This window comes from Sphaeramia orbicularis, chromosome 11, assembly GCF_902148855.1.
Source record: "Sphaeramia orbicularis chromosome 11, fSphaOr1.1, whole genome shotgun sequence".
NCBI classification, from domain to species: Eukaryota; Metazoa; Chordata; class Actinopteri; order Kurtiformes; family Apogonidae; genus Sphaeramia; species Sphaeramia orbicularis.
Genome location: NC_043967.1, coordinates 28,483,792 through 28,555,880, shown reverse-complemented (window position 1 = coordinate 28,555,880; position 72,089 = coordinate 28,483,792). Strand labels below are relative to the sequence as shown.

General features: G+C 37.5%; 1 long non-coding RNA gene across 1 annotated transcript; it reads right to left on the bottom strand.

The window, feature by feature from the left end:
- Nucleotides 1-38,026: 38,026 nt before the first annotated feature.
- LOC115428595 (uncharacterized) lies at nt 38,027-51,822 on the bottom strand. Its single transcript, XR_003936655.1, has 3 exons — nt 51,717-51,822; nt 44,561-44,563; nt 38,027-38,073 (listed from the first exon to the last, which is right to left on the bottom strand). It is a non-coding gene; the product is annotated as an uncharacterized LOC115428595 (long non-coding RNA).
- Nucleotides 51,823-72,089: the final 20,267 nt, after the last annotated feature.

Sequence of the window (72,089 nt, the reverse complement as noted above, 5' to 3'; positions counted from 1 at the left end):
GGGTTTGTTATGCCTGGCACCACTTGTTATTATGATAACCTTTATTTAACCAGGAAAAAAAGCTCACTGAGATTAAAAATCTATTTTTCAAGAGTGCCCTGGGCAAGTCAGTGGCAGCAACAGAGGTTACACAAAATAGAAATCACAGCCTAACATCCACACTAAAAATATACATAAAACACAATGAAAGTCAGTTCTAAAATCATACATAAAATGAAATATAATATATTATGCAGACTATCAATTAGATAGTTGCTAAGTGTAATATACATCAGTTTTCTGTTTACTATCTGTTATTTACATTACATAAACAGATGTAATTTAATCATTAAGGAAGCAAAAATAATGTGTTATGTTGTACAAATGAGAAGTGGGAGTGGGATTTAATAAGTTTTCTTCTTCCCACTCCTTTTCAAGGAATGCATATTGAATTTATTTTGTTATTACAAGTGTACATGGCAATTGCTGTACTGTCTTGATCATCTCTATTTATGAATTTATTTGCTATGTTAGTTCCTTACACAAAAGTTTTGTTTTTTCTTTTGCTGGAAACAAATAAATAAAAACAACAATTCTTGATAGAACATGCTGGTGGGATACAGGGCCATTGGTCCTATTTTTATTGGTTTGGCAAAATACACAATAGTATGATACCTGAATTAATTTCCCAAATGTAAATAGAGGTGGAGTTTTCTCTGGAAGAGGTTATAAATGTTTATCAAATAAAAGATGCAACGAGACTGAAAGGACATTGACAGTGGAGGTCAGTAACAATAGTCATTCATTCATTTCCTTCATACATTCATGCATCATTTAATCATCTGAAGAGTCAGGGGAGCTGGAGCCTATCCCAGCTACCAGCAGGAGAAGGCCAGTTCATCACAGGGCTGACATATATGGACGAATATCCATTCACTCTCACATTTATACCTATGGGTGATTTAGACTGACCAGTTGACCTATGAAGGTGCATGTCTTTAGACTGTGGGAGGAAGCCAGACAGAACAAGAAAACTCCACATATGAAGGCCCCACCCACCGGTGCTGAGTTTGAACCCAGGACCTTCTTGCTGTGAGATGATTGCGCCAAGTTTCTTGATGTAAATTTGGCTCCTGAGAAAACAAAATAGATTTTTTTTTCCTCAAGCAGGAAAACTTTGGGAACTACAGGCTTATAGAAATACAAATTGGCCAAACAACACCTACCATCTTACATATTGTCACTTTATTAGAATAATAGGCTAAGTCGTTATTTTCAAGTTCTTCAAAAATCTGAAAAAATGAACCAAATTTAAGAGTATATGATACATATTTTTGTTTTTAGAAAAACCTAAAGATTAGGACTTGATCATTATTTAATGAAGGATTATAAAGAATGTTTAAAGCTTTGGAAGCTAAAATCAAGTGGAAAACAACACCAGAAGCCTATCCCAGCTACCAGCAGGAGAAGGCCAGTTCATCACAGGGCTGACATATACAGACAAACATCCATTCACTCTCACATTTATACCTATGGGTGACTTAGACTGACCAGTTGACCTATGAAGGTGCATGTCTTTAGACTGTGGGAGGAAGCCAGACAGAACATGAAAACTACACCCTTGGAAGGCCCCACCCGCTGGTGCTGAGTTTGAACCCTGTACCTTCTTGCTGTGAGATGATAGCGCCAAGTTAAGTGATGTAAATTTGGCTCCTGAGGAAACATAAAATAGATTTTTTTTTTGTCAAGCAGGAAAACTTTGGAAACTACTGGCCTAATAAAGTGGCCAAATAACACCTACTATGGGGCCATTATTATAGCAATATTATTTGCAAATGCGTGTGGAGAGTTGAGTGTCCGCATCTCAATCTGTCTGTGCGCAGTCGGATTTGCAAATGTGTAAATGAATGTGTAAATGTGTGATGAGACTTGTGTGTCTGTACAACAATCTGCAAATGTGTAAAACAACTTGTGTGTGTGTAATCAGATTTGAAATGTCAAAGTATTTTCACTACAAGACCCAGAAATACAGACAAATCATTGGTTACAAGTCAAGCGGCTTCTCGATTGGCTCTCTTTACACACGTGAATTTTGCTACACTTCTGCCGTGACAGATCCACAAATGCGTAGCGGGATTTGTCGGTTAAACCAGGGTTTGTGTACCTGGGCTCAGGCTGCCCTGGGCTCAGGCTCACAGGCTCCCTCATTCCGGCTGCGTTTGGCTTTGCTTGCTCTTTACATTGGTAGTAATACAGCCTACATACCACCAGTTGGCGGTATTTTAAGGGTAAATGACATTACTGGGCTTAGTGGTGGTTGTACCCATAGACATAGACATAGACCCATTTGTATTCCATTATAAATCTGTTACATTGAGTTTGTTTTTAAAGCTAAACGTCGCTTACCCATGGATTATTCGTAGCCCCAAACGTCTGACCCGTCTCGTTGTTTGCGGCCATCTTTCCTTGCCCAGGTGAATCTTCTTCTTCTTCGATTTTTAGTGGCAGTTGGTGAACCTTGCAAGCACAACTCACGTAAACTCATGTCAGGTACAAGAACGCTTTGGGATCTAAAATCAAGTGGAAAAAAACAACAGAACTGGAAAATACACATATTCCTGTCTTCTCTCAGTCCAAAAGAAAAGATGAAATATAAATACATATAAACCTGACGCTGCTCAATGTTGTTATGGAAAATTGAAGCTAGTGAAACAGCAGAGTCATGTCTGAGTCACATCTGATAGACTCTGATAAGCTATTGGTGACTATAACTGTCAGTCATGTATTTAACCCTCGTTCTGTCTGAAAACATCTATGATCAGCTAAAATCCATTCATCACATGAAACATTTTCTACAGCTTGAAAACACTATCAAGGAGAAGATGCAGAAGGCTCATATCTACTTAGACAACTTGAACTATAATACACTGACACCAAAAAACTACCAAACACTGCAGCTTAATAGATTATATCACACTCTGATATGACAATATAATAATTTTCGGGGTAATATTCTTATAAATACCTGCTAATTTCTTTTCACAAGATTGTTTTCTGTTGTATGTGCAACTACAGAACATTCAGCAACTGTGTTCTGTGATCCATTCTGTGCTTAGATGGCAATGCTGTAGCGAGGTTATACAAGAGCAGTGTTTTCCTGCTCCTGTTTTATCTGTGGTGCAGGCATTTACACACAAATATTTACCAACATACAACAAAGTGGGAGCAAAGAAAGATGAAGAAAAACACCACAAAACTAAGAAGAAAGCCTCATAGTGTGGACAGAGTGTGTGCAGTTGTGGATCATTTTCTCAAAGTGGGTTGAAAAGAGTTACAAAAAAAATAAAGGATCCTATTGTTGTGTGAAACTGTTAGCGGTCTACCTGTACAAATGTTAAGTTTCATAATAAAGTGGAAGAGTGGAACATATCTTAGTGAAAAGGAAGCATGAACCAAAAAACCAAAAAAAAAAAAAAAAAAAAAACGGCTCTGGATTTAATCATTTAATCAAGTCAGAACTGTCATCACAGCACACGCCAGAGGAAATGATCAGATCTGACGTGTTTCGCTCAAACCCTGGAAAGTGCAAGAACCTGGGTAAAGGTGGTTTCCATAGCAACCGCTACACTTAAAGCGCCTTCCCTGCTGTACCTGTTTCACCTTTGCCTGCGGTGATGGTTTCCACACTGTGCGAGCCAAAAAAGGTTTCCTGCAAAGTGATAACAAAGAACGACGGGGAGGGTGATGGTGGTGATGGGGAAGGGGTGGAGGTGGGGGGTGGGGGGGCTGATGCATGGCAGAGGGGCTGCAGAGATGACAGCAGTGACAAGCTATTCTTGAGAATGAAGCGCCTTCACGGTTTCACATGCCAGCTGGGAGAGAGGTGAGGCAAAATGAAGCGTGTGATAAGGAGATCCATCACCGGCTGCAATAACAGGCTCGTCAGCAGTCGTGTTGGACTCACAAAAACACTCCTCCCGTTCAACTGATTCCATTTATTGCGATGAACGATTATATGGTTATTTTAACAGCTCTGCTCGGAAGGCAAAAATCAATGCAAACATGCTAAAGGTTTCACTGGCAGTATAAACTGTAAATGCCCCCCCTTGGGTGACTTTGAAAATCTCTCATCGTCTATTTGGCTGAAATCTACACTGTTATTTTCTCATTTTCCGGACCTGTATGTTAATCTGCGAGCTAAACTGTGCCGGATGCTCGTGCGATGAGAACGGGAGCTGTTTTGTGTATGTGCGATGCGTCGGAGTGTGTATATGTGTGCACACAGATGGTGCTCTAGCCAATTAGAGAAGGAGAGTGGAAAGGGAGCCATTAGTGCACAATTAGCTCTGATTGCCTCAACATTGTTTTGGTGGGCTGCTGCAGCGCACTGTGAAATGACCAAATGCTGCGGTCCCCGGCCTCGTCCTCACACTCGCTCAGGCAGCCACAGAGAAAGGAGAAACCGTTGATCTGCACCTCACTCCATCTCTCTGTCTCTGTTGTTGCCCTTGTTCAATATTTGCCTGATCCAATACCGCTGCCTCTCTGTTTTGCTCCTTATTTGCCGACTGTTTCTCTCAACTAGATTTAGGCTAGTCTGTTTGTTTCTTTGCTGTCTTTTTCACTTACTTCCTACGACTGCCTCTAATGGCTTTTTAAGCTCTCTGTTTCATGAATGCTTGTTCCTTTTCTTGCATTCCTACCCTGAATATTTTTTCCTTTTGAAATTTAGCATTTTGTTATCGACCAGTTTTTATTTACGTCTTCGCTATGAAAATTCTGCTGAGGGCCTGAACAAAATTTCCCATAAGACTCTGCAACTCTTATATTTTACATAATCTTACTCATGAATAATGTTTATTTTACGTGTAATTAATCGACACATTTTAATAATTTTAATCCTCATTGAAATACAGGGGAATATATTAGGAATTTCCTAAATATAAATTACAATATAAACTATTACAAATACTAACACTGGTCAACAACAAATTTATTGTTTAAGTTTTTTGAGCTGATTTAGGATAATTTTGGTGTGCTGAATCCAAAAATCACATTAATTTTGCTCAATCAGGTCAATTTTCTGAACTATGCTACATATTGGCTTTTTAACATTTTGCTTACATTTATGGGCCTTTTCACATCATATGATACAAAATTCTTTCATATTTCTTGCAATAAACGAGTTCTGAAGATTTTACTTTTGCCAATTTATAATTAATGGTTTTTTTAATATTACAGCTGAATGAAATGACTTCGACTAGAAGATCTTGCAAAAATAAGCCTGACGTATTCTGCTACATCTGCGGTGATTACACCATTGTACCTAACAGGAATCAAGTCACAAGTTTCATAAAGTGTGCTTACCAATCTTATTTTGTTATTAATTATTATATTTTGTGAGAACATCAAATTTTTCTAAATCAAATTAGCAAAACAACCTGACCTGATTGAGAAAAACAGATGTCATTTTTGGATTTAGCGGTGCAAAATGGTCCTAATTCAGTTGAAAAAACCTAGACAACTTGCAAAAAACATTTTTTTGTAACCCAGTGTAATTGATCTAAGTAGGCATATAGAGTCACAGAAAAAATTATTAGACCATCAAAAACAATGGTTATGCAATCAAGTACTAACTCCTGTGTGTATCATGTGACTAAAACAGACAGAAAAGAAAACACGGAATGCCTAAAAGCACTGTTTTTGTCAGTACAATGCCATAGATAATAAGTAAGAACTGAAGTGATTTTGGTTATTATGAAGAAAACATGGAAAATGGATAGATATCAGCTCTGAAATGAAACTCTTATGAGCTATTTTTGTTGTTTTCATTATATTTGTCCAAACAAATGTACCTTTTGTTGTACCAGGCATTAAAATGAACAAGAAATTGAAGAACACAAGGGTGGTCTGATGATTTTTTCCACGACTGTTGATTATGTCAGATTAGAAGACTTTGAAAATTGCTGTTTATACTTTCTGGGTTGTCTACATCCATCATAACAGAAAGTACAAGAGAATATGAACACAGCAGTTATGAATGCATGTATTTGCAGGTCCAAGTTTTTAATGCATCAGTGTAAAGAGAAAGAAAATAGAGTCTCTCGCAAGCCTGAGCCTCATGTAGCACATGTGACAAACCCACCACTCATTCACTTGACCATTACCCAGCTGCAAAAATTAGGTCCTATATTCCCTAATGTAGCCAAATGACCATGTATTGTAAGCCCTAGGAGACTAAACAGAGGTGAAACGACATGAACAGGCATTTTTTTTTAACTTGTGACATCTGGAGAAGGTTAATAGTCTGCTTTACTTTTGTACCAGAGTCCTGAAAGTGCCTGTATCTCGCTTGAAGTGACTTGGCGACCCAGTGAAATCCATCCAATCACAGAAGGACAAGACAACTAAAACAATTCCAATTGGTTATGGACGTCAAAATTTGGATCCAGGGATGAAATGTTAATCCAGGCTCATGTGAGCTGCTCTGCAAGGGTTTTCGAAGCCACCCTGCAAAAAATCAAAATCTTAACAAGTGTATTTTTTCTCATTTCTAGTCAAAATATTTCATCACACTTAAAATAAGACATAATCACCTAAAGAGTAACTTTTCAGTGAGATATAAGAACTTATTTATGACAGTAGATCTTGAAAATCTTATTTCAAGAAATCTTACCAAGATAATATTCACTTGTTCCATTGGCAGATTTTTTAAATCTTGAATTAAGCAAAAAAAAAAAAAAAACTTGAGAAAAAAAAAATCTGCCGATGGAACAACTGAAAATTATCTTAGCAGGATTTCTTGAAATAAGGTTTTAAAGACCTTTTGTCTAAAAATAAGTTCTTAAATCTCACTGAAAAGTTACTCTTTAGGTGATTATGTCTTATTCTAAGTGTGATGAGATTTTTTGACTAGAAATAAGAAAAACACACTTGGTAAGATTTAGATTTTTTTCATTGCACATACACTCATATTTACTTTTGTTTTGCAACCATGAAGTGAACATATTAGTACTAAAAAAATTAAAATAAATCTTGACATGAAGTCCAGGATCCATAACAAATATTATATCATAAAAACTAAGCATATATGTGCAGTTTTCTTCATTTCAAATCATTTGTTTTGCTAGAATTTAGGTTCAAACACCAACTTGTGTTCTTCTCCTCTGCACCTTCCTTTAAACAGCCACCATTGGTTACATCATTTATTACATTTTCACACTCGATGAACTATTACATTTCAAATATAACCTTAACAACAGTGCATACGACACATAAAAGCAATAACAAAAGAAAAGTGGAACTATGAAAGTAAAAACTACAATAACATCTAATAAAAGTGACGTAAGCAAGTAGATAAGGCGAGCTGAACGTAAGACAAGTAATGCAAAAGTGTTCTCAGCATCTTCTGCTCCACTTTTTTGTGTCTTTGCAGCTAAAGTTACTTCCAGCTCATCTCAATTCCACCTGGAAAAGGTAAAACTGAAGCCCTTTTACTTTTTTCTTACCCTTAGGAACACTGGCCCGTACGTTGTTATTGAAAATACCATATAAGCAATTCTCACCATCATTATTTCAGCGAAAAACACATCCTCCTTGGAGACTGTCCACAAAATAATCCAGTATCTATATTTATTTGCCACTATGGTGAGCTTCAAAGGTGCTGGCTGATTTGTATTTGTGTGTGAGTGTATTTCTGGTCTAAGCTAATAGTCTGCAGGCTATAGCTAAAACTTTAATGCACAGTAATGAGAGTGCTATTGAAATCCAATAAGCATATTTCCAAAAAATGTAGCACTCTTCTTTTTAAAAGCTTAATCATTTTGCACTGAATGAATTTCCATCATATTTTTCCATGCGCATCTATATGTGGAGAAATGGATGTCTCTGATTTACCACAGTGTGAATATATGAAGTACAAAAGTCGTTTAAAGCCTTTTTTCTCCTCTGTACCTGAGCTGCATGTAAAGGGCAGACCTGCACAGCTATTTATATTCTCATTTGTAAAATTTGGTCATTGGATAAAAGATTGCATTTATCACTGCAGTGGCTCGGATCAATAGTATTCTTGTGAGGAGAAGGGTTAGGCTGCAAGGACACAGTATGATAAATTGGAGAAATATAGGAAAGTACAGAGAGTGTTATTGGAAAAAAGAAAAAAAAGAAAAATATCCTCAGTGGTATAATTTGACCGGCTCTTTGGTATTCAAAGTTATTATCGCATAAAAAAAAGCAATTTTTAAGCTGGAAACATCCTAGAATTTTTTCCTTATATTTGAATATGAGCATAATCTTGGGGATGCAGTAATATTAAACATTAAACGGCACCCTCAAGTTTGGGAGCATGTTATCCCTGTGGACCCTCACTGCATGGGCTCAAGAGCACTTCTGTCTGAGCACAGTTCACAGGACCAACTGTCATATCAGTCCCCGGACTTTTACTCGTTTGTCTGTCTTGTGTGTCACTTCCTGTTTTATTTTGTTAAGTTTCCCTCATGTGTCATGTCTGGTGTCTTTACTTCCCTTCCCTGATTGTGTCCACCTGTGCTGATTACCTGACTCCTCCCTGATTGTCTCCACCTGTGTCCAATTGTCTTCCTGCCCTCTTGTGTATTTATACCCTGTGTTTTCCCCTGTTTGTTGCCAGTTTGTTTTCCTCCTTTTGGTGTGTTAACTTACCAGTGTTTTTGGATCCTGCCTGTTTGCCTGTCTGTTGTGACCCGTTTTGCCCTTCGACCACCGCCTCTGCCTGTCCCTCGTCTGCCTGCTCGTCTGTCTTCGACCTGGTTTGTCCATCACACCTGAGAATTCGCCTGACCCCTGTCTGTTTATCCGTCTCTGTGCTTTATCCTGGTTTCGACCCCTGCCTGGACTATCGGTACGCGAGCCTGCCTATCCCAATGTACGTTTGCCTGTCTGATTGTCTGCCCGTGTATGACCTGGTCTGCCCCCTGACTATCCTTTGCTTTCTCCTAGTCGGGTTCCCCTCGCGTGCTCCCGACCTGGGCTGCAAAGTGGTTCACTTGGAATCTGAAGCCGAGACGTTTCCCCATCACAGTCCCGCTGAAGATTCATCCATTACTTTCCTGTGTGAACCAATTACTCTGATTGTATTTAATAAATACCCTTTAACTGTATTCCTGTCTGAGGGTCTTGCATCTGGGTTCAGTTCATGTACCATCAGCCCTAACACCATCCACAAATGCAGCTTGAATCTATATCATGCAAAAAGGTAATGTGTGAACATGATCTAGACCACAGGTGTCAAACATATGGCCTGTGGGCCAAAACCGGCCCGCCAAAGGGTCTAATCTGGCCCTAGGGATGAATTTGTGAAATGCAAAAATGACACTGAAGATATTTTAAAGTAAAGGATGTACAGATTAATATGATCTAAAGTGGGTCAGACCAGTAAAATACTATCATAATTATAAATGACGACAACTCTACAGTTTTCTCTTTGTTTTAGTCTTAAAAAAAGTGAAATTTCATGAAGATGTTGACATTTATAAACTATACTTTCACAAAATATGTGAATAACCTGAAAAATAAGTGCATTTTTTTTTTACCAATATTCTACCTATTACTAAATATTTTGCTCATTTGTAGATCCACTGGGATCTGTACGTGTATAAATGATAAACACAGGCATATTATTGTTAAAATTGCACTTATTTTTCTTAGGACATTTCAGTTTGTTCATGTTATTCACATTTTTAGAGGATAGTCTGTAGATGTAAACATTTCCATCATGTAATTTTACTTTTTTCACTGTAATTATTTGATTAGTCCGGCCCACTTCAGATCATATTGGGCTGAAGGTGGCCCCTGAACTAAAATGAGCTTGACACCCCTGATGTAGACACTTCTTTGGTGGCCGTGGCTCAATAGGTAGAGTGGGTCGTCCAATAACTGAAGGTTTGGCAGTTTGAATCCTGCTCTGTCCCAGTCATGTGCTGTTGTGTCCATGGGCATGACACTTCACCCCCCATGCCTCCAGTGCTGCTACTCACACTGGTGTATGAATGTCCAGTGGTGTTTGGAGGGACCATAGGCACGAATAGGCACCCACACTTCCGTCAGTCTGCCCCAGGACAGCTGTGGATACATATGTAGTTTACCACCACCGGAGTGTGAATGTGTGAGTGAATGAATAATGGATCCACTGTACACGCTTTGAGTATGTGTTCATAGAAAAGCGCTATATAAATCCAATCCATTATTATTATTAGTAGTAGTAGTAGTAGTAGTAGCAGTAGTAATAATAATAATAATAATAATAATAATAATAATAATAATAATAGTAATAGTAAAGTTCAATGGAATGGACTGAAGAAAAGTGGGTAACTGATCATAGACAGTGTTCTCTGGTACAAAAAGACAGATCAGACCATCCAGGTACACTGAACAAAAATATAAATGCAAGACTTTTGTTTTTCTCCCATTTTTCATGAGCTGAACTCAAAGATCTAAAACTTTTTCTGTGTACGCAGAAGGTTTATTTCTCTCAAATATTGTTCACAAATCTGTCTAAATTTGTGTTAGAGAGCACTTCTTCTTTGCTGAGATAATCCATCCACCTCCCAGGTGTGGCATATCCAGATGCTGATTAGACAGCATGATTATTGCACAGGTGTGCCTTAGGCTGGCCACAATAAAAGGCCACTCTAAAATATGCAGTTTTATCACACAGCACAATACCACAGATGTCACAAGTTTTGAGGGAATATGCAGTTGGCATGCTGACTTCAGGAATCTCCACCAGAGCTTTTGCCTGTGAACTGAATGTTCATTTCTCTACCATAAGCCATTTCCAAAGGTGTTTCAGAGAATTCATGAAGAAGACTGCGTGAGGAAAATGGTGGTCACACCAAATACTGACTGGTTTTCTGACCCCCCTGGACCACCCAAAACAATAAAACTGCACATTGTAGAGTGGCCTTTTATTGTGGCCAGCCTAAGGCACACCTGTGCAATAATCCTGCTGTCTAATCAGCATCTTGATATGCCACGCCTGTGAGGTGGATGGATTATCTCAGCAAAGGACAAAGAAGTGCTCACTAACACAGATTTAGACAAATTCATGAACAATATTTGAGAGAAATAGGCCTTTTGTGTACATAGAAAACGTTTTAGATTGTTGAGTTCAGCTCATGAAAAATGGGATCAAAAACAAAAGTCTTGCATTTATATTTTTGCTCAGTGTAGTTCGTGGAGTTCAGTTCTGTCTGCATCTGTGATGGTATGAGGCTGCATTAGTGCCTGTGGAATGGACAGCTTGTATATTTAAAAGACATCATCAATGCTGAAAGTAGGGCTGGGTGATAAAATGATAATGACATATACGGCGATGTAACTTTTCTTCAATGGAAATATGAGACGTACTCGATACAGTTTCGATAGAATTCATTCATCCATGTTTTGAAGGATGTAAGAACAGCCAATCATAATAAAGTAGCGCCGCACCGAACCAATCGCGCTAGAGCCATGGTAAGTTAGGTTAGAGCACACAGCACAGGTGTAGGAGCAGCTGCAGCACACACACTAATGTTTGAGCTACAGTGGGACATAATGAGTGTTTCCACAGGAGAAAATTTAACTGACAACTCGGGCGACCAGGTTACTGAAAAGTACGGTGTGGCATAGAAGCTGGGAGTCGGACGGTCAAAACATGTTTGGTGAAGATGGTCTGTTTTGTTTATGTTCTCTTTTAAAACTTGAAAGCTTTTGCCTGCTGGTCAGACTTTTAGTTTAGTTTTAAATATATGTACCTGTTTTATTTATCTGAAACATTTGAATGATGTTCTTCAGTACATCTGACATGTTCAACCTCTGATAGAAAATAAATCATATTTAAATCAAAAATTACCTTTTGATGTCTTCACAACTAACTTGTGAGTAATGGAAAATTTAAACTTGACAAAAATAATGATTTGATTTATATCGTGATACATATTGATATTGTCTGATATGAAAAAAAATTATCATTTTATGATTTTTTTCCATATCGTCCAGCCCTAGCTTCCACTTTTAGAGCTACATACTCCCAACTTTTTCAGGGAATGCCTTGTATATTTGTTCCAGATGATACTAAACTGCATTAACTACAACATCATGGCTTCATGGTAGAACAGTCTTGGTACTGAACTGACCTGACCTGCCTGTCCAGACCTTTCACTAACTGAAAATATTTGGAGCATCATGAAATGGAAAATACGATGAAGAAGACCCAGGACTGTTGAGCCACTAGAATATTATATCACATCAAAATTAGACGACATAACATTCCTCTCCCAAAACTCCAACAACTGGTCTCCACAGTTCACAGACGTTTACCCTGTTACACTAAAAGAATAGGGGATGGAGACCTGATGCATCATTCTACTTCAAAATGACCCTATTTTCTTTAAATTTGTACATTTTCCCGGTGTAAACATTTGATAATTTGATGCTTTGTGACTATACAGCATTGTGATTAAAATAGGGGTTTCATGAGACTTGTAAAATTGTTGCTTTTTGCTTTATTTACTTTTTTTTTTTTTTCTCACATTTCCCAAGTTTTCATATGTACATACAGGATTTGGAGTCAAGGCTTATATAATTTATATTAATACTTACCATTTTCATATTAACAATTGAATAGAGGAATGCAAAGATTTTCATCCTAGAAAATCTGTAATATTTTACATTTATCTCACGTGCCCTTTGCCTGCCATGATACTCAAATGCAATATTCATGAACATGTCACTGAAAATAAGTGAGGTAAGCACAAGGAGAATGCAAATTAAAATAAAATAATAAAATTAAATAAAATATGTATTTGCACACGTGCAAAAACAATAGCCTATTATTTTGTTTGTAGGTGAAACTGACACATCTTTTGAATAATGGGAAGACATTATTTTGTTTTGATTCTTCATGAGATGTGGGATATAAATATTGCGCCACAGTGCAGAAATGTGTTCTGACTTTAAAATGTGTTCGCTCAACAAAGCACAAAGGAGCAGCTGGTATCATCAGGTGGGTTGTGGACCACTGTTCATTTCGTAGTATTTTGTGGAACATTGTGAAATAGCATGGAGTGGATTTGGGGCTGTAATGACCCATTTGGAGCAGACGTCACAGTTACATCATGCAGTTACAGACACATACTGGTGGCAGAAAATCACCGAAAACAAGTGAAGGCAAACAGCTGAGATCACTAGAGTACAGAACTGAAATGTGTATTTGTGCTGTTGGATGTTGAAATGAACAACAGATTACCTTCATGTTTGTGAAAACTAGTGTCGTAGGTGTTTGAACGCAGCACAGTCACTTCACATCACAACCAATGTTACAGATAATAACACCAGAAAAAGATGACACACAGTGGCTTATAGAAAAATGAAAATCATGTACGACATCTGCAGCAACATAAAAGACATAACAAAGCAGTCAGAGAACTGACCACTGTCTATTTAATGAGATACCTGAGACCAGGAGACCAGCATTCAGTTAAATATGCACTTGAACAGCTGCTATAAATCTGGAAATATTTCTTACTTTTCATCTTTGAATCCATCTTAGTGCTTGCATTTTTATACTTCTGCTCGAGTAAAGACTATGTGAACTTTTGGTGCCTCTGCCAACTGTGAAACTAATGTGGAACTATGAGCCTTTAACTCCTGACACAAGAAAAAGTTAAAACAGCATCTTCTTAAAACTGAATATAACACGTGCCTCTGTTTTACATAGAAATCACCGGCACGTTGTAAATTTAATCACATCCATTTAACTGCAACACAGTCATGTTCTTACTCTCATCATCCAACTGAATCTTTCATCAGTGCTACTTGGCACAGAGATGATTATTCTTTGAACAGTAGCAGCTATTTTATTTTATTTAACTTTTTATTTAGACACATTCATAATGTGTTTGGTTGTTTGTTTTACAGAAAGTCAACTCTTCTGATGACCTGACAGCTGACAAAGCAGAAAAATCTACACGCACACATACAACACACATTGAAACTGACCCTCTGTTTTTAACCCGTCATTATCTGAACATGCAGGAGCACAACATACACTGCAGAATAGGAGCAGTGGATGGCTTAAGTGCCTTGCTCCGCGGCAGCATCAGTCAACAATTTGTCCATGGAATTGGACCGGCAACCCCAACCTTTTAGGCCTGTCACATTGTCACATGATCTTCTTGAACTGCAATTTCCCAGTGTGGGATCAGTAAATAAATCAATAACTTTAGTCCTGTCCTACATCCACATGTAGATATTCCAACGCTAGTCACCATACTTTCAGTATGTCCATGATTTTGGAATAATTTTTAGAATCATGGGGTGGGTCTAGTTATGGGTCAAAATACAGTAATGTACCGTCAGAGAGCAAATTTTAATTGATTGCCATTCCAACATTTATTTCAATATAAAGTAGCTCCTTGTTTTGGATAATCCCTTATGGTCCAACTAAAGCAAAAATGAATTTTAAAGTAAAAATGTGGGTCATTTAGTAACACTAATCTGTCAAATTGTCTCTAAAATGTCCCATCAGAGAGATTTTGAATACTGTGTTTTGACTCTTATACAGTTATACTGAATGGGTGTAAAAGTTGCATTTCGTCACCTTCCTAAAATCATTTCCTTTGTCAGTTTATGACAAAAAAAAAAAGACAGTTTTTTTGCCTAAATCCTCTCCTCATGATGCTAGCCACTTCTGGTAAAATCACCTACATTCTCAGCTGAACAAATTGTACTGTTGTACCTAGTCAGATACTTGCATATGTCAAGACTATGACTTACGAGGGCTGTTCAATAAGTTCATGGCCTCACCCAGAAATACTGGTTGTTATAATACAGGATGTTACATTCTTTCGTGATGGGATAGTGATGCTTGAACATCGATGGACCAAGTGCATTGCTGTAAATGGAGATTATGTTGAAAAATAAAATATAAATTATCAGTCTGTGTTGTTCTGTTCTGGGTGAGGCCATGAACTTATTGAACAGCCCTCGTATGGCAGATTAAATTTTGTTGTGTTTCCTGAAAAATCTGAAAACAAGTGGCAGTTATTTTAGGAAAGTGACAATTTGTATATATTGTAATAAAGCAGTATGCAACAAAATCATATCTGTTACATTATGTACATATGACTGAGCTATAGCACCACTGGAATTGGCTAAAATAGGGTTAACATTAATGTCAGATCAACAATAATATAGTACAGTCCACAGGTGTCAAACATGTGTCCGGGGGCCAAAACTGGCCCAGCCAAGTTTCCAGTCTGGCCCGCGTGATGAATTTGCAAAGTGCAAGTGGGCCTCAAACTCAAAAATAATACCATAATAACCTATAAATAATGACAACACCAATTTTTTCTCTTTGATTTAGTGCAAAAAACATTAAATTATGAACATATTTATATTAAGAAACTACCATTTAAAAATAACATGAGAATAACCTGAACAAATATCAACAACCTGAAATGTCTAAAGAAAATTAAGGGCAATTTCAACAATATTTTACCTGATACTGAATGTTTTGTGCCTTTGTAGATCTGATCTGTAATGCACATGTATAAAGGATAAGTTGAGGCATAATACTGATAAAATTGTACTTACATTTCTTAACAAATTTCATTTTTTAGGTTATTCACATCTTTTTTGTTTAGATAGTTTGTAAATGTAAATATTGGCATAATTGAATGTTATTTTTTGCACTAAAACAATTTGCAGTTGTCATTATTTATTGGTTATCATGCTATTATTTTACTGGTCCGGCCCATTTCAGATTAAATTGGGCTGAATGTGGCCCCCGGATGAAAATGAGTCTGACACCCCTGGTATAGTCTATCTGAATAGTGAGTCTATGGAGTTCTAAAGGTTAAAGGTGTTTGTTTTTGTCAGGAAGATGCATCTGTTGACAGAGGGAGAAAACAGGGGGTCTAAGCATGGGGGTAAATTTAGGCTTCTCAGCAAGGAGCTGGCCCCCCACTTCCTCTCATTCTGTGCGTCTCTATCTGTCCCTCTCCGGTCTTTCACTCACTCCATATCTCCATCACACTGGGTCAGGTCCCCTTCTGTCTCCTTCAGAGTCGGTTGCTTGTCGGTGGGCCTGGAGTAAAGTGCTGATTGGTACCATGCTGGCAAATGGCAGGAGATTGGAGAAAACCTGCTGATGTGAGCTCATGTTGAGCCCACTCCCCCTTTTGGCCTGATCTGGCAGGAACAAAAGAAATGGAGCAATAGCAGGGGGTCTGATGGACCAAAATAAAAACAAAATGAAATGTCACTGAGGGAAATAGGCACTTACAGCTCTTCTTTATTGATGCTTCAGACACAAATGGATGCTGCTTTGTTTTTAGCTTCACTCGTCTGGGTATTTCCCAGAACACCGGCTGTCTTTTCTACAGATCCACACTGTTATTTGTTGCTTTAGATTAGAGAAATGGAGTGCATCTCATTTATTTTAGTGTCATTCAAGGTAATATCCATCTGTGCAGAGATAAAGTTGTTTATATGTTTTGGGCAACAAATTAAACAGAATATATTCAAAAATAAGATTGAGTACTGAGAGTTTTGTAGATTTATAAAATCTATGCTTAGCAGGTGAAGTCTGGTCAGTCAATCAGTCTATCTTTGAGAGGGCCACAGGGGTGCCGGAGCCAATCCTGGCTAGTAAGAGGTAAAGGGCAATTGCCTGTTGGAAGGGGAATTTAGATTGACCAGTTAATCTATTAAGGCGTATGTACCTGGAGAGAATCCACACAGACAATGGCAGAACATGCAAATTTTGCACAAACTCTAATCAAACTCAGGACCTTCCAGCTGTGAGTCGAAAGTGGCCACCATGTCGCCCTAGTCTGGTCATTCATTCATTCCATCATTCATTTTCTGAACCCGCTTTATCCTCACTAGGGTCACGGGGGTCGCTTGGAGCCTATCCCAGCTACATAGGGGCGAAGGCGGGGTACACCCTGGACAAGTCGCCAGTTCATCTCAGGGCTGAACATATGGAGACAAACAACCAATTACTCTCACATTCACACCTATGGGCAATTTTAGATTAACCAATTAACCTATCACTGCATGTCTTTGGATGGTGGGAGGAAGCTGGAGTACCTGGAGAGAACCCACGCAGACACGGGGAGAACATGCAAACTCCACACAGAAAGGTCCCACCCCCCCGTCGACTGGTGTTGGAATCGAGCCCATGACCTTCTTGCTGTGAGGCACGAGTGCTAACCACTGCACCACCGTGTCGCTAGTCTGGTCAATCAGTAGATAAATGTCTGGAGTTGTATGGTCCTGATATTTCAACTTTCACCAAACTCTTGGGGTCTTGTAGTGGGACAATTTTCCAACTATGTTCACTGGGCAGTTTAGTCTTTCTCTTCAGGGTTTAGGGGTGGAGGCACACAGGAGGGAAAAGATTTCTAGATGAGCAATAAGATTTTTTTTGTTTAAAGCATCAGACTGATCTCATGAAATCATGTTGTATGTCACACTAGTTCTTATTGCATTTGACATGTGCGTTTTCATCCTTTCGTGTGTTATTCAATGCTATTTGATCGAATGTCAATGTAAGCTAAGATCTCCAGTTTACATATCCGTGACCACTAACCCTAACCCTGACCACTAATCATGTGATATTTGACAACGTGTGAACATACATGCAGAAAGCTTATAATGCGTACAGATAACACTGCAATTAAAAGTGGTGCATTATCTGTACGCAATTCATGATCTCACGTCGAAAGCATACATTTGACTCATAATAACAAACGGGCCACCTCTGTGCTTAGTACTGAAGGGACTGTAAGGGTAAGCTAACAGTATGCTTGCCACTTACACCTACAGTACACTTGATGACTTTCAACAGAAAGAGTCTAGATCCTGAGTTTGTGCCATGTTTATCTGATGTTTGGGTTCATATCTCCAAAGAAAAATAAGTCAGAAATAGTGCAGATGTAATGAAGTATTTAAATGACAAAACAGCCCAGTGCCAATCCACTTTAATAATTTAACTGTCGAGGGAAAAACAAAACAGAACACAATGGTGGAGTAAACTGCTATATCCATGAATGACTGTCAGTTCATTATTATCAGTGAATAAGCATCGCTTTTACTTCAATTCAGACAGAACACAAACCAAACTGGATCCTATTGGTACATCACTGCTAAAATCAAGTGCCTTCCATCAACTGCTTATTTTATGACACTTTCTGCTTCCTGTTTGGGGCTGTAGAGAACTCATCTATTAGTTGTTGATAATGTTGAAACCCCATGGTAATATTAAAGAGAACTGATTTTGTTGGAATGTCAAAAATGGAAAAACAGATTGATTTAAGGACAGTTCAAGTGGAGTTTGGTGACCACTTTACACTAAACAATGAGATGATAGGAGCACATCATGACTCCATCAGAACTCTGATTGTTTTTTCCCAACATGGAAATGTGACTGAGATTGATATTGCTTTAAAAGTCATTTGGCATATAGCATGATATCGCAAACGCTTTCTGATACTTGTGATAGAGGTGATCAATTGCCAGTAACTACAAAATCAACATGTAGGAGATTGTATAAAATGATGTTGTAAGTGCCAGGTAGTATTTCTTTTGTTACATCCGGGGAGGGATCATGTGAGGGTAGTACCTACATCAGCGAAGTAGTAAAATCAGCTGTTTTCACCTGTTGAATGAATGAACTGAGAGGTCCTACTTTGCTGAACGCTGCCAAAAAGGTGTACTGTCTAGGACGTTTTTTTAGGTATTGTGGGATTATTTCACTGTTTGCTTTTAGACTTAATAAACGTATGGAACGACATTCATCCAGAGTTCAGTTTTTATTGTTTAGCGGCGCGTCCGGCAGGTAAAGATCCTTTTTTTCCTTCGCTTAGCCTCTCTGTGAATACATCATTGTTTTTTATTAAAAGTTACCCAACAGATGTATTAGAGCTTGTGAAGGCAGCATGAAAAAGTGTATACAATGGAAGGAAATTAGGAACAAAAAAAGCATAAATAATATCACCATCTACAAAGTAAGTGTTGTTTTCAGGGTGTAACAATAAAATTTTTGGTTAGGGTTAGGAAAAAAATTAGATTAGGACTAAAAATAGGGCTAAAATAATAAAATAAGAAGATGTTCTCAGCATGGGTCTAGTAACAAATATAGTTATGGTTTGTCTTAGTTACAAAAGCAACAATTCTTTCTGTATATTTCACAAAGGACACAAACACTAGCCTTCCCACAGTTTGATATACAGTTGTAACACCAATTCCATTACTTGAAATTTATATTTCAAGGCAAGAAAGAAAAAAAAAAGTATGACAGTTTCTGGTATGACCATCTATGTTGGCATCAATCATCATATACAGGGTGTATAAAAAAAAAAAAAACTACACATTTTGAAAAATTACCCCCAGTTCTGCATTTGATAATTTTTTGGAATTTTCTTTTATGGATGTCGGTCGGTAGGGGATTGGTGGATACTTGTCCAAATTTACAGACCCAGGTTGTCATTCATGTGTGAGTAGGGGAAAATTGTGCAATCCAAGTTAAAAATGGTTAGGGTTAGGGTTAACTCTAACCCTAACCCTAACTTGGCCTGTCCTCAGTGACATTTTCAGGCCTAAACAAATTGACTTAACTTTGAAAGGCAGGAACAGCTACCATGGGTAAAGAAATAAAATCGACATGGTGGCCAAAGTGTTAAAGCTGTAACCTGGCAATTTAATGGAAAACAAGATGGATGCCCATTGTCCCCTCCCATGACCTTTAATTGGATTTAAATCCCACCACTACTTCGCGCAAACCAGTTTTAACTTGGATTGCACAATTTGCCCCTGTTCACTCATGCATGAAAACCTGGGTCTGTAAATTTGGACAAATATCCTCCAATCCCCTACCTACTGACGTCCGTAAAAGAACATTCCAAAAATTATCAAATGCAGAACTGGGGGTAATTTTTCAAAATGTATAGTTTTTTTAATACACCTGTATGTCTATGTGGTTTGCAGAAATGTACAGTGGCGACCTTTTATTCTATCGACTGGTGTTATTTTTCTGATACAGTGTAAAACACAACATCATTCAGTGTACACAGTGACTTTTCAGCCAGTTGTCCTTAGTTGTTTACTGATCTCGATTGTCAAAACGAAAGAAAAAAAAAATCGGGTGAAAATGTTTGTTATTAAGCTGTAAATTGGATAACCTTTGGATTTCTAACCCCCCCTGTCAATACAATTATCTGACAGTGTTTGAAGTGAAGTGCCCTGGGCCGTTGAGTCAGAGGCCACCCTCTCAACAGGCTCATTGCCCAATTTCTCTGCTCTCATAAAGACGGAGCAGCCAAATTAAAGTTGAAACCACTGAGATAAGCGATTTGTACCAACAAGGTGTGAAGAGTCCTTATATGACGCCATGCAAGAAATGACGCCACATTCATAAATGCACCAAACGCTGGCAAGGGAAGGGAACATAGCACACACCACCTCTCCACACCCAGAACACAAAGCCAGAGGCAGAAACATGAGGATTTGCTAAATGTCAAGTGACTAAGAGGGCTTCATGACTTTTTCATCATTTTTGTAAAACCAAGTGACTAGACAGTGCACGCTGGAAAAGGCTTTGGGTGTTTTTTGCAGACAAAAAAAATTAGAGCAGAGGAGTTATGGAGGACAAGTAAGCTTGTTGAACTTGATGCCAGTTTTCCACCCTCTCTTTCGCGTCGAGGAAGATTAGCTGGTACATCATAAAGGTCACAATGGTGTAGTCCTCTCTGGCAATGTCCGCCATGGGATTGGATTGGCTGGTCTTCAAAGGGAAGGATTACCATGGAGCCGGAAGCTAAAAGTAACCCAGCGCTGACGGCCCAGTTCGCAGCCAAATGACAAATTACAGCTGGTCTGGTTCGGTCTGTGGGCCAGGAGGGAGTGTGTGCCTTTGTGAGCAGACAGATGAAGGATCCTGGAAGCTGGCTGAGCTCTTACTCCATTATACAGACGAGTGCCTCTATTCGTTCCTGTCTCACTTCACACACACATCCTCTTCAGGAAGTCAGTATGAGTCCACGCCCTCTGCCTCCTCTTCATCCAGGACAAAGACATGGTGACGCAAACACACAGACACTTACACACACCTCTAATCTCCAACATGCAAGCAGCCATGCCTGCTAAAGCCAAAAGACCTGGATCAGATGACACAAAGATGGACACGTACATGTATAAAACCCAAAGTGTCCCTTTTTATCCCTGTGCAATAAACTAATTTGGAGTGGATGTCACAGTTATCTGAACACATGCATGAACAAGGAAGCTGGAGTACCCACAGAGAAGACCAACAGACAGATAGATATGCAATCTGCATAGTTCAGGACCCTAATTGTGTTACATAGTTGGCCTCGTTGAGCTGTAACTCTCTAATTACCATCAAAGAAGTAGCCAAACAGTAGTTGCTTTTCCATTGACCCTCAAATTGTGCGAATATAACTTGCACATAATAATTTTCATAATGGAAAAATCACAATTTTTCGATGAAAAGTTTTTTCGCTGGCAAGAAGTGGTTTTTCAGGCATAGTGCAATTGGTATATCATGCAAAATTACAATGGAAAGACCTTTATCCACAACTAGAGTCACATGAATTTAAAAAAATGGATGTTGACAGATGTTACAATAAGCAAAGAAGAGTTTTAAAAGAAACATGGCGTGGTATGTGTGGACACACCAGGAAACCGAATCATTTTTATTTTAGTATGGGATAGAGGGGTAAAATATAATAATAATGAATATATCTGTAAATCAACATCATATTTACGTTCATTGCCATGTTTATGGAATGACTTCTCGTGTCATCTTGTGATAATAAACAAATCATTGCATTTTTGATTTAATGGAAAAACCGACATTATGCACTTCTGTTTTTTCAATATTTAGTAAATATCGGTAAAGTTTTGCACAAATGTCCAATGGAAAAGCAACTAGTGTCTTGTTTTTGACAAAAGGTTTTTGTGGCCCAGATTTGGTGTCGGCCAAATATGGTCACTTTTTGTTCTAAAAGGTAAAGCTAGTGACAACCAAAGCAGAAACTCCTAGCTTTAAAACACTGTGGTAGCAAAAAAAGTGGCAAGATATAGGTGAGAGCCCCAGAATGAGAATAGACTGTTAGGAAAAAAAAACAAATGCAAAATGATGATGACCTTACATTAAATTTCCAGAATGGAGTAAAGGTGTCAGTTCCAGAAGACAGGCTGAGTACCTCAACACAACCCTGAAATCTAAGCTGATGAACACTGAGTATAAAAAAAAAAATAAAACAGCATCTTATGAAAGCTGAACATACCATGCACCTCAAATAATTGTCAGTGAGAGCCAGGATCATTCCCACCCCGTTCTTGATTTTGACTGGTCAGTAAAGTGACATAGGCGAGCGTGAATCCAACAGTTATTATTATTTTCAATTCAAAGCGCTGTGAGTGCAGTGGAAAATGAATGTTGAAAGCCTTTTAGTGTGCTATTCAGCACTGTCAATGCTGAACTCTGTAATGCTTGTATGGAAAATAGGTGCTGCCAGTACGCAAAATAAGCTTCCTGTAGACACAAGGCCTTAATACTCCTCAGAAAATTGCACATCATTCCTGAATGCAACACAGTTCCATATTTCCTGAGTGCTACTGTGTATGTCATGGCAGGAAACAATTATTCACTGGTCTTGTATCTATACTGTCTGTAAAGCATTTTCTATAGATAAGATTCACCGTATGTTCGGTTACAGTCTCAGTGCAGATGAATTGCACTAATATCCTGACAGCTGTCTTAATATGCACAGTATCACTTTATTAAAAAAAAAAGAAAAATAAATAAATAATATAGATTTTATCATGAGCTGCGTGTGAATCTATAATGTTTAATGTGAGAACGTGTGACTGAAGATCAAACTAATCCCTGCAGGCACATCATAATAGAGTAAGTTGTGTAACAAGCTAATATAAAACTAATAGGCTGTAAAAACCCTGAGTTTCCCCTCATGTCAGGGTTAACAAACCCAGAGTTTTCAGTAGATTCACTTTCTGGGACACACCCCAGGTCTCCACTGTTTATCACACACACAAGGGCAAAATCAATGATGTAGTTAATAATGATAAATTAGTAAGAGCATCAACCACAAACCGTTCTCTGTGAGCTTTTATGAAATGGTAAACACCATTGACCAATGTGAGCTGCATTAGTGTGTAAACCAAAGGACACTGTTCATGGAGAGATTCACTGTATCACTCAGTATTTATGCAAGCATTTAATGACTGTATTGGGCTAATATTATATATGTAATATGACTTTATTATACACTGACTGAGCTGAAAATTAGGTTAGCCTTTGGAGCACCTTATACAAATATACAGTACAAAGAAGTCTAAATAAGGCCATGTTATAGGAATAAGTCTTAACTAGGGATGGGAATTGATAAGAATTTAACAATTCCATTATCGATTTTGCTTATCGATCTGATTCCTTATCGATTCTCTTATCGATTCTCATTGGGTGAGGTAATAAAATAGTACAAGCAGGTTTGTTTTTATTAACTGTCTTTTATATTTCCATCTCTGCACAGAAAATATAACATATACAGTATGCACAAATAATAATAACAGATGACGCTGGGCCTGGTTCAGGAGTGTGTGTGTGTGTCACACCATACGAGCATACAAAGTGAAAGTGACACTTTAGACGCTTTACTAATTCCTCTAGGTCTCCCGCAGTTGTGCACCTCATTTTCCTTTTCCCTACCATCAGAAACTATTATTTGAGGGGGCAGGATGTTTGTTGCCCCCCTCTAGAACCGGGCCCGTATGACACCCTGGTGTTTACTCTGCCGCTAGATTCACAAATGTTGCTAAGTAGTGTGTCAAACACGTGACATTCCTGCAAATGAACTGCTGAGATGAAATGCTGTGTGGACAAATGTTTGAATGGGGACAAATGTTTGAGCGGGATTTCCCCCCTTTGAAGAAATGGAAACTTGGCAAGTGTTACATGTGGCCCTGGTGTCATCTTTTCGCATGAAATATAGCCATACTTTGGAGTATTTCTGCCTCAACGCCATATTGGCTACGTTCTAAACCAAAACAATTCAGCGTACGTGTGATGTCATCACACATGTGCAATGAAGGTGGAATGGATAAACAGAATCGTTAAGCAGACAGGCAAACTATTCCAAGGAATTGAGCTACTGGTTTGATTCCCATCCCTAGTCTTAGCACTTTCACAAATGTTTAACTTCCTGGTTGTCATGTCTCAAAATCATTTACACAAAGCTGACCCTTTGCTAAGCTCCGCCCCCATTAGCTACTGTTACTATGTCTGTCAAGCTGTCACACTTATCATGTTACTCTATGGCGTTTTTTTAATGTAATGACAGAAATATTCCAAAGGGAAGTTTTCTGTGACAATAGTTGTGCAGTAGCAGAGAGAGGTTCACATAAAGGACTAGAGGAGCTGTCTTCACATTATACAGTTGATTTAGCACTTACTTTAGCACCTTTAGCACACAAGTGTTAGCAAACAAAGAGGGTTGAGCATTTTCCTTTTATTTATTAATGTTAATTTTAAGTTAGATAGTTATGTATTATATGAAACTAAATAAATATTATACACTGTATGAAAGAAACACTGGTAAAACTGATTTCAGGTACAATTGTCATAATTTGTTAATAACTACATATTTAAGTTGTTACTACTTTAACCACGTTTCCCTTACAAAACAGATTTCTGATCTCAGTGGAACTTCCAGCTTAAATTAAGATAAATAGTAATAAATAATAGTAATAACATTTTGCTGGGCTAGCTAGGTAGTGTCTTACCTACAGTAAGAATAATCAGTAACGTATTGCAGTCCTTTCTGTTCATGTCTCCTCTGATATTTCAAAACTATTACTGCAGATTTTGTAAATTATTTCCCTGAGAATATATGATCCATAGCTGAGTGATTATTTACAATCTCATATAATAATGAAACTTCACATGTCATTATGGGCACTTTTAGCTAATATTCTATTAAATTATAACTTAAACCAGAGCTTACAATGGTGGTCTAATGTTTCTAGTTGATAAATAGCAGACTGGCCTTATTTCTCAAAAAGGAAAAGATTGTGTAAATGAGGTAAACAAAGTGAAATCAAATTTCAAGTTGGAAGTTTAATGCAGGTGACGTCATGCAGCTGTAGTACAGCCTGTTTACATTAGTGTTTTATTTTTGGCAATGACATTTACATTTGATAAAATACAAATGTGATTTTCTGTTGTGAATGTTTGATGTTCAATAAAACAAGTACTCTATCATGCATTATTGGTCCCCACAGTACAGTAATATGCTAAATCCAGGGGTAGCATACAAAAATACACCATCCCTGCACTGCAGAGATATTACAGCCCCACTGCAAGTGTCACTTTCTGCTACCAGTTAGGCTGCACCCACAAAATGTGTCATTGCTGCTTACTACGACGAAAAAAAAAAAAAAGGACTATGATACTCTGTCAGCCACACAGCCTGACCTTGGCATTGTATATCTACCTTCTATAGAAAGTCATTAATCAGAGAGGATGTGAAGGATGTACAGTATTCACCCACATACAGCATGAAAACAGAGTCAGATGAACAGATAAAGCAGAGTACAGTCTCAAAGAGTCTGAGCCAACAACAAACAGACAAGGGGAAAAGGTGAACTGGGAATCAGGTTGCAAGCGTCACAGCAAATTTGTGATAATTGCATTTTCTTGCCTGTTGCGCTACTCCAGCTCATTGACCGCCGTGGATACGGTCGACCAGGTTCAATCCTCGGTCAAAGCCTGCATCCCTTTCCTGAGTCCTCGGGGTCCCTCCATCAGTGTCTGCTTCAGGGACGCCTGAGTGAGCATCCATTGCCTTTGCGCTGGTGAAAACTGCTGGAACTCCCACAAACCATAATCCCAGATTTTCTGCATTTCTACTCAAGGAACTGAACAGCCGTTTTATATATATATCCTTTGTCCTGTTGGTATATTTCAAGCGGAGTTCACTAGGGAACAAGATAGATAAATGAGCCACAAGTGTACACTTTTGTTTGTGTAGCACTTTTTAGAAGTTACAAAGTGCTTTAAGATGCAAAAAAGAAATAATGTGTAAAAATAGTGTGCATATTAGGATGAATGGCAGACAGAGGATTATATACTTTGTCCTATAAATGCAAAAGCATGCAGACTGTCTCACTTAATTAAGAAATAAACAGTCAAACTGTATATGGTTACAGGCAGTTCCCAAACCCACACTTACAGTTAAACACCCCCGATGGGGAAAGTGCACCCAGTAATGCATGGTAATACTCAAATTAGCTCATTAGAATTTACATTAGAATTGTGCAGAATACATTAACTTTCAAATAAAATGGTTTGAACATTATTCTGGTTTTACTGCCTATGCTTCCCCAGTGGGAATGTTTATATTGTACAAAATAAATTACATTAACGCCCGTTAGTAGATATGTGTCCTCGCGGTGACTTCAACATGACTTGGCAGAAAAGAGGAGCGAAGGAAAAACATGGAAGTCTGAGTAAGCGGCTGCAGAGAAGTTAATGCAAAAAATAGGCCTGAAGGACAAAACAGAATGAAAATTTAAAAAAGGAAAGGGTGTAAGAACTTAAATTTAGCTACAAGCAACATCTTGATGACAAAGTCCAATTCACACTTATGCATAACACTTCTCTATGATAACTCTTCTAATTCAGCAACGTGACTCAGCTCATGTGAAGCTGTGGAACCATTCTTAGTAAGACTGTCACAGTGACTTTATTTACACCTTGTATTAATGTGTGAGCTCTACCAGGACACCTTATCTTGGAGATATCTGATCCAAGGCTCTTTGTGATTCAATCTTGTACTACATTGTGTTCTCCTGAGTTAGATTCTGTTACATTTTAAATCTGATCTTGACGTATAAATTGGTTCAGGTGAACAGCCTCCATATACGACCAAGACTTTAGTCCTTCTGTCCAAATTCTGCAATAAGACAAATACTGTATGTAACAAACAAAAGTCTGTTTTTTTAACCATAATTTCCGAGGTTTCTGGTAGGGATGCACCAATCCGACTTTTTCAGTTCCGATACCAATGCTTGGGCCTTGTGTATCGGTCGATACCCGATACTGATCCAATATCATTGTTGATTTAACCATATAAAGCCTGAACCATTAAATCATTGACAGAAAATTCCAATTCTTTGAAACTGGAGCCTTTATTGGTCCTTCTGAACAACCCAATTTTTTTTTTTCAAATATCAATTGTCACGTGTGATTTTCAATTTTGAATCATATTTGATACATTGAGTCTCAATGTTCAAATATTATTATTTTTGAACAAAAGAAAAACACAATATAACACAAACATGTCTAACAAATTTGTAATTCCTTTTCAAAATTGGCAAAGTTCTGCCTCCTGACAGTCTTGTAGTGTCACTGGAAAGGCCTCTGGTGAACAAATTCCTCCCCCCTGGTGGATTATCCATGTATTATATGTATCTAATTGTATACACCAGGTTTTTAAAGACAAAAAATATCACACTGCTCATGTAGAGGGCTTCAAAACTCATGCATCAAATATGATACATTCAGTGTTATAGGGTTAAGAAGCTACAAACCTTACCTGGAGCAGTGTTTCCTGTGGAACCGATCACTTGGTGCTTGCACGGGTCAGCCAGTTTCTGTCCTGCTTATTCAATAAGTACCCAGTCTGAACCTCACAATTTCGTCTACTGTGCTGATATCAGCCATTAATTGTCCATAAGTGTCTGTCCCATATGCACAAGCCGGCTGCAGGCGCCAATGGTGGGTTGCACCACAGCAATACCTTACCAGTGGAAACATTGCTGGTGTGGTAAGTGGGCCCAGTTCTATTTTAAAGTTTCCGAAGGTAAGGAAAAGGAAAATGAGCAACACAACAGTGGTAGACTTTGAGGAATTAGTAAAGCATCTTAAATTTCAATTTCACTTTGTACGGCCGTATGGTCTGTGTGTACTCATTACGAGGTACGGCACAGACTGCACCCCCCCCACCCCCCCGCCCGTACATATCCCCCCAAGGATTGGTCTTATGGATCGGTTGCTTTTACCGATCCCTGATCCAGCTAAAATGTTGATATCGGAGCCAATATCCCATCCTAATATCAGATCGGTGCAACCCTAGTTTCTGGTATAAGCAGGCAAAGGTGGAGTTACTTGACCTTCAACTTATGGGGCAGAGGTTTAATGTTTTCATTAAGATGTGGATGTCTAACTTCGTCAGACTTTGATCCCAGTGCAGATGTCATGATACATGTTTTTTTTCTTTTTGGTTATAAGGTTGGATATACTATAATTAGAGGTGCGAGGAGTAATGACTGTGGACTCCAGGGCGGCCACAGTCGAAGAGCATGTAGATGTTTTTACATGTGGCATCTAATTGGATGTTGCACAAAAAGGAAAGTCAACAATACAACAATAACAATGCAAAAAATATAAATTTTAATGGTGGATTCAAATGGCCCTAGATGGTCTGTTTTTTTTTTTTTTTTTTTTTTTTTTTTTTTACAGTTTAAGTCTAATGTGTGCTCCTCACTCTGACACATGGCTTAAACCTCATGCAGGGCGCTTACATAATTGGGGCACAACTGTGGCTTTTATAACAAAACACTGGAGGCTGCCACATTGCCACAACAACACCATTCAATGAAAAACCACTATTGACTTGGACAGGTTTCAGTTACAAATGTCCTTAGGTGGATTTGAGCTCACTTGAGGACTTTGTTAACGTACAACTGGAAATTGCTAAAAAAAAAAAAATTAAAAAAAAAAAAAAAAAAAAAAGGTCAAAAATAGCAGACCTCCTGTTCAACATAGATATGGGTCAAAGAGGCTTTTGTTTTTATTCATTCAAACCGTATGTGGGGTCTTCATTTATTACAAATTGCTGAGGATAAAATTGAGATCCCCCCCCCCCCCCCCCCCCCCCCACACACACACACACACACGCACACACACAATATCTGATGTGTGTGCAAAGAGGTTTTGACAACATTTATCCCATAAAAAATAGATTTCTTATGGAATGCTTGTGCCTTAAATATATATACTTTTTCTGCTCGTAATTTGTATGTTCTTAAACTGTATTTAATCAACAGACGACCATAACTTAAGGCTATGTTATATTCCAATCCATCCTACAATATTCGTCACAGTTCACTAGGCTGCTCATGATCTCCATGCGTCACAGTTTGTTTTTAAGTGCAACCTCTTGTCACCTTATTTTTTTTTTAACACTGCATATATAAAACTTAACATTTTCTGCAGGGAGTGGCAGTCACAACTTCCAACACCTTTCTGTGTGGAGGTAATGTTTATAAATGAGGCCTCAGGAGGCTGCTGAGTAGGGCAGGTGGTGTTGTTTCTGCAGAGGCATACAGGTGGGATGCTGCAGGCCATAGGTTATTGTCTCTTTAGTTATTGCCGGTTGCTCAGCACAGTGGCTCACTGGAGAGCAGCAAAGCCAACAGACATCACTGACTCATCCTCTCTCTTCCCCATCTCGCTCTCCTTGTGTCTCTCATTTTTCTCCATTTCACTTGTCCACAGAGGACAGGGATGCTTCTTTTTTATCCACAGCTCCTCAAGGCACACACTCAGCGCTTACTCCCAGATATGAAACAGCATGCGCATGCAGGCAAGTCTATATGTTTTTCTCACAACGGTAGTGTTTCTAAAGTCTGCTGGAGACAGTATTTATCAGTATTATGCTCATACGTCCAAAACGTATAGAATCAAAACAGTTATTTCAAAGGGGTCCGATCAAGCCAAAGTGAACATCAACATGAAAAAGTAAATTTGCACACATCATTTATCAAGTGGGCTCATTTTTTTTAGCTAAAGATCTCTATTTTATGAAACTGTTATCCTTTTTAAAATACCACTTACACAGAACAGGAGAGGTTCTGCACCTTCTGCTAGTCTGCATTAAATTAACAAGAAGATATGCAAAAGACTGCCTATTACTTTAAGAAATTAAAATTCTGAATGATGAAGTTTGTGAATTCATACACTGGTCACATTTATAAAGACTATCTGCCCAGAAATGAGTCTTTGATTGTAATTTACCTCTATCAGTATGGACCAGCACAAGTTGTAAATAATACTGTGTTAGTATTAAATACATTAAATAAAGCAATGTGATTATATCTGGCTGTTGTTTTAAAAAATAAGTCAACATTTTAGGTGATGCATACAATGATAAAGAGTCGTCCATGTGTTACCATGGCAACCTGTCCACGTGCTACCACATTCTCATGTCAATAAAACAGAGACTTTTCAATATTTTACTCCAAGATTTATTTTTGTCATAGCTGAACATAATATGTAAAAGGTTTTGTCCTACCTGATATCAGTTTCTGTTGAGAACCTCTGAACCTTTGAATGTTTGCGCAAAGCTTAAAAAAAATGATGTGTGTTTCAAGTCCATGTGTTACCGAGCAGTAATTTGACATTTTTCCCCTAAAAATTTTATCTCTCCAAATTTTGTTATACATAATGTTAAAGTGCTTATAAATACCTGCTCAAATATGTATAATACATGCGTATAAGTTACTCTGTGTACATGACAGAGACTGTTGAACACAAAATGTGTCCATGTGTTACTGCTTCATCTGACCCAAATGTTCATATTATGAGAATTTTCAATCTATGCATATAAAGAGCAAAAAAATAAAATAAATATTTTAAAAAACTACAATGAAATTTGAAACAGGTCAGGTTTCCGGTCAAAATACTTGAATTATGCTCTATACCCATGTTTCCCAAATTTTAGGGCCGGGATCCAAACTAGGTTTCAGAGCAGTTTTAAAGGGCTGAAAACGGGCAGAGAAAATATGTCAGTAATATGATATGTAAATTCATTTTTAAAATTTAAACATAGAAAAAGGGTTCCCTGGAAGGGTTAGATGTGACTTCTAAAAAATATAACAAGATGAAAATGAAGTCAAAGTGTTAGCATGATTTAAAAATATGACAGAAATTAGCCTACTTGTCAAGATAAAACAACATGAAAATGGCATCAATTTGAACAAAGACTAACAGTGGAAAACTACATAAAATATTGATTTATAGTCATTCATGGCAGATTCTTGTAAGTTTGTGTTAACCCCTGCTGTGTACCAAAGTGATAGTTTTAACCAAAGTACAATTTTATGATTTGACCCAATTTTAACACATAAAACAATAGAGCCTGGAAGGAATACATCTCATCATTCTTAGGGGATTAATCCCACATTTAGTGCCAGTGTTCAGTAACGATGATTGACAGGAAGGACATGTGGCCCCTTAAGGGATGTTTTTTTTTTTTTTTTTTTGAGAGAGAGAGAGAGAGAGAGAGGTCAAGCTATAGTTATCAGCGATCAGGGTCAGATTGAGAGATTTCGTGTTATCAATGGCTTTAAGTCATCAGATGTTCACTGGGAAGGGTACTGGGGGTCATATCCATTAGGCTAATACTGGCAGTGAATTAGTATCAGTCATTTGTAGTAATTTGCATCCAGTAATTTGCAGATTTATTTATTTATTTAGCAATTATTGTGGTCTTGGTTTTGTGGGAATTTGGTGATGTTTTTGGTGACACTGCAGGAATAAAGAAATATCATTTAAACGGTTCCAAATACTAAAATGATCAGAATTACAGGCATTCTTGCAAAATCTGTGAAGTGAAAAGTAAAGTAATGCACCAGAGGAATATTTCACACAAATGTAACACAGTAACAGTAAGAACAGCAAACGCCAAATGAAAAAACAACACAAAAACTTAAGAAATCGATACACGTCATTAACAATGTTCACAATGATGATACAGCTATGGCAGTGGTTGGATGAAACTGCAGAGTTTTACAGAATTCACAGGGAAGGTTTACATTTGCATTAACTACTGCAATTGCAACACTGGTACTTCTCAGAGGGGCTGATCAATGGTATGTATATTATTGTGCTGAAATGGCAGTAACACATCAACACTACTGGAAGGCTCCAAGGTCACGCTAATTAATTAATTAATTAATTTTATTGGTTTATTTGACAGGCAAAGTGCACATTAATCAACATTGCTGTTAATGTTTCAGAATTATCCAGGCTATTTTTCATCTGTTGTCCCATAATTCTTGTATTTCATTTATATAAAGTAGTTAATTTGCAAAATGAAATGAATAATGAAGTGTGTATGCTCGTTCATTCATTCATTTTCCAAACTGCTGAATCACTACAGTTTATTACTTATATTTATTTACACATTGGGGAAAAAAGTATCGAGGTCCAGACATGCATACAGCCATACTACTGCCCAACATGGCATTTTGAGCAATTTATTTATTTGGTCCTATTGGACTAGGCAGCTATTTTATACAAATGAAGCTCTACAGATTGAATATTTGTTCAGTTGTGTTTCTCGTTATTTTGTCATTAGGTTGCTTTTCTTGATTTATCCTAGAAAGTTATAAGAAAGATATTATCATGAATCATAAATCATCATGAAAAATATTTTTTGTTTTTCAAAAGGTGTGGCTACATCAGACAGACACAAACCAATGTAATTAAATTATTATTTCTTTATTGTTAACAAACAAAAATAACAAAACAAGTGGAGCCAGGCACAACAAACCCCGCCCCTCACACGTGTTGTAGCTTATTTTGGCATCGATCCAGCTGATGTCATCATGTCTATGCATGTGCTGATGTCAGCATATCAATTGCCTCTATATTTGTGCCAAGTTTGAGGTAAAATGAAAAAAAATTGATGTTTTTATAGATATTTACCTCTGCCAAGGAGGTTATGTTTTTGCCAGGGTTTGTTTGTTTGTTTGTTTGTCTGTCTGTTTGTTTGTCTGTCCGTTAGTGTGCAACATAACTCAAAAAGTTATGGACAGATTTGGATGAAATTTTCAGGGTTTGTTGGAAATGGGATGAGGAAGAAATGATTAAATTTTGGTGGTGATCGGGGGTGGGGGGGCCCACGGGGGGGGGGGGGGGGGGGGGGGGGGGGGGGGCACTGATCAGCCTTGGCGGAGGTCTGCGCTCTCCGAGTGCTTCTAGTTGAAATTTTGCCCATTATGGGGGAAAAAAGACTTTAAAAATTCATAAAAAATGTTAACTTTGACCTACTTTTCCCAAAATGTAACCACATCTATTCATGGTCACTGGCAATCTATAAACCTAATTTGGTTTGAATTCAACCAATAGTTTTGTGGCTACAGTGTTAACAAAGAATCAAACAAACCAAACCAAAAATAAAACCCCTTGGCTCCCCTTCAGGGGGTGGGGTAATAAATTCCCAACAGTTTCAAAATGTCATGCCCTGGATGTGTTTCATTATCTTGCTGAAACATCCAGTTTTGACCTTGATGGAACTGAGCACGTGCAGAAGGGAGCTTGTGGGTTTGGACAGTGGAACAATACTTGGCAGAGTTCATTGACTTAAGCGTGATTCTTAATGCAATATAGTACAAATGCAACTTTTTTCCCCACTGTTGTATTTACAGTTTTAATGTTGTGCCAATCTTTAAAACTGCTCTAACTGCAATTTCTGAATCTGTTTTTCTGTTTTAACATGCACATTTACCTCAGTATGTCTCTCTCAGGATTCGGAACAGTTATGTTGTTATGTCTGATTGGCTAAAGTCACTTTGGAGTGGGAGTCGGGATGTACTGTTGTATTGTATCAACGTTTTTCGCAAATGCGTAATTGTTTTGTATCATTTGGTCAGGTATATATTTACCTATGTTTTGTTTGTTTTGTACTTCCCGGATATGTAGTTGTGCACTTTGTTTTGTATTCATTTTGTATTATCTTTGGATATATTTTGTTTGGTTTGTCTGACTTTATACAGTATGACTTTATAGCTAACCATTAAGGCTATTAATATTTAGAAGGGGGCAGGAAATATGAGATTTTCTTCATCCTGCTCCTTTTCAAGCATGAGTGTGTACATGTTTGTTCACCTGATGATTATTGAATGCATGCTGATGAAATGCACAACCACGAACGACATAAATGAAACGAAATGAAAATGAAAGTTAATCCATATCACCACCTACTGAGCCCTCAAATCAGTGGTTCCCAACCTTTTTTGACTCGTGACCCCATTTTAACATCACAAATTTCTGGCGACCCCAGACATTCAAAACAGAGACTTATTTTTTTTTGCTAAAATTAATTTGTTTTTGATCATGTAATAGTTTGCTATACTATGTTGCGAATAAACGTTAATTTTAGATGACATTTAGTCTATATAATGTATATTCTTATGGACGGAGGCAGAAAATCCAGGTGTAGATTACTGCACAAAGTGAGAATTTGATTTTCCTTGGTCAGGATATGTACAGTCAGTCCAGCTTGGATTTACAAGGCTGAAAATTAATACTGAACAAACAAGAACTCAAAGTATGAATTATGAAAGAGCTGCAGCATCTGAAACTGACCACAATGAACATTTGAAAGATAAACAGTACCACAGTGCTTCAGTAGCCGCTTTTGCATTGGACATCAGCGCAAAACTTTACCAATATTTACTAAATGTCAAAAAAACAGAAGTGCGTAATGTAGGTTTTTCCATTAAATGACAAATACAATGATTTGTTTATTTATTATCGCGAGATGACCCGAGAAGTCATTCCATAAACATGGCGACGAACATAAATATCATGTTGATTTACAGATATATTCATTATTATTATATATTACCCCTGTATCTCATACTAAATAAAAAAATGATTGGGTTTCCGGGTGTGTCCACACATACCATGCCATATTTCTTCTTCTTCGCTTTTTGTAGCGTACATCAACGTCCGTTTTTTTTAATTCACCTGACTCTAGTTGTGAAAAAAGGTCTTTCCATTGCAGTTTTTTGTGATATACCATTTGCGCTGTGCCCAAAAAACCACCTATTGCCAGCGCAAAAACTTTTAATCGAAAAATGAGACTTTTGGCGAAACTGTTGTTTTTCTATTAGGTAAATTTTTCTGCACAAGTTATATTTGCACAATTTGAGGGTCAATGGAAAAGCAACTTGTTTCAGCTTCAGAATTTTTCATGTCTTTTTAGCTTACCGGCTGATAGGCTGTAAGCTATTGTCATCATGCGGCCTCCGGCGTCGTCTGTTGTTGTCTGTCGTCCGTTACAAAACTTTCAATCGTCTTCTACTCCTAAACTACAATTCCGATTGACTTCAGACTACAATTCCGATTGACTTCAGACTTGGTATACAGCTTCTTTATGATGATGTCAACAAAGGTTAGTGAAATTATTTGGATCCGGCACTGATTCTGGATTTGGAGCGACTTTGAAAAATTTCCCCATTATAAGAGATAGGAAGTGCTGGTAAGCTACAGGGCCATTGGTCCTGTTTTTTGTATTGTGATTGTCTCTCTCAACTCACCATATATTTTTTATTGTAAGTTTTGTAAAATTTTTATCAATCACTAGAAATTTCAGGTGACCCCATTTGAATTCCAGGTGACCCTGTGTGAGGGCCCGACCCCAAGGCTAAAAAAACGCTACCTTAAATCACACCATGAAGAGTAACCTGTCTCATAATTATTGCCATTGTAGCAAATGATGACTTTGATTGTTGCAGAATCTGGATATTAACTGTATTCAACAATAGCGTTAGACACAGCTATCTACAAAGTGATGTCAGCTAAAGTATTTATCTTTTCACGGCTGTCACTTCAATAGAGAACCAGGCCATACTCCAACATCCTGTCCAAGCGCCTTGACACAGTGCCAATCATAATGTGGAGCAGTCTGTAAACACTGAACCACCAGCCGATCTGGTACCTACTCCGATCGCTGCTGTTTGTTCGTTTTAAGACATGTTTTAGTTGGTCCCCTCTATAACAGCCTGGAGCCCCAAGCTGTTCCCAACTACACCTCTGTTTACACACATGCATGCACTTATGTAGTCACATGCATACTTATCTTTTACATATGGTTCGGTTTCACACACCAGCAAATATATATATATGACCATTTTCACTTTAAGTATGACTAATTTACTGCGGCATCTGTGATCAAAGCAATCCTCAAACGTGAACTCCACGCAGCATCAGGCGTTTTTTCTGTTGCTTGAAAATCTACGTGTGAAATCAGCATGATCTGTTTTTCCCTCCGCTCTTAATGGGAAAAGTAAGAACAGGCAAGTAAATATTGATGCACATTCTGTTCCCTCTCAGCCTCAGTCCATCTGGATCCACAGTAGCCCCCGGAGAACAAACAACCTAGAAGAAACTCTCATCTCACCGACCTCCTCTTTGCATGTTTGTCTCTCCCACTCTTTGTCTTTTCTATCTTGTCATCCTCCTCTAGAGCCCTCCCTCTTGTCCTCGCAGTCTAGTTAAGTTTTTACCACCCACTCCGCTTGCCTTTCCCCTCGCAATCCTCTCTGAGATTCGTCGCTCGCATTTCATGTGTGTGTTCCCAGTCGCAACAGATGAATTATAGATGAACATCCATGAAGAAGAACACCAGACATCTCCCGCTACACCCCAACCCCCGCCACTGAACTGCTGTTTTGAGCTTGGAAGCCTTATGATATGGTCATTTAACAAATGCTTTTAGCTTAAGTGAACTGTAATATGTGGTGTATTTTTAGCAAAGACCTCAAGGGAATTTCCACGATGTTGTTGGCTTGGTTGCCATCTGAGTTGTTGCCTCCATATTGTATTGTCTCAGCTGAGGTTTAGTCCATATGTAGGGCACAGAAACAGAGCTAGTGAAGATGTCCTATTCCCTGTTATCATCTGTTGGAAAATAAATATCTAAGCGTGTCCAAAACCTCTGAAGAATCAAGAGTATTTGAGCAAGCCATCCGTGAAAGTGAATTGTAAACGCAGTGCCCCTCATCACAGTTCCCTCTTTGCCTAGCCTCTTTTCCACAGTTTTCCCCCCCTTTCCTTCTGGAGCTTCTTCTCCTTTGCCTCTTTCTTCCTTCCTTCTCTTTTATTAAACAGAATCAGTTTTTCTTGTCAGAGTCGTCCCTCATTCCATCACTTTTTAATAACCCTCCTCTCTTTAATGAGTTCTGTTATGTACACAGGGGGCAGCGGCTTGGGGCCAATTTGTGATTTCACATCAGATCAGATCAGAGAAAGCTGGGAAAATAAAAAAAAAAAAGAGAGAGAAAAAAATATGGGGGGGGAACGCACACACACCCATAACTTCATGTGTGTCTCCTCCTCTCGGCTTCACGAGAAAGATCCTTGCATCTCATCTTGGCAGTTGGGGGAATAGTGACGCTCCCCGAGCCGCCATTTTGGAAGCATCCTCTGGAAGAGCAAGTCACCAGAGAAAGCTCCTGAGAGAGGGGAAGGGGAGAGAGAGGAAGAATGGTGAGGTTAGTTAACTTTAAACTTCAGGATAAGCCTAATGAAGCTCTCTGGTTCTGTCTCAGCGGAGCCAGCAAAGTTATAGGTAGGTAAGGGATTTGTTTTTATAGGATATGAGTTGCAAAAAACCTGAATCTTCACATGCTGAGTTAGTTAGTTTACCTCTCACAGTACAGGATACAGAGATGGAATCCACCAGTTTCACCACGTGCGACCCAGATGGTGTTAGAACCTTACAGAATTTGCTGGCCAGATGTTCTATGCAAATCAGTCAAGTTCTTCCACATTAAAGGAAGAAAAACATGTATTTATGGACTGAGAGGAAAGGACTAAAACAGTGGTTTCCAACCTTTTCTGGCTCATGACTCCATTTTAACATCACAAATTTCTGGTGACCCCAGACATTCAAAACAGACTTTTTTTTTTCTTCTAAAATTAATTTGTTTTTGATCATGTAATAGTTTCCTATACTATATTGCAAAAAACATTAATTTTAGATGACATTTAGTCTATATAATGGATGTTATTGTGGATGGAGGCAGAAAAGCCAGGTGTAGATTACTGCACAAAGTGAGAATTTGATTTTCCTTGGTCAGGATATGTACAGTCAGTCCAGCTTGGATTTACAAGGCTGACAATTAATACTGAACAAACAAGAACTCAAACTATGAATTATGAAAGAGCTGCAGCATCTGAAACTGACCACAATGAACATTTGACAGATAAACAGTACCACAGTGCTTCAGTTTCAGCTTCACAGTTTGTCATGTCTTTTATGGATTGTGATTGTCTCTCTCAACTCACCATATATTTTTTATTAGTACGTTTTTTTTTTTTTTTTAATTTTTATCAGTTACTAGAAATTTCAGGCGACCCCATTTGAATTCCAGGTGACCCCACGTGGGGTCCCGACCCCAAGGTTGAAAAACACTGGCCTAAAAGGAAGAGCCTGGCTGCATCAGTTGAAAAAAAACAATACATTTAGGGCCAGATCTGCTATGATCCCAATATTTAATCTAGAATTTTGCGTGTGGGGTTGATCCGCGATTTGTTGATTTACTAAGATTGCTTGTGTAAATTACAACAGGTGAAAGTCTTGGAGACCACCCTATTTAAATGACGATTCTCCATGTGCTACTGGTTGTCGTCATGGAGAAAAACTGCTCTGGGATACGCCAGCACTAATGACACCAATGCACTGGAATGATCCAGATGTAAGGAAATGTAACGTTGGAGGAGTTTAGTCATACAAGGTATTACATGACTCCTCCTTGTGACTGGTCCCAAATCATCTTCTTGTTCATGTAGAAGTTCTGAAATGGCATTACTGGACAGTGGCATCGGATTCATTTTAGAGGTGGGGGGCCCGTGGGGGTTGTTGGATTGAATGACTGTCAGGCACACATAATTTTGTCACACTGTAGCTGAATGTTGGTGCGTATTTTTAGTCACAATCATCAGATCAAGTGGACATTGCAAGAGTCCTGTAAAGTGTGTGTGTGTGTGTGTGTGTGTGTGTGTGTGTGTGTGTGTGTGTGGAGTGATAATAAAAAATTTGTTCTTCCGTCATTCCAAAAATGTTCACGCGAGGGTGAAAAATGCATTCTCTGCATCTTGTTTCATCATTTTGATGTGCCGTTCTTGCGACACTAACCACAGCCAGAGACATGTTAAATATAGATGCCGTTTTCTTCTTTTGGGTTTCATAAATCACTGTGCATGTGCTAAATTAGTATATTTACAGTTTCTCCTCCCGGCACACACAATTGCGGGGAAAGGCCTGTAGAACCCAATGATGTAGTAACAACCGATAACGTAATAATGGCTGATAATGTAAGAAATTTGCCATTTTTAAAATGTAATAGGCCAATAACGTTATAACTTATTATGTTATTGGCTCAGTTATTACATTTGCAAAGAATTTTTTTTTTTTTACCAGGCCAATAATGTAATTACCGGTCAATAAGTTATAACGTTATTGGTTCAGGACTTTTATTACATTATTGGCCTATAACATTTTAAAAATGACAAATTTATTATGTTATCGTCTGTTATTACGTTATCAGCTGTTACTACAATATTGGCTTCTACAAGACCCTGTGTTGTATATTCAATGCATCAAACGTACAAACTGGATGTAGATACGCTATTTTGCACCTTTGAAAGATACAACCCTTAATGTGCGCTATTAGTAAATCAGTTTGCACATTTTTTTTGTGTGTGCACAGTTTGCACATGCTTTTATACACACAAGCCTTTGGTAGATCTGGCCCTTAATATACATTTATATATGAGACTGAAAGAATATGAATTTATGTATTCAGTGCAATACTTTCTTTAGAATCCCCATGGAGCAGCCAGTGGGATGGTTTTTACCCAGAACCGCTAGCTAGCTTGTAGTGATGGGGGAAAAAAAAATCGACAAGTCTGTTAGATGATGCAGGATGTGTTATGTTTCTTAAATCCTTCTTCAGGAAATGACTCTGCAGCCAAAAATAATTTTACTATACAGTATATTTCTTATCTCCCCCATAGAGTAGAATAAAAAATGAACCTTACTTTCATTTTCTCACACAACAAAGAGTGTGTCCTTCTCTGAGTGGCAGTAAACCTTCTGGCCTCTAACTTAACTGCACACAAAGGGATCTGAAATAATCCAAATGAACCCTGTTAAAAAAAAAAAAAAAAAAAAAAAAAAAGCCCTAAAACAAAAGTGTACACAGCCCAGTGAAAATGAGTGTCTACATACTTTTAGTGACATAGTGTGAACTCAGAAACTGCTGAATATACAATACTGCATTTTAAGAATTGCTTTAAACTGGGAGCATAATGAGCTTTGGCGCAGAATAAATTTTAAGACATAAAATCCAAATTGTAACAGTAAAATGGATGATTAATTATCTTTTACCTCTATTGTGCCAGTGTAAATGCAACAAATGCAAATCCAGAGGTACACTGATGTGAGCTAAACAAGCAGAAATTAATGCACTGAAGCCCGCTGCCAAAGATTCTGTCCAAAAAAACACAGTGCTGCAAAAATACTGTGGAGAATCGATGTGGTGTAATAACTACCTGTGAAAACCGGTTGATTTAAGGACTGGGGTTTATCCTAAGTACTTTGTCTTTGGATTTACTGATTTGGCCGTTTTATTGTGTTGCACTTGAGGCAGATAATTTGTAGCGCAAAATGAAATCTTTGCTCTTTTCCCTCAGAGTTGGGAGTCGGTCTTAGCACCTCTGAAACTGGTGGGGATTCAACTTCTCGTCAAGGATACTTGTACAAGACGAGGGTTTGTTGTCACACAGGCTTGAACTCACAGTGTCTGATTAAAAGACGGCCTACGCACCACTCCACTCAGCTGCAGCTGCAATTGTAAGTGGATCCAGCTTTGTTCCCACAACAGTACAGTTAAATAGAATCATGAAAAAAACAGACATTTGCACAGGAATAAGTGTCGTCATCCAATGAAATTACATGCAAGTTTTCCTTTATTCTTTCAGCCTAAATCATTTTTTTAACCCATAAAGAGCAAGTGCTACTGTTGTGGCAGTTCCCAAATACATTTTTCTCTCTATTTAACCTTTTTTAAGTGATTTATCACCATTCATCATAATATTATCCTCTCCATTTTGCATTTTTTTTTGTTACACCCTCGCCTAGGGGTTTACCAGGGCGAACATAATGTGCTCACTTTTGTCCCCTCCCAGCTCCCAAGCACACACGTCAGTCAAAAAACTAAAGTTCACAATAGTTATTTTTTAGCAGCTAAAGGAGGGTTAGGGGAGGCTTAAACAACAAACAAAAAGTCTTCCACAAGGTTCAAACTAAATTACCCAGTCCAAAATAAATGCAAGAAATAAAATACAGAAAACTAACCTAAACTCCCTAACCAAAAACAGGAGAAAACGGGAAAATAAAAGAGCTGACCTCCCCTACCAGGAAAAGGACCAATTTACAAAAAAACTCTATTTACAACTATATACAAATTTGTGAATTAACATACGAATGAACGAAGACTGACGACCACACACAGGAAAACCGGTTGGAAACTGGCAGGAGGCAAGAGAGAGAGAACTGCTGGATCCAGGGCCATTTAAAGGGGCCAGGCAGTCACGCGCCACCAATCAGCTTCCTGCCAAAAACAAAAGACACAAGACAGACACAGCACACCTACAGGATTGGGGAGAACACACACACTAAACAGAAATCATATATACATATATAAACATCAATTATGACCTAGGGTCATAACATTTTCAGTACAAATTTGGTAGCTTCCTATGTTGGTATATTGATATATATCATGGAATTTTATTTGTTGAAAATGTACTTTTGTGCTGCTTGCAAATATTTTTTTTATATTTTTAATCGCAGTTGTAAATAATCTTTGAAATCTGGAGTTTGCCTCTTGTTAAGCCCCTTGAGGGTTTTTGGTAACCATCCATCACAATTTTTAACCAACATGTATTATGCGTATGTTTTGCTACTATGGGAAAATCATGCTGACATTACGTTTGAGGTTGTACCAAAAACAAAGAAAACTTGAGAAAAAGTGAATCTTTCAGTAAAATCTATCATCAATTGAACATAAACCCAGTGTGTCCATCCACTGTCACTGATCCAACTCCATGGGTTTTACTGGTGAATCAATTTTGTAGAAGATGATAGTGTTCCCATGTTCACTACAGAGCCTCTAAACGTCCAAATGGGTCATATCTGATGACCACGAAACAATGACAAACTGCATTTTACACCAATTATTTACATGTATTGATAGGATTAATGGTTCTAAGGTTCTTAAACATTTTACATCAGTAGATGCTTTTGGTCACTGGTGCATATTTGGGTCTTTATGGGTTAAATGCAAATTTGTGAGCCACAGTTCATTCTGAACATTTGTTTTGTCTGAAATTGTTAAACTGTGTGGAGCTAAGCTGCAGAAAGAGCATATAATACTTAGGAATAAAATAACCAGTAGCAGATTATAATAAATACCTTCATTTATCATTCTTTCCCAGGGCTCATTTGGGAAAGAGTCTTAAAATCTTCACATCTTACTGTGGCCCCTTTAGCTATGTATGCTTTTTTATCTTTGGCTAAAGGTAAACAGGGACATTTATTCAATCTCTACTGATCTCAACTCCATCCACAAAAAATGTTTCAGTGTTTTTTTTTCTTCACCCAGAATAATAATGATACTGTAATGCTTTGTTGATCCCTGGGGAAATTCTCTTCCCTCTCACCTCGTGGAGATTAGAGGTCAGGGCCAGCTATAGAAGAGCTTCCCTAGAGCAGGACGGGATTCTTTGAATCGCTCAAGGACACAGAAGTAGTGCAGGTTAGGAATGGTTTTTTTTTCCAGCTCAAGGGTGTTCTCTAGACTTTGTGTGTTGGGCCCTGTTTTTCAGATCGGAACACGGTGAAATTCCCTCACATGCTTTAGTTTTATGGAGGCTTATGTTTTTGACAGGTTTGAGCTTTTCCAATCAGCCTGTTGTGTGCTAACCCTGAAGGCTTTTATTTCATATCCTAGACCAGGACTGTACCTTTGTTTTATACCTTCATAATTTTCTCATACATTTACACACTGAAAAATTGTATGATTGCACATTAGCTATAAAAGTGCCATTACTAGGCCCAAACCCATAACAGCTGTCAGTCACAGACAGACATTATGATTTACATCGATGTTTATTACACAGTTGCGATTGATCATTTAATAGTGGGACAGGAAGTCCAAAGTGTGGGTTAATTTTGAAAGGGAGAAGGTCAAATTAATTTTATTTTGGCAAACGTTCTCTATCATAGACGATCTCTGTGGAGGGAGCTGCGTCTAATCTTTCAGAAATGTGTAATAAGTAACAACTGTGGAAGGACATAATGGACATTATTCGTAGAATCCCGACACTCCCCAGAGACTTGAGACAAACTGGAGCAAAATGAATGGTCTGTGTTTCCTTTGGCCCATGTTAGATAGATGATCCCAGTGGCCTTGATTTAGTTGATTTTATACTTTGCACCCTCACCTCATGGAGCTACATGAATCCCTCTCTTGCTGTAATCTTAATCTTTCTTTCTTTCTTTCTTTCTTTCTTTCTTTCTTTCTTTCTTTCTTTCTTTCTTTCTTTCTTTCTTTCTTTCTTTCTTTCTTTCTTTCTTTCTTTCTTTCTTTTCTAAGCCCTTTGTGCAGGTATCTATTGATATGTATGTCAAAGCACTGGCCTCTTTTTTGTTTGTTTGTTGAAAAACCAATAAAAGTTTAAGTAAAAAAAAAAAAAACATTCTCTATCATTCATCCATGTCCAGATGAACCTGTGCTTTTAGTCTCATCAAAATACCCATAGAAACTGGAAACATTTGCTCTGTTCTAAATGTATGACTTAATGTTCAGTATGGGATGAAGATCTTATTGGAGTTGAACCATATCATGAGCCTCCTAGCACAATTGCTTAAGTCATATTTTTTTCATGTTATAGCCAATGAAAATGAATCAGCAGTGTTAGGAGAATAAAGTTACAGATACCACAATTTGGCAAAAAAAAAAAAAAAAACTTATGAGGCTAATGATATTAATCTTTGCAGTAATTATGAAATGGAAGCATCTGAACTATTTGCTCCATTAAGTGCAGGTGTGGTCTTGTTTTTGCCAGGGTCTGCATAAGAGATTTAAAGTTTCAGTGAATTTTTTATTTATTTATTTTTTTTAATTCATTAGATGCATGGGACATTCATAGAATTTAGATACTGTTTCTGCTTCACCCTGTGATTTAAATGCCATGAAATTTCCAAAAAAAGAGGTAAAAATAGAATAATAAATGAAGTGGTACAAAAGATAAACTATAATAGAATATCAAAGATATAGATCAAACCTTGTGTGTGACAGTGAGTTCATACTCTAACCAGCTGTTGTTAGAGGACACATTGCTGAATTTAACTTTGGCATTTTGTATGTTGTCTTTGTGTGTTACCAACTTTACAAAAATACTCTTTATTTTGCACTGTTAGCAGTTAAATGCTAATATGATGCATTTCTCTGTTGGTCGTGGTGGTGGTGGTGGGGGTGGGGGTGTTTCCAACATGATGTATATTTGCAGTGCTGACAGACTGTCCACTGGCCAAGCTCGTCCCTCACTAAACTGCTAAATGAGGCACTGAGGGGCCCGACTGGGCTGCATAACAGCCTGCACTGAAACTGACGAGACCAAAAGGGAAGGGGGAGTGATGGAAAGACAGTCTGCTCTGACCTAATGGTGTCATCTGTTGTGAAAAGACTGTAGGGTAGTTGTGGGCCGCTCTAGCCTGCTTGTGTTCATCTGCTTGGGACTCTACAGGGGTTCCAGACAAGTCTCAAATCAAAGGCATTAGTGACACTTTTCTTAGTGTAGTTGTTTGCACACATTAGTTGGCAGCTTGGCTGAGGTGTCAGGGATTCTTGTCTCTAAATGGAGGCACGAGAAGCAGACTTTATAGCTGTGTCGCTGACGGTATCACTGTGATTACAGAGTATTTGGACACCACTTGGAGAGCTTTGAAGGGCCAAGAGTCTGCAGCTTTTCCTCCAAAGACTACACCAGGTGCTTTCATTGAATAATTCTCCATCTCAGCTGCAGGAGTCGATGCCTGGCACAAAAAACTGTGGTCTCTCTACTGTCCGGGGCATATTTTGGACGCTGCTGCTGCATAGCAATCTGGGTTTTAGAGGAGGACACAATAGACGCCGCCAAGGAGATGATATAGCGCTCTGGTCTGTGATCTTCTGGCCACTCAAGGGGGAGAGAAGTGAGTTGACACATGGACAAAGCTCATGCCAGTGACATGATGATGGAGAGGCCATAATGATGGCCCTCACCACCCCATTCTCCATTTCAGGGCTGTCAAACCGTGAGCCCCAGTGGGCCGTGACTCAGAAAATGTGTTCTGCAACCAGAATTGACAGGAGGACAGGTGATGTTTAGTGTGTGGGACACAGGCAGGCAAGAATACTGGGTTTACATTCATCAAACTGACCAAATACTTTGAAATAAATAATCCCGCGTCCTTCATGTGTACCAGTTTTTGTAACACATTAGCTGGATGGACATTGCAGTAAGTCATAATACCATGTCAGCATGTCAGTGTGTTTCCAGTGACATATTTTTATGTTTATTTTGAAGAATTGCATCAGAAAAGGTTGATGAAAACAACACATTTTGAAAAATAACCTCAACTTTCGTCACTTGGGATGATTTTTGTACCTAATTTGAGATAGAGGCAGCTTTTTTGAATATGTTCTGATTTAGCACACATATAAAACAGGTAAGTCTAAGCTCAGTGTAAGATGTATAAATAATGTAATGAGAGCTGAAACATTATCAACAGTGATTATCCAATGGACGGCTTTAATTAATTTGCTTAGTTAAATACAGATGGGGACTTTTTTTTTTTTTTTTGGCTTGGCTGTGTATGATGCTTTCACACAACCTCTTTCATAAGAAAAAAACTGGTCAGGTTCTAAGAATAGGAAATCTCATCATATCAAGGTCTAGTGAGGAGAGGACAATGTAAAATGGACACAATGACACTGACTTATTTTAATTTGGTTCATTCATTTTCCAAACCTCTAAATGCTTTGGAGGGTCTCGGGGGGGCTGGAGCCTATCCCAGTTACCATCAGGTGAAGGTGGAATACATGCCGGACATGTTGTTTATTAATTAATTAATTAATTCAATAATTTGTTTATTTAACCGGGATGAAATGACTCATTTAGATTAAAAATCTCTCTGGCAGCAGCAGCAGGTTACAGAAGAACAGACACTGAATAAGTTTTACTTCTTCTCACTCCCTTTCAGGTTACTAGGGGTTTATATTAATAGTTAATTATTATATATATATTTATGTATATGTGTATATGAATAATGAGGTGTATATACAACACTGTACATAAACCAGTCAATCAAACATTTCAGTCATACATCCAGACTAAAATGAACATAAAACAAATAAAACTCAGTACTAAAAACATACCTACACAAACACCACCAATAATTTAAAAGGTACTTAAAAGTGTAATCAACAATAGTCCTTTAAAGCATCTCAGAGCACAACCCAATGCAGTCAATCAGACAAACATCCACATCCAGATTGATCCTTTTCCCATTCATTTAAAATGACTTTGAATGTATTTAAAGAGATCAGCTCCTACATTTTTAGTGCCCTCAGTAAATTGTTCCAAGCAGTGGAAGCAGGAAATTGAAAGGCTTTTTTCCCAGTTTGCTTCAAACTTTCGGACCACATAATGATAATGGATCGTTAGGCCAGAGACTATAATTATTGAAGTCATTCATATGGTTGTAGAAAAGTAAATATGTCGGAATTAGACCTAAGATACATGTATAAATGAAAGAATAGCAGTGTTTAAATCTGTGAGTGAAAAAAATCTGGTTGTATTTTGAGGATTTTAACAAACCTAAGAGTACCATGAAACACAGCATCATGCAGAGCTGACATATGCAGAGGAACAACCATTCCCACCTATGGATGATTTAGATCAATAACTATTTAACCTATGAAGGTGCATGTCTTTGAACACACAGGGAACCCACTCACACACAGGATGATCATGAACATTCCACTCCATGTTGGCAGTTTTAAACACTGCACTATAGGGTGTATTAGAAAAAAGTACACTCTCAGAAAAAAAGGTTCAAGGTTACTTTATTTATACCTGTGGGTGATTTGTTTTGCAGACATAGTGATTGCTTTGGCATTACAACAAAACATACTTTGAAAAAAGACAAACACAAAACGCCAAGCTCTCACTCACTGCCGGTCGCTGCGTGCACATGCGCTCAACACAAATCCTTCGAAAGAATTACAGTGAAGGTAATGCAAGCACATACATAAGACATTCTAAACACAGTACAAGTGGTCACGTGATGGAACTTTTCAATGGATTCGGTTGTGGGAGGGGAACATTTTGAAAATCTGGTCATATGTGTTTATTAACCATGTAATTCTCCCTTGATTGACTCCAGTGTCCTGGGTCAGTTTTCATGCTTCAGTGAACAACACTAATTTGAATTATGCAAAATAAAAGTCTGTTGCACATGGAAGTGTAAGGGTTAATATGAGATCTGTCGCCATGGATGACAAGTTCCATTGGTCTTCTACGTGCATACATAAAACAGGAAAAAAATAATTACATGGTAACCCCTACCATCGATGTTATTTTGTACAACTTTTTATTGTGCTTTGTGGAACAATCTAGAGCAGGAGATAAAGTACAAACATAAATATATTCAAAAAGAGGTATAAAAAAATGTTTCTAAATAGGTATATGGAAGATAAGGGATACAAATAGTTCTGTCCCAAATACCATTCGTGATTTCTTGAAATTAAGAGAGAGTATAATTCCGGAGATTTTCATATTTGTGAATGGACTTAAGTGAGGACAAATGTGAAGTCTAGATGGACTGGGGTTGTGGGTGTGAAATTATGGCATGGACCTGATGATGCATTTAAGTTGTTCACTCGTTTGGCAAAGTTAAAAAAAAACAACAAAAAACATTGCTGGGTTCCAAGAGGATATAAATCAGTATGTATAGATTCTTTAATTTCCAGCAACTAAATGCACCTTTTTATAATAAATTTTTAATCAATTTGATGTCAAATGGTTGTTTTACACTCAGGCAAATTAGCTATGTCTTCATGTTTTTTTGTAATTTGTTTTTCTGTGTCCTTCATGCCCTGTTTATTAAATGTATTTTAATTGTGTTTGTGTGGATGCAGCTCAGGTTGGAGCCCAAGGCATATTTCCTCACACCATGGGGCAATAAAGGGATTCTGGAATCTTGTTTTACTATTATATCCACAAGATGCTAAGCGACATATTTAGTTAAGTTTTTCGAGGTTTAAATGGATGTGGGATTCTTCTGCCTACATCCTCCCTCTATAATAATAAACCTTATTTTTGTCTGTTCAATGCTTGTGTGTTGGAGGATGTTTCCAGTTTTTCTGGCTGGGCTGCAGCTCAACACTGGCATGCAGGGCCAGTTGGGTAGGAGGCTCTGCCAGGCCTTTGCCCCGGATGCCTCCTCTACCTCCCCTCCCTGCCGCCTCTCTATTTGATATTGGGGTCACGTTTCCCTCCATTGACAGGAAAGACTTCTTTAGAGGGCGGATTAAAAGGCCTCCAAACCGATCCTGATAGGTGGTGTCTGGCAGCTGATGCTGCTGGGTGATATGTCACAGCTCTGAGCAGTGGAGAGGAGATGTGGGGGGAGACAGAACCGGAAACTTCTGATTGGCTTTGACTGTGTGTGCAGGTGTGTGTGTGTGTGTTTGTGTGGATATGTGTGTTGCAAAGGGCATTTTCTACTGACCAGAGATGAAAGGGAAAGCTGTTGTCAGTCTCCTCTTATGATGGCTGATTAGACTGATGCAATCGACTGAAAGGAAGCCGCCTCACACACCAACAACATTGCCCAAATCATCAGTGGTGTAAGAGATGTGAAAACACACACACAAGGGCTGCATCAAACATGTCCATTTCATTTTTGCAAAAGAAAACTCCGCCTTGCTGTCAATTGCCAGGTCACCAGCTGGCTCATTTCAGAGCTGCACTGAAGTACGCTTTGTTAGTGCTGAGAGAATGATGAGTGTGTGTGTGAGTGTGTGTATGGGTGTATGAGTGTGTGTGTATGTGTGTGAAGTGCCGGTGATGTTTTGGGGGCAGGGGGTGGGGGGGTATGTGCTCTAATGGCAGATGAGTGACCCAGTCGGAAAAGGTCAGCAACACTACAGGGCTGATGTTGCGAGGCGTCCTCCACTCACCGACTAATTAAATGTCAGCGAGTCAGATTGGATACAGAGAGAGAAGCTGTCGGGGAGGGAGGGGAGAGTTTGGGGGGAAAATGTAGGAGAGAGTGGCAGATAGGTAGACAGGGAACAGACCTTGTTGTAAATGTCATGTGTTACATAAGGTTGGCTCTTTGGCAGCTGTGAGTTCAGGGACAAAAAGGAGAGAAATATTTTTTGTCAGATGGTTTGTCCATGTAACGGTGACCTGCCATAAAGCTAGATTTTATATTTTCTAGCTGTGGTGGTGCTAAAGGCATATCACACTGATGTTTTTGTAATAAATCAGTCTGTTCGGTCCAGTGGTTTGACATGTTCTTAGCCTCGTCTAAGCATTAACCCTTTCATGCATAGCGGTCACTACAGTGGACAGCTGATCTAAGGTGTTTTCTTGTATATTTGTGGATTTGTTGTTTTGTGCATCATCCCATACGCTGCAGTTCATACCATTACTGTAACTTTGCTGTTCTAGATAAACCTGATCTGCAGTAACATGTTTGGTTGTAAAATAAATTGCTAATTGTTACTAGACTGTAATAAGCTTTTTTTTTTTCTAAACAAAAAGTTGTTTGTTTTTTTGCATATTAACTCCATGCAGGTATGTTAAAATTTGAGAAAACATCGGATTAGCAGCATTAAAAATGTTTTTATTTCATAGTTTTTGAGAAGTAGATCAGTAAATACATGTTTCTTTGCTTCTAAAATTAAACACATGGTGTCCAGCTGAGTGAACATTTTTGAAACTCTGTGATTAAATAGACTCATAAAAAATCCATCACATTGTTTTTTTTGTTTTTTTTTTTCATGCCTAAAGAGGAATAAAAACACTCCGGAAAAAAATCTTGATTAAGGTTCTCATAATTCATGCATGAAAGGGTTAAGGTTGTTTATCTTGCTGCATAATCACATCAAATCTTTTAACTCTTTATAGGACACTCATTGAAATACTCTGAAATTCAACATTTCATTCATAGTGTATTATTGGAGGACCTAATAAGACTTTATTACCTTTGTGATTTTTTTCCAATTTGTTTTATTGTTATGTAGAAAATCAAGGTCAGTTAAGTTACCATATTTGGTTCCTTACCCATAACTGCCTAAAAAATTAAAACATCCAGGACGTATATATAAAAACGCAAGAAAAACACATGTAAGGTGAAAAGAACATCACTTTTAGAGCATTACAACATAAGTGCTGATCCAGACCCCTGTCCACATCCACATTCTCCCTTTGAACATCATTCCTTACATTAGTACCATTACTTCATGGTACCTAACAAAGCAGGTCCACTCACTGTTCATGCAGAGGTGGACCTTACAGACCCTGTAGACCACATTGGACCTGAGATTGATGATTCACTCTCCGAACTGGAACTGTTGCCATCACCGTCTTGTAATGTATGTGGAAATTACCAAAAATAGTCACTTGCTTGATAAAGGGTTCAATGTGTTTATTTCACACTAATATATTTTTGTTTAGAATTCCTGACTTGTAACTCTTCTGGTTAATTAGTGTGGGCTAATGTGTGTCGCTGTTTGTATGACAATTAATAGCAATTGATAATTAGCCTAGCCGACATTTTTCCAGAAGAAAACATGGAACAGTCTCTACAACCAGCTAGTAATTCAACATAGATACTCAAACACATCCATTATCCGTCCTTAATATTTAGGTTACCAGCTGTTGTGTTGTTAAATCCTGTGCATTTACATGCAACAACTATAATGTACATGGATGGACTGGGATCATTTTCAAATGCAGTTTTAAAATATTGATATGTTAATGTGGATGATGTTCCCCAAGGGACTGTAATGGGGCCAGTTCTGTTTTCAGTCTACATGCTTCCCTCTGTCAGGTTATTTAGAAACATAATATTTTTCATGACTCTTAAGAAGATGAGACACAGCTCCATGCCTGTCCTAATTAAAGTGATTCCAACATTTGTATAGTTTTAACTGATATGTTCGCTTCACTGATATAGAATCAAAAAGCGTCTTATAAAACAAATCAGAACTGGACCCACAAAAAAAAAAAAAAAAAAAAAAAAAGAAAAGGAAAAGAACATATCTAAATCTCACAAATACATTTTATAGTGACTTTAAGTTGGTTTGTTTATTTCGAATATAACAAAGCCAAACGGCAAAGAAGATTTATATAAAAAGAGGAAAACATTTGAAAAGGAGCGGGGTGAATTTTTTTTTTAAATCTTTTTTTGAACAATGTAGTACATATAAAGGAGTGGAATTACAGTTCATTCATTATACATTGCCTTTTATATCACACCCCCCCATGCCCCAAACCAACCCCAAGGCCCTCCAAGAGGGGGCAACAGTAGGAATAAGAACATCATAACAAAGTTTCTGAGCAGTAGAAAATCAATTAAGCACAAGCACTAACAAATCTGTGATATACAAAAATAGTAACTGAGCCAACGGAAATGGAAGACAATAAAAATAAATAAATAAATTAAAAATAAGAAAAAAAGAATAGACATAACTTGTAGATACATGTGCCTACTTTAGAATATTAGGCATTACATAGATGTATCAAATGTGAAAGTAATTGGTAGACAGAATGAATTAAGACAAAAAACAACACCTAAACAAACACAAAATAGAGTTGGGTGGAGGTATGAGAGATCAATCTGAAGGCAGTGCTAGAGGTGAAGTGTAACCTGTAATCTCCCGCCCCCTTACCCCATTCGTGTACCTACCCTAAATCCCTGTGTCAGATCCCATAAGTAACTCAACAAATCCTACACATATCAGACTAAATTCTGACAAAGCACAAAACGCAAAAATGCTTTACGTATTAAGGATAGACTCTGTCCATTTCGCAACAGCATCAAAATAAACTCTGTCCCTTTTGTAGCAGTAACACACATATCAAAAACAAAAATAAACTCTGATGGTGATTAGGGGTGACAAAGCTTTGCAGTGGTGCAATGGTTGTGTCCAAAGACGAGGACATGCAGACTGAAAAAACAAACAAAGAACACTGCACACCACTCTTACAACTTTACTGTGTTTCTTGACAAAGTGGTTCTTAGAGAAAGCTTTGGAAGTCCTTGGAACAGCATGCAAAGACTTTCAGTCTGTCCCTACCATGGGGCCAGATGGGTAATGCTACATTAATGTTATCATAATAGCTGTCTGCAGATCTCAGCCTGATATTGTCAGAAAACAAGCTGTTGCCATTGTTATTGTCTGCAGACCTTTCTACTATGCTGTGCTAAAAAATATTTTTTGAACTGTTCGCCCTTGTACCATCTGGTACTGAAAACATGTAAACATGAGACTAGGATGCTCAGTGGTAGTTTCTTTGTTTGTTCTAGAATTGTACCAAACATTATGAATACCATTTACATTTTTAGGGATTACTTACATAAAACTACTTTGTATTTAGTTTTTTTCTTCTAAAATACTCATAAATAAAACCCAGTAAATACAAGAATCCCTCTAGAACACAGGTGTCAAACATGCGGCCTGGGGGCTAAATCCGGCCCGCCAAAGGGTCCAATCCAGCCCGTAGGATGAATTAGTGAAATGCAAAAATTTCTCTTAAGGTATTAACAATCAATGGTGTAAAAACCATTTTAACCCTTTCATGCATGAATTATGAGAGCCTTAATTAAGTTGTTTTTTTTGTTTTTTTTCTGAGTGTTTTTATTCCTCTAGGCATTAAAAAAAAACAATGCAATTGACATTTTTTATGAACCTATTTTTCATGGAGCTGCAAAAATATCCATTCAGCTGGACACCATACATTTAATTTTTGAAGCAAAGAAACATATTTACTGATATACTGTGTGAAAACTATGAAATAAAAACATTTTTAACCAGCTAATCTGATTTCTCACATTTTAACATACACTAATACAGGTCATTACTTACTTCATGGAGATAATATGCCAAAAAGAAACCATTTTGTTGAGGAAAAAAAACAAAAAACAAAACTGTTAATTACAGTCTAATAACAAGAACAAGCACTTGATTTACTCTCAAACATGTTACTGCAGATCGGGTTTATCAAGAACAGTAAAGTTACAGTAATGGTATGAATTGCAGTGTATGGGATGATGCATAAGCGTCCACTGTGTTGGCTGATATGGAACTAAAACAACAAAATATGCAAATATACAAGAGAATAGCTGTAGAATAGATATCCACTGTAGTGACCACTATGCATGAAAGGGTTAATTCAGCTTCCACATACAGATCTCAATTGGGTAAGATCAGTTAAATAGTATCATAATAACTTATAAATAATGACAACTGCAGATTTTATCTTTGTTTTAGTGAAAAAAAGTTAAATTACATTTTTAAGACATTTCAAGTTGTTCATGTTATTTAGATTTTTAAGGAAACATTGCAGATGTAAACATTATCATAACGTAATTTTACTTTTTTCACTGTTGTTATTTTACTGGTCCGGCCCACTTCAGATCATATTGGGCTGAAAGTGGCCCCTGAACTAAAATGAGTTTGACACCCCTGCTCTAGAAGGTCCTGTTATTTACTTTTGCTTCCCTCTAAATTTAACAATTATTATTTCCTTCTTATACAGTATGTTCTGAAATCAGGAAAAAATGTATATTGTACATATCAAAAACTAATATTTATATAAGGCCATTATATAAGATTTAATTAGTTGAATAGTATAATTTTTTGCATGTGATTTACACGAGAAAAAGGCAGACATGAAGGTGAACAGCAATAATAAGTTCAGTTATAAACATAAGTTACCTTAAGTGTTGGTCCAGGATGTGGAAGTGTATTCTTTATATTTTGTGGATTTGTCCATAACCCCAGTCCATCTTCTAAAGGTATCTGTACTGACCTCGATCTACTTCTGATTTATACTCTTGGCTCTGATATTTCTGGTGCAGGTTCATTACACCAAACAGTAACAGACGTGTAAAATGGAGTGTGATGCCATCATTCTCCAATTTCCCCATTTTTTCTGTCAACAGGAATACATACAAAAAAAAAACAAAAAAAAACAAAACAAATATATATATATATATATATATATATATATATATATATGTAATTTTTGTGACTTTTTTGATGATGTTTACCATGTGGACAAGAGGCTCAAACAGAGGAATAAGAATATATACTTAGCGCCGTTAAAAATGCACAGGTCAGAATAATATGTATATTTGCAGATATATTAAATTAATGGGTTTGGGGTTACCTTCATATTAAAGAGGGAAGTACTGGTCATTAGAGAATGGACTGTGGACAAATTGTGATCAACTTAACACATGTATTCAGTCACAGAATACAGGTACTCAGAAATGGAAAGTGTCATCATTCAATATCAGGTGTGTCCATCTTTGGCTTCCAAACAAGCAGTGCAGGGATGATCCACGGAACTGACAAGTCTCATGATCCTGTCCGGAGGGCTCTGATCCGATCTGGTACTCAGATGACTGATTGTACTGTGATGACAGCGCAGACGGCGAGCGACTTCACCACGGCTCAGACCGGCTCGTAACATACCAATGGCACGTTCTCTCTGTTGTATTGTAAATGTTTTCTTTGCTGCCTTCATATTGGCTATCGACCACACCTAAAGTTACCAGTCAAGACTCTGTACAAGGGATTCGACTCAATGTCCGACATTAAGGGATTAGTCCAAATGCTGACGTCACGCTCGGCGGGAATGAAAAAAATACAGCTGTTAACTGTGTTACTCATCTTGTTAGCAACATATACAAAATAGGCACCTTAGCAAATAATTTTCTGGAAATTACACCACATGTTTGGATTGTGTGGTTTTAATGGTGCTAAGTATATTTTGCAAAATATCCAAATTCGTTTGAATGGGGTAGTAGACATGAGTAGACGTAGCCATGGTGGCAATAAAGGGGGGTAAATATGACAAATTCATGGGGCGCAGTATTTGTGAGGGGCCTATAGAGCAGTGGAGGGGGCCCAGTGGATATAGAAGTTATGAAAATTTCATGTAAGATCCGCTGTATAAGAGAGGTGTAGAAGTTGGGAGGCGAATGTTGAAAGCATGTTAAGGTTCGTTTTCGTTTTCACAGTATCATAAGTGACGTTGTTTATGGACCACACCCCACCCCCTGTCTGACAGATTGAGAAGATGGTATATTTTGGTAGGGTCCACAACAATTCTGCTTTCATGGGGCCCATAATTGGTTGCGGCGCTCCTGACAACAAGAAGCATAGGTTAGTGGAATGCTGCTCTGATGAACTGAGTTTTTGTTAAAACCTCTTGGTTTTTTGAAACAGTAAGAGACTGTATTTGGACAATAATCACAACTATAGTAGAGCTGTCTGTCAGGGAAAACAAAATTGTATTAAGTAAACACAATCTGCAGTAGTTGGATTCATCAGGTGAGTTAGCTGCATGAAACAAAACCCAACATGGCAGACATCAGAGCATTCTATTAGTCCTAAATGTTAACAGAGCAATAATTTACCAAAGGACGACCAACACACAAAATGGTGAATCACATCGAAATGACAACTAGGGAAAAAAGATAGACTTTTTCATAAAATCAATGCTAGTCAGGTGTTTTGGAGCAGCTCTAAGTTGGATTACACTTCCAGATACGTCTGCACTGGGCTGAGTTTCAACCCATACGTAGAAGCCAATAATGTAACAGCTGATAACGTAACAACGGCCGATAACGCAATCAATTTGCTATTTTTAAAATGTAATAAGCCAACAAGTGTTCAGAGAACGCAAACCTCCGCCAAGCACCCCGAACAGTGTGCATGTGGGGATTGACTATTTCTTTTTAAATTAAACAGTTTCAAGGTTGTTCCATACAGCAGAAAAAGTTGAAGCTTGGTACCAGTCATGTGTATGTCAAATTATATTAAATTCCAATCAATATTTGTTGAGTTATAATGAAAAATGTGTCGTAAATGGGATTTTCAATGTTAAATTAAAATGTCCACAGAGTCCACATTCCACAGTGGATGTGGACAATGTTGTGCCAGATACAAGATATTGTTATAAGCTACGGGTGTATCAAATTGGAGGCTAATCGGCATCGTTTTGAATTTTTATGAATTTTCGAAAATTGCTCATTGATGAGAGATAGGAAAATTTGAGATTTTGTGACCTTGCTGTGACCTTGAACTTTGGCCTACTTGGCCCAAAATTTAATGGGTTCATCCCAGGGCCTAGGCCTATCTGTGGGTAAAATTTGGTAAAGATGGTTGTAAAATGTTCCCCGTAATGTTGGTAACAAAAAAATACGCAAACAAACACACAAAGCCAAAGTGATAACAATACCTCCTAGCAGAGGTAATAATGTAATATCTGGCCAATAACATAATAAAAGTCCTGAACCGATAACATAATAACTTTTAGCCATTGGTTATTATGTTATTTGCCTGGTAAAAAAATTCTTTGCAAATGTAATAACTGAGCCAATAATGTATTAATATATTAATTATGCTTTATTTAACTTTTTATAACTGGATAGAACTGAGAAAATGCATTCTGTCTCTGTCTTTCTTTGTCTGTGTTTCTCTCCCAATAACGTAATAAATTATAACGTTATTGGCCAAAAGTTATTACATTATCAGTTTAGGACTTTTATTATGTTACTGGCCAGTTTTTACGTTTTTAGGCCTATTACATTTTAAATATGGCAAATTTATTACGTTATCGGCCGTTATTACGTTATCTGTTGTTATTACATTATTGGCTTCTACACCACTCCTTGGCTGCTACGACTACTGTGGTTACATTACATCTTTTCAAAATAATAATTACCATCATATGAGTAGCGGGAGATGAATCTGATGTTTGACCAGTTGCTTGACAGCCTGGTGAATTTCCAAACTAACCTGCAGAGAGTCTCAACGGGATGGAACACACTGCTGCTTTGTTTGTTTTTCCTAAACAAGAACATCAGTTTGGTTGAAGACATTTTGGCAGAACTGATGGCATAGTTGTGAGTGTGTGTGTATGTGTGTGTATGTATGTGTGTGTGCAGCTGTATTACGAGGCAGGGCCCTTTACGTTTTTCCTAAGGGAAGATATTGGAAGCATCTCCTTTCCCCCTAAAAAGCTGTTGAATTATTCACAATGCCCCAGTTTCTGCCCATTAGGTTGACACACTGCTGGAACTCTCTCGCCTGGAGTAGTTGACAGCTTTCTTACACACACATATTCACATTCACAGGCGAGGTCACACTCTCTTCACAAACACACACACACACACACACACACACACACACACACACACACACACACACACACACATATATATATATATATTAAACCACTTCAGCTCTTTAACAGAGATTTTTCCTCCTCTTCTCATATGAAACGTCCGCTGAACTGTCACATCTTCTCCTTCTCTTCCCTCTAGTCTGCTTTCTTCCTCTCTTTCGTTTCACCCTTTTTTGCATTTCTTATACCGTCTCTCATTTCCATTCTCACTCTGTTGTCCTGTCTCCTCAGCTGCCAAATTTTCTCTCACAGGTTTTCTACAGTGTATGCATTACTGTCACCTTGATGTCCCTATTTTGGGGGGTTGTTGCTAAGGCCTCGTTCTCTGACGAAATCCAACAGCTGTGGCAGAAAACTTTTGACTTTTACACTGAAATGTAACTAACTACTCGAGACACATTTGTCCGATACGTGAATCGAAGAGCTAACACTTTCTTTACAGCTTTGTCATCTATGAATCTCCCTCATCAATCTCCTTCTAAGCCAGTAATTGCTGCCTTTTTGGGTTTTATACACCACTTTTGTGCCTCGGAGACTGGCTAATGCTGTTTCAATAAGCTCAATATTTTCTGAGAGCTAAAGTGAAACACAAGTGATGGAAGTCAATACAACTTCTATGCGGTTTCCTGGAATGCACTGTTCAAATATTGAGCCCTGCTTAAAATTTCAAGTCCATTTCAGAGCCTTTTCCTGGCGATGCAATCTCACATATTCAAACCCAATAATTCATGTGCGGATATGAATGTTTCAGTTACGGTAGAGGAAATTAAACTGAATTAATGATTATCAAACTCAGGCGCTGATGCTATTTCAGGCACGGGAGAATAAGCAAAGCTAGAGGGATACCGGCATGTATCTGTCAGTCTGAAAGTCCCACTCATTAGAAACTGCTTACAAAGTGGATTCTTTTCTTTAAGATCGGTTCATTTGTGCACAAAGAAATTGAAGGAAATATCTGATTGGTCTGGTGAACGTCTAATTGTCATGGCTTTCCCTTAATGAATGCCACATCTTTTTAAAAAAAAATTGTTTTAAGGCTTAAAAAAATCTGCAAAGTCGTACGATTTCATGACATTTATTCTTAATCATTATCAGACTTCTGGTTAATTAGTTTGGGGTAAATATGTGTCACTGTTTGTATGACAATTTAAAGCAATCGATAATTAGGCTGGCTTTGGAAATGCATTGCTTTGTGAATAGCTTGACAGGGTCCAAGCTGCTGAAAACCTCCTCTCATATTCCAAGTTTTTGCATATTTTTGTAAATTTAAAACCCCAAATGAAGCGTCTTATCTTCATTATATTCCTCTGTGTGGAGATCTCTCCATCCCTGGTGCTAATGATGCGCCTCAGTGTGCTCCCTCCTGAATCTAGTTGCTCTTTCTCTCCCTCTTTTTCTGTCTATCCATCGCTTCTCCACCTCCCCCTATGTCTGTGTCTGTGCTCTAATGATGGGCCGAGCCGTGTGTGTGTGTGTGTGTGTGTGTGTGCAGGATATGCCGAGGCTGAAGGGCTGACAATGAGCTGTCCACCTACAGTGCAGCCAAGCACCCAAGAAGGTGTTATTTTGAAGTATAGGAAATTCACACACATTACACAGTGGGCAGATAAATGCAGCTGCACAATGGGATGCTGTAAAAACTGTAACTGATCCTGTGATTAACACTAATGGTCTGCATGTACAACCACAAAAGAAGATGAGGTATTAAATGCTTCTAATCATGACTGAAGTTTCTTTTTGTCAGCTCTGAAAACCAAAAACTGGAGATGTGCAGGGTACACTGTATTTGTATTGGCTGAGACAGAAACATTATTTATGCAAAAAAAAAAAAAAAGGAACAAAAGTGGAAAATAAGCTTAACTGTCTTCGGTAATATAATTAGGGTGGTCAGATTCCAACAAGCCAAATGGGTAGCAAAGAGTATGTTTATGTGGGACAATACGTAACTAATGTTTAAAGGTCTAGTGAAACTTTAATAAGAGTAAACAGTAAAGTGTAAAGGTTGTAAGTTAAATACACTTAAGCAAAAGCAACTTTCTCAACTCTCACGTTTACTTTCTTTTTTATATAAGTCTTTTGTAAGGATTTTTCGTGTTCGTTGATTGGAAGTAGGGATGTAATGATATGAAAATTTCATATCACGGTTATTGTGACCAAAATTATCACGGTTATCATTATTATCGCGGTATTTATACTTATACACACACTGAAATAATGTAACCAAGTTGTATTTTGAAAAAATAAATGACTAAAATAAAATAAAATAAAATAATAGGCACAATGTACTTTTTGTTGGCAGAAATATTCAAATATTAACATGTAAACATCAAACATGCAAATGTGCATTAAAGATGACACCTTATGGACCTTGTTTGACCATTTTCCATATCAAGTTTGAGTAGATAGATAGATAGATAGATAGATAGATAGATAGATAGATAGATAGATAGATAGATAGATAGATAGATAGATAGATAGATAGATAGATAGATAGATAGATAGATAGATGCAAACAAACTTAATAAAAATGTTGAATATAAGCAACAAATGAACAAAACAAGGAACAAATTGGACAAAAATGCACAAACATAAGCAGCAAAATCAATGAAAAATGAAACAAAAATGAGATAAAAAGGAATAAAAACTGACCAAAATTGGCAAGAAAATGAATAAAAATAAATGTAAATGAATGAAACACAACGATCCAGGTAGTGTGCAGTACTGTGACTTTTCAAAGTGCGGTAATCAAACACGGTTATCATGAAAATTAGAATTTAAATGGTAATACTAACTGTCGGGAATTTTACCGCAGTTTATCATTATACCGGTCATTGTTGCATCCCTAATTGGAAGCTCCAAAGACGAGTTCAGGATGCACTTGGTCTCAGTTTAAGAATTTATTCTGATCACGTGTGAAACATAAAAGCCAGCGCTGGTCTTTTTAGAAAGACTCCCGCAGGAACTCAAGCCGCAAAAAGCCCCGATTTCCAGGTCTGATTGACAGTTATCTTCTTGGATGTCTCCACTCCGAACAATAGGTTGGACTTCGCAACATCATCTGACTCGGTCTTCTGATTGGACCTCACCTAGTGATGTGACTTGCCAACCATCAGTTCACGTCTTTGCTACTAGAATGTGCTACACAAAGTGTTATGATTGTTTTCATAGATATATATCTATTGCAGTGCAAGTTCCCTGCCTCTGTAGCCAAAACATTTTTTCCAGCGAGCAGAACTGACCCTGAACTTCTCAGTAGTGGCGTCCCTGAGTTTTCTGAGAGGCAAGCTTCACTAGTAGAGAAATACATGAAGTTACTGTGGCTTTTTAGAGCAGCTCAGAGCAATACTGTATTTATTCTATAATTATTCTTCAGTTGTTTGATTTTATTGCAATATTTGAAATAAATAAATAAACAAACAAACTGTAAAGATAAAGGAAAGTTCAGATTTCACAGTCCATTTCATAGTCTTGAATGCATACTTATATTCTAATTAACATCAAAATATGGCATATGAAGGCCTCAATATGTGTCACCCAGGGCCAAGGACGGAAATACAGTGCAGTCGGTCATAAAGTGGGCCATTTGGTCACCATAATTCTAATAATTTTAATCACTTGGAGGAAAAGTGTTTTTTTTTTGCTTTTTGTAGACACAGTAACACATGTGGGCCCGATCAAACAAAAGTGAACATCAACATGAAATATAAATTTGCACATCATTTATCAAGTGGGTCCTTTTTTAGCTAAAGATCTGTATTGTATGGAACTGTTATCCTTTTTAAAATACCACTTGTATATAAAAATAAGTCACAACTGATTTTGTCGATTGTACTTTTTACACCATAGCCATAGCTCGAATTTGACGCTAAAAATTCTATATAAAAATTTTAAAAATGTATTCAGTCTGTTTGATTATACAGATGATTGTTATGTTTCAAGTATTAGATTTTCATTATTTTGTGAATATTATTGATATTTATGAGTTTGAACATTTGTGAGTTGCTTAAAAGGCCCTGTATATGTGTTACCACAAAAATACCAATTTTAAATTTTCTAGTTACTTATAATTCAGATATTTGAGTGAAACTTTCAGAAAGTAATGATGTTTTGATACATTTTGGGTGATGCATACAATGGTAAGGAGTCGTCCACGCGTTACTATGGCAACCTGTCCACGTGTTACCACATTCACATGTCAATAAAACAAACACTTTTCAATATTTTACACTAAAATTTGTTTTCAGCATAGTTGAACATAATATCTAAAAGGTTTTGTTCTACTTGATATTAATTTCTGTCGAGAACTGCATGTTTTGAATGTTTGTGTAAAGCATAAAAACTTCAAGCCCATGCATTACCGAGCAGTAATTTGACATTTTTCACCTAAAAATTTTATCTCCCCACATTTTGTTATACATAATGTTAAAGTGCTTATAAATACCTACTCAAATATGTATAATCCATGCATATAAGTTACTCTGCTTACATGACAAAGACTGCTGAACACCAAATGTTACAGATCCACATGTTACAGATGGATGGGACCCTTGTGTATCTACAGCCATGAACATCAGGGTTTCATCCAAAGGCATTTCAATTTCAAAATTAATTTTCAGAGAATCAATGCATGCATATTATTAATAAGTCAAAGTGTTAGTAGATTATTTTGACTGCTTGTTTGAGTGAAAAGACTAAGACACTAACTAATATTTATCAGGCTCTTGTTCCATTCATCCTTTTGATGTAAGTTACAACTTTGTAAAATAAATATGTACAATAATATGTGGCATGAATTCAGGTTAACCCTTGGAAACTATATTTTTATATGTATTTTTCTACATCTAACCTTTCTAAACTGTTACTGTTAATTATTTGATCCTCTTCATTGTTCCGTGAAAAGAGAGTATTTTATTTATTTATTTTTATTCATTTCTATTATATTTTCTTCTATTTAATTTACTTATTTATTTATTATTGAAGGGGTGGGATTAAATAAGTTATAGTTCCTCCCACTCCTTTTCAAACATGCAAGTAAAGTCATACTTTGTTTTCATGTTTATGTAAATGTTTTTTTGTTTGTTTTGTTTTCTTTTATAATCTGTTTCATTTATAAGGACTAAGTAGGATTATTTTGTTTTGCTGTATATTTGAAATAAACTAAACTAAAACTAAACTATTTAATTTACTGAGGTTCATAGAAGCTCAGTAGTGCATTCAGAGGTTATAACAACAGAACAGAGAAAACTGAAGCAAAAGTGACTTTTTACACAAAATGTATCATTAACAGAACATAAAAAACAAACGTCTACAATCACCACTTGTCAAACTACATGGGATTTATTGATGAATTAATGTAATGTCTTTCTGTGTTCACTGCAGAGCTTCAGAACGTTCAAATGGATCATGTTTGATGTGAGCGAAAAGCTGTGAAACTGCATTTTACCTGAATTATTTAAATGTATTGATAGGTTTAGTGATTGAAAATACACTTTAGATCAGTAGATGCTTTTGGTCACTCACAGCTGTTTTAGTCTCTGAGGGTTAAAGTAGATCTTCAAACTTAGATGTGGTATTGAATAAAGTAGTTATTATATAATACTTTATTGAGTTTACTTTAGCTAAATCACTAATAGATGATTCTCAATCCTATTATGTTCAAACTCCCTCTACTTTATCTAGGCCTTTCCTTGTTTCTGCAGTTCTTCATGCATGTTATTTCATCGTTTCTCGCCAATATGTTTGTTTTATTCAGTGAGTCAAAATATGCTGGAGTCTCCTGCATACATACATGTAGTCATTTATTTATTTGCTCTGTTTCCATTGCACTTATTTGCATTTTCCTTTTATCGATACACCGCCTTTTCCACCTCTCCCAGGGGAAAACACATCTCTTCCATAGTCAAGAATTGAATCCTGAATTCCCACTCCCTTTTTTGAGTGAGGATGTAGATGAGCTAGACAGTAACTGCACTTTTGTAAACTGATTTACAATAGAAACACCATCGTAGGTCCAAAAGGAAAACAAAACATTGTCATAATAAACCTCAGCAAACCTGCACAATTCAAATTCCAGCTATCTATAACATAATACTGGAAGGTCTCAGAGAGTGTATGTGTGTGTGTGTGTGTGTCTGTGTGTGTGTCTCTCAGCACAATTCTAACAAATTGAGACATTTTTAACTGGCCGATTTGGTACCGACAGTTGAGGAATACTCCCATCTCCACTTTAAATATCTCGGCAAGTTGATAGGACCACTATTTTTGGAGTTATTTTGGAATATAACTGCCTTACAATCAAGGAAGCACAGTACCACACTGCATGACTGGAAATGAAGTTAAAAACAGGAACGCTGCATTTGCTCCCACAGTCCCAACATATCAGTATTAACATTGGCGCCTGCAGCCATACGGCCTGTGCGTACTGAGTGACATTTGAGACAGAGAGACAGAGGGAGGGAGAGAGAGACTGATTTATATATTGAGAGATAGGTAAGGTATGTCCTGGTACTTACGGAGAGCTCCTGCCAACCTCCTAATGTCGTTTACATTTTAAAGAATGACTTACCAAACTATTTTTGTCACTACTTATAAAATATAGACTAATATCTTTTCCCAAAAGTCTGCTCCCCCCTCTCCCCCCTAAATGAAATCAGTAGAGTTTGATGATAAAACCATGTTTCTTCTACACAGCTGAGTTGGATTATTAGACTTAAGAAGGTATAAATTTACTCTGTGATATTATTATATTTTCTAAATTTACTGTTTGTTGATCCATGGTTCAGATTAAACTGTGACAGTTCTGACCATGTTGATCTTTAGTACAGATACTGACAACACAAACCGTACAGAGAATGCAGGTGATTTGTGGTTTTACTGTGGCTGTTTTCTATTTAAAAACAGAGCTATAATATAAACTATTAGCTGAAGTAGCATGTGAAGATTATAAGACACAGGGTCATTTCCACTGTGAAAGTAACCACCGATGAGTTTTCTCTTTGAGGAAGAAAGCTTGATGATATTATAATGCAAATATGCATAAAAAATAAGCTTTATACTTTATTCAGTGAGTGATACAGTCTGTGGATACATAGCATTGATTACCTCTGCCAGGAGGTATTGTGATCACTTTGCTTTGTGTGTTTGTTTGCATGTTTGTTTGTTTGTTAGCAACATTACGGGTAAATTATTCCAACCATCTTTACCAAATTTTCCCCACAGATAGGCCTAGGCCCTGGGATGAACCCATTAAATTTTGGGCCAAGTAGGCCAAAGTTCAAGGTCACAGCAAGGTCACAAAATCTCAAATTTTCCTTTCTCTCATCATTGAGCAATTTTTGAAAATTCATAAAAAATCAAAACGACTCCGATTAGCCTCCAATTTTAACAATATCTTGTATCTGGCACAAAATTGTCCACATCCACTGTGGAATGTGGACTCTGTGGACATTTCAATTTAACACTGAAAATCCCATTTATGACACAATTTTCATTATAACTCAACAAATATTGATTGGAATTTAATATAATTTGACATAGACATGACTGGTACCAAGCTTCAACTTTTTCTGCTGTATGGAACAACCTTGAAACTGTTTAATTTAAAAAGAAATAGTTGATCCACACACGCACACCATTTGGGGTGCTTGGTGGAGGTTTGCGTTCTCTGAACACTTTATTGGTGGTTTTAGTCATAAGTGTGCTCTGATGCACAACTTCCCCTTGTTGAGAGTTTGGAATATTCATACTAAATATAACCCCTTTTAGACAAGAAAAAAATAAACAAACTAGCTGCCAACTGTATATTTTTAAGAGTTCTTATAGTGTGTACTCTGCTGTTGTCTTTTTGTTATGTCAGCATAAGCACAGTATTTGAATGTAACATGTGCAGTATATTCATAAAATCCCTATTTGTACTTTTCCAAATACTGTGTTTGTATTCGTCTCCATCATTAATGTCCATGTGGTTTATCACAGAACAGCCAGCATTCATCTGTCTGTATTTAAACCAGGGTCAAGGCCACAAAAGGGGCAAGGTTTTGTTGAAATATGACACAAAATACTCAGAGTGGTTTTACGACTAAAGGCCCGGGTGCAGCTGACCCACAATTAAAGTCCGAATGGCCCTCATTTATCAAAGCATCGCTGACAGTATGGGAAAACTGCACTGGAAAATTCAGAATGCAGTGTGACAGCCATAAGAGTACATACTTATGGTTGTGTGCGTAAGTACTGTTTTTTAAGATATACAGAAATAGAAGATGTAATTATTGAAACATCTAAAGGAAAGAATGGTTTGGATGTAAGAAATGATAGATCAGACTTCAGAGGAGGTTGAGTCACTCTGTTCATACTGCATCCTCAATTCCATAAAGGAGCTCTCCTCAACACGAAAAGCCTCTAGTACGCAGACATGAAGGAGCTGGAAATCTATTTCTTATAAAGGTTCAATGATGTTTACACTGTAAAGGTTCAGTTGTGTTTACACTGGGTGAGTGGGGAGGCTGAGGGAGGGCTTCGGCTTTATCCTGCAGTTGATGAAACCTGCCAGGTACAAGGGATGAAATCATGTCGGAACACGGGAACTTCAAGAGGAGGCAGTGTTTGCACCATGAGATGGAGTTGGTACTGTTGAATGGCCTTGTGTTCCTTTCAAAGCAGAAACTTGAAAAACAAATAGAGTACTGTGCTTGATATAGTTCTTTGCACAAGTTCCAAGTCCATCTCAACAGTGTCTTAACTCTGCAAACTGGAATGTGTCATCTGGGTCGAGCCTGGAAACCAAATTAATTTGAGAGCTCTTGTTTCCCTCACTGTGGCAGATGTGTCTGGTTCAGAAAATATATAAAAGCAGTGGACATCCAGTCATGATGATATCACCTATTAGGGTGGAATTTTGACAAGAGTACATCTAATATAAAACTAATACAAAGAAAGCATCTATATGCATACTTATTGGTACAGCTATGATGAACCAATAATGTTGGTAAAGAAATCCATCAATTTTTTTCTTACATATAGTAGATCAAATATGAAAGAAAATGAAACGAAGATATATACTTGGATAATAATATCCAGGAACAAACACAAGCCGGAGGTAGACTCCAACATAGACTCGGACGTGAAGGTGACCACTACGGTAATAGAAACAATATACCAACTAAAAACTAAAAAAGTTCTGACTCAGTCTCATTTGGCTAATTCTGCCGTATGGAGGAAACTTGTTTCTAGCCAGCAGCAAAAGAAATATTTGGACAAAGTTTTCTCAGTAAAACATGGAAGTTGCCCATGGGTAGCTGGGATGGCCTCAGAACTCAGTGTTTCTCATTAACCCTTTCATGCATGAATTATGAAAACCTCAATCAAGATTTTTTCCTGAGTGCTTTTATTCCTCTTTAGGCATGGAAAAAAAACAAACAACAAAAAAAACCACACTGATTGAATTTTTTTTTAATGAAAATATTTTTCATGGAATTGCAAAAATATCCACTCAGTTGGACACCATGAGTTAAATTTTTGAAGCAAAGAAACATATATTTACTAATATTCTGTGTGGAAACTATGAAATAATTTTTTTATGTTTTGTCACATTTTAACATAGTCGAATATTAGTTATTACTCACTTTATGGAGATAATCCATAAAAAAAACCTTTTTGTTTAAACAAAAAAAACTTAATTACAGTCTAATAACAATAATAAGGAACTGACTTGTACTCAAACATGTTACTGCAGATCAGGTTCATCAAGAACAGCAAAGTTACACCAATGGTACGTCTGCTTTATTGGCTGATATGGAACTAAAACAAAATCCATGAATATATAAGATAACAGCTTTGAATAGCTGTCCACTGTAGTGACCACTATGCATGAAAGGGTTAAAGGTACAGACTATGGGCACTATGTTGGTCTATTTTACTCCAACACAGTAATAAAATAATTAAAAATATTGTGCCAACCAGTGTCGCTTTACTATGTTGCTAATGACGTATTACTTTTTGGACAAAACAAACCATGTTGATGATGTTACACAGCACAGTGAAAATAATACTAACCACACAAACCACATTTTACAAAATACTGTACATACAGTCACTGAAAAATTATTAGACCATCAAAAGTCATCAAAAACAATGGTTATGCAGTCAAGTACTAACTCCTGTGTGTATCATGTGACTAAAACAGACAGAAAAGAAAACATGGAATGCCTAAAAGCACTGTTTTTGTCAGTACAATGCCATAGATATTGATGTAAGAACTGAAGTGATTTTGGTTATTATCAAGAAAACATGGAAAATGGATAGATATCAGCTCTGAAATTAAACTCTTATGAGCTATTTTTGTTGTTATCATTATATTTGTCCAAACAAATGTACCTTTAGTTGTACCAGGCATTAAAATGAACAAGAAATTGAAGAAAACAAGGGATGGTCTAATAATTTTTTCCACGACTGTGCATGTGTGTGCAGAACCTGAGCCAGACCCAGAACCATTAGCTTTAGGGGAAAATCAACCCAACGATAAGTATAAACATTAACGTCAGTGTAATGCAGTAACCTATACTGTACTGTAATTTGTCAACTACTTGGTGTTTGCCAGTATCCAGTGTTTAATTATAGTGAACAGCAGTGAACAAATACAGTTGCATTAATTATTTCCAAAGATAAATCTGATAATCAGCAAACAAATTCTAAATCCAACAGGTGTTCTATGTGTGTCTGTATTTACTATAATAACAGAAACTAGACCGTGCTGACTTTTACTTTGTTCAGATACTTGTTGCATCAGTGTAAATCTTGTATTGATTTGAACGTGGTGAAAAATAACTTGAGGGCTAATAACATGGCAGAGCAAAAAGACGATATCCACAGAATATTAAATCTGTGACATAAAGTAGAGCCTTCAAACAGCTCTCACGGGCAGAAGTTAAAGTTATTACCATAGAAACGAGAACGCTCTGTCTGTCTATTACTGTGCTTGTGCAAAATGGGAAATACCTCAATAGCAGTTTTTCAGTACAGCTCCTCTGCTAGCTCACACTAGCAACTGTTGAAGGTGCCCTGCCACATGTTTTTCATTACTTTTGTGGTAGAAGTTCTGAAGTTCTACCATGGACTCTGCTACATTTCTTGTGGGAAAAAAAAAGCCTTATTTACCAAGTTTCAAGCCAATCTAACGTGGTATAGAAAGCTTGCTGGAAGACTCAGCTCAGTTTGTTCTCATGAATCTTCAACATGCTAATCTGCTTGACTCTGATTGGCTAACAGCTAGCCAATGAGAGCCTGGCTTTCCAGCAAGTAGAGGAACCGAAAGCGAAACTTAACATGCTGTGAACATCTGACTCTCTGCTTTTATGCCTCTCTTGTACGGCGGACCTTACACGAAATTTTCACAACTTCTAACCTGTATCCACTGAGCCCCCTCCACTGCCCTATGGGAATGCTGGGCCCCATGAATTTGTCATGTTTACCCCCCTTTACGGCACCCCAGCTTGCTGTATACGAAAACCGTCACTGAGCTACATGAATTCTGTGGGCGTGCCCTCACCCGGGCGAGCTCATGAATAGGAATGAGCTGTGGCATTAACACGTCACACTGACCAGCTTTTTTAATTGACCTGATTTCTCTGCTTATTTCTTTTCAGTTTCAATAGCAGACGGAGGAGGTAGTGGTTAATTTTCAAATTCACTACATAACACAAACACCTATGGACCGAACATATTTCAAAAAACACAAAACGGTTTTGTGTGGCAGAGCACCTTTAACTTACAAATGCAGTCTGCTAAGCTCCAAAACCAAGCAGCTACAACCATAACACAGAGTCCAACACATGCTTTAAAGTACATAAGCATGTGCAAATCTTCCACACTTAACCTTTAAATTGTTTTAGTCAAAAAAAAAAAAAGAACTGCATGAAACTATGTGATAACAATATCTGATCAACACCTTTAAGGTACAGTCTTTTTATCTTATATGTTATCTCTCAATAGCTACAGCAATCAAAGTTTATGAGTTATGTAACAGCACATAGTATTAAATTGTCTATTTTACAGTAAGTACCGCCTGTATACTTTTTTTTTTTCTTCTTTTTTTACCAGATAACATCTATGACATTGTCTCTAAAAATACTGCAGGCTTTGTGAAAGCTGTTCAATGTTTCTTGTCTTTGAGCATAATGAAATACTTAAAGAAACCCAGGCCAGGCTGAGAAGGTTATCCTACACGTGATCATGCTTTTTTACTGAAACATATTGATTTGTATTGTTTTGCCTTTTCTGTTGTGTTATTGATTACAGTAAGGAACCTGATACAGTTTAGAAGGATGCTTTCTGGCACAAACTGCTGAAAGCAGGTATTTAAGGCAAATTCCTGGATGTAGTAATGAATATGTACAAAAATCAATTCACATTCATGTGTTTTTGTTAGCGGTATAAAAATATGACTCACTTGGTTTGTATGTCATGCATGATGGATTTTACAGATTAGCAGGTTAGGATGACTAAATATGATACTAAATTTAATCCTAAAGAGTCCACAGATAAGAAAGGAAGGAAGAAAGTTATTGTGATGTTCATCTACAAATTACAGATCACATCATCATAAGAAGACCAAGTCTAACATGATAAGTTACAGTATATTTCACATCAAACATGTGGAGTCTGGCTTGGAGAATTGTCGGAGATGGATGGGATACCTTGTACAGTGAAATAACCTGACTCAGAAGTACCTCATGCGTTTAATTCACCCAAAACCTTTTCAAGTCAAATCATTTCCTTCTATATTCAGTGGTGTACTGCCCCTGTACCTTTGAGGAATAAAACGAAGTTGCAGCTACTGGGGCTGAAAGATGAAACCAAAACCACATTGTCAAAAGCTGCAGATCCTTGACAGGCCATTTAAGGTTGGCTCAAAATGCAACTTAGTCTCCATAAAACTAATGTAAGCTAGTGTTAGGTTAAGGAGTTTCATACCTTAGACCCTCTTGTCCAAATAGGGTCACTTATTTCTCCAAAATCCAAGAGAGAAAAAGTCAAAATGCCAAACTTCCAACTTCAAACTAGCAATCAACAATCCAATGGGTGACACCACAGAGCCTTTTTCCCCACTTACACCTTAAATATGCAATTAAACAGATGAATGTTCCATGCAGACAGAATACAAAACATGATTACTTTTGTCTGGTATAGTTGTACTTTTGTGTGTGGCAACTGCATTACTTTTTGGCCAAATGTCACCTTTTTTTCGGCAAGATTTCATAGCTTGGTGAGACAGGTACAAAATACAAAAACACATAATGCACAATATGAATGAATCAAACTAATTTAACCCATAAAGACCCAAACAGCCACCAGCGTCCAAAAGCATCTACTGAAATAAAGGGTTTAATACCTAGGGATGGGAATCGAGAACCGGTTCTTTTTGAGAACCAATTCCCAGTAGCTTGATTCCTTGGAATCGTTTGCCTGCCTGCTTAACGATTCTGCTTATTGATTCTGCCTTCGTTGTGCATGCGTGATGATGTCACACGTACGCTGCATTGTTTTGGTCAGAACGTGGCCAACATGGCGTTGAAGCAGAAACGGTCTAAAAAGATGACACCAGGTCCATTGGAACACTTGCAAAATTTCCATGTCTTTAAAAGGGTGGAATCCCTCCAATATCCTCAAACATTTGTCCACAGCATGTGATTCATTTACAGGAATATCACGTATTTGATATGCTACTTAGTGGCGCTTGTGAATGTAGCGGCAGAGTGAACGCCAGGCCAGTTCCGGTGCAGGCAACAAATGTCATAACTCCTCAAATACAAGTTTCCGAAGGTAAGAAGGGAAAGGAAATGAGGTGCACAACAACAGGAGACAAGCTGAGCCAAGTCGTTCCATGTAGTAGAAATGCGACAATAGAGGAAGTAGTAAAGAGTCTTCAGTTTCATTTTCACCGTAGCCCCCCCCCCCCCCCCCCCCAACCAGGCCCAGCAACATCTATTCTTATTATTTGTACATACTGTATATGTTATATTTTCTGTGCAGAAATGGAAATATAAAAGACAGTTAATGCAAACACACCCGTTTGTACTCTTTATTCCCTCGCCCACTGAGAATCGATAAGAGAATCTATAAAGAATCGGATCGATAAGCAATATCGATAATGGAATCGTTAAATTCTTAATGATTCCCATCCTTATTAATACCTGGTGATCCATCAATCCTATCAATCCATGTAAATAATTGGTGTAAAATGCAGTTTGTCATTTTTTCATGGTCATTAGATATGACCCATTTGGATGTTCAGAGGCTCCAAAGTTACCATGGAAACGCCGCCATCCTCTACAACATTGATTCAGCACTAAAACCCATGGAGTTTGACAAATTACAGAAGCTGTAGATTCTTGTTTTTCGTGTTCAGTCATTGATATCCTGGCTGAAAAAGTAACTTTTTCTTCAGTTTTCGCTGTTGTAAAATAATAACTTTTGAATTTACTCTGAGTTTTCATGAACATCCACATGATCAGTAAATTAAATATAGGGAAAAATACATGATTTACACTGAAAAATTAAAAAATAGGGAGGATAGTATTGTAATAAATGATAATAAATCACTTGAGAAAGGTTAAATACAGAGAAAAAATCATTTGGGGACTGATATAAA